This window comes from Papaver somniferum, chromosome 4 (genome assembly GCF_003573695.1).
Source record: "Papaver somniferum cultivar HN1 chromosome 4, ASM357369v1, whole genome shotgun sequence".
In the NCBI taxonomy this organism is placed as follows: domain Eukaryota; kingdom Viridiplantae; phylum Streptophyta; class Magnoliopsida; order Ranunculales; family Papaveraceae; genus Papaver; species Papaver somniferum.
In genome coordinates this window covers 90,239,548-90,311,636 of record NC_039361.1, presented here as the reverse complement: position 1 = coordinate 90,311,636, position 72,089 = coordinate 90,239,548, and the positions used below count along the sequence as shown (strand labels likewise).

The window sequence follows — 72,089 nt, the reverse complement described above, 5'->3', positions numbered from 1 at the left end:
ACACAGATTATTAGATCTTTTCGTGTTTGCCTGCTCTGATACCAATACGAAAACAAGATAGCTTATGTCATGACTATGGATACAAGATCGGGACAATACAACGACGAAGTATGATTACTTGATATTATGTTCGGACTTTACCAAACACTGTAGGGTTGCTATCAAGTAATTAGAAATTAAAGTTTGTGAAATTTACTTCTAATTATAATAAATCAATTATAATTGCGGAAATATAAAAGTAAAAGACACATCAAGATTTTGTTAACGAGGAAACCAAAAACGCAAAAAAACACCGGGACCTTGTCCAGAATTGAATACTCTCAGAATTAAGCCTCTATACAAAATCTAAACCAACTTCGTATAGTTGATACCAAGCAACTAAACCTATTTTTCACCTAGTTTCCTCAGTATCCCTGCTCCTCCAACTTGTAATAAGTCACGCACTTGGAACAATTCCTTTGGTTCGTATTCCAAACAGTAAAGGAACAACAAAACTGTTCGGTAACAACCCGTTTCAGACAACGTGATATGAGTTTGACAAAAGGATCTTCCGTTTTACTAATAAACTGCTTTGTCGGGTTCTTAGATCGATCTATTTAACAACTACCAAAGTAATTGTTTAGACTATGCAATCAGTACTATTAATCACAAAGAGATGTATTGATACCGATTTACGCACGCAACTAATCAATCCAATCTATCAAAAGATAAACCGGTTATAGAGTTTTGTACACACCAAAGATTATGAACTCAAATAAGAAATATTTTTTGTCTTCACAGCTTCTTAGATCTTCAATAAACACCTGCACACAAACAACTTGAATCTCTTGTGATCAATCACACAAAGAACGGAGTCTGTTAACGATGGATTATCACAAGACGTCTTTAGATCTACAAACAGTCTAAAGATCCACGTCGATACTTCGATCTAGTTTGACTGAATCTTATATCATAAGAGAAGATTCTCAAGCATAAATAAACTAGGTGCAATCAATGTTCAACAACTATTAGTCAATCGAATCAGTCAAAAACTAATAATAAACTGCAATTATATAGTTCTCCACCAACGGTACTCCTAGAGCTTCTCAATCCCAAAGAAGTCTTTAAAACGAGCCGTTGTAAGAGATTTTTCCTAATTAGGGTATTTTCCTCTCCGAATAAACGGCTCCACCAGTAACAACACAACTAGGTAGTTTTGATGGCTCTGAGGATTAGTTTGCTCGAAATGCAAACTTCGATATTTATAGACCAAGGAAGTTTAGACACCAAGGAATTTCCAAAACCGAATATTCTCAAAGATATGCAATAAAGCCAAAATCGGTTTTCATAATTCCTGAAAATGCTCTGTCCCAATATTGACTGAAATCTCAGTAGAAAATCTCCAATTAGTAAATGCATATTACCAATTTTTATTTTCTAAAGATATGCATTTAATTGCTGGAAATTAAAAGCATATAAAATTAAAAACCTTAATTAAAAGATTCTCAATTTATTTCGATCCGGGATTCTCCTATAGTTATTCAGAAATATCTATGAACAGTAATAGATAAAAATTACTGCACATTTTCAAAGTATGTCGACATCGTTACTTTGTAAATCCTTTTTCATATTTACAATCTTGGAACCGATTTGCCACACTTCCAAACTAGTTTAGAATTGGTTCATCTGATTTCCAAGAACTATGTGATTGATCAAAAATATTCAATCACCATTCATGGGTTTAACGGTTCTACCAAACACAAAGTTCGGTTCTACCTCCAAGTGGATACTAGGATCGGTTACACTTTTCCATAAAATGGCTAACTAAGTACCAGTATCGTTTACCACTATTTATGGTACTTACTTGTGATCGGTTGCACAAGTTATAGGATCGGTTACACCAATTACTAAAACTTGTTAACCTATTACAAGGATTGATCACAAATCTTGTGATTAGTCCCACCAAGTTCTAGGATCGGTTACCCAATGACTAGGAATGGTCACACCAATTACAAATATAGATCATACCATCTCAGGTGATTACTTAAGATTGGTTTCACTAATATAAGTCTTACCGATACATAAGTCAGGCATTGTGAATAGTTTTACCAAGATACATAAACAAGTTATGAGCGGTTATACTAAACACACATATTGGTAATCCAAATATTTGCAATGAATAACAATACCAATAAGCCTGGAGATTTCCCTTTCGATTCAAAAAAAAGTTTATGAATTGTACCTCCTTTAAACGAATGTAAAACATTGTTTCCTAAGACGAAATCTTCACCCATACCCATACATAATCACAATAGCGTTCATACGATTATGTTGATGTCTTATATACGAAGTTCAAAAGATAGGCGTTACACTTCTGTTGATGGTGGATTTTAGTTAGGGCTAAAATTTTAAAAGCCTATCTACCTGACCCGACATCGGAAGTAATAGACCTTGATATGTCCATATTCCACAAGGAATTTTAAGAATATATCAAAATCTGATGAGTGCTTATGCCGCTCTTCATATTGTATTGAAACTCAAGCTCCTAGATGAATTGTTCACTAGTATAGATCCTAACGAGTATTTAAGATCCTAGTTGCATTATTCAGTAATGAAATGGAGCCATTTAAAAGTGTTGAGTGCCTAAGCCTCTTCACTCATATATGTATTGATAATTTCAATATATTTATGTGTATAAAATTTACTCAGAATGGTGCATGTAGCAACAATCCCAAATATTCTATAAATTTTATCTTGCACCAGCATTATTCACTAATGTATGGCCTGCCTAGTGTTTTCATATGCTATGTTCCCCAGCGAACTCCAATATTGGCATGACATGACGGTTAAATGTTCGCTCGCAACAGAGTAGCATGAATCTCCCGAAGTGTCAGTCTTGAGACCTGCATGAAAACACTCACATAGGCTACACCACCCTCTGACAAAGAGATCAGCGCGTTCACACACCCTTTAATTAAAAGTTGCGCGATTGAACGCGCTTAAATTTCTTAAGGGAAATCTAGACATGTCAGTCTCAGAAACGATCACGGCCACACAAGTTGGCCGCATGATTTAACTAGCCTAGCCAAACCCTGGCAGGAATAGGCGATCACCGTGATGACCACTGGCCGGCCCACTAATGCCCTAATTGGTCGAACACCACACATAATTCCCCAGCGCCGTCAAAACGCCAACCTAAAGAGGGGTGGACGTGCTGTTTTGGGAGAGGATAGAACGAGCAAGATTGTTCAGGACAGTTTTAAAGCCATCACGACCGTCCAACTTCTCCATCTTGGTTGGACGGATTAGATCATCCCATGAATGATCAGGAAAGCGCTAACGCACACGTTGGCGGGCTCACTTCTCCTTCACCCGATCGGTTTTCTCACGGCGAGGCCATGGAGAAATGAAACGATTTCTCAAACCATGGCAGACGTGATGCTTCTAAGGATCGCGGAATTCCACTAGTGTCTTAAATCGATCACAACCATCCAACTTAGCCAGCCTATTTGGATGGCTTAGTTCGCATTTAGGACCGTCAGGAAGGTGCACATGCGTTCACCGTCAGCCCAACATGGGCCCCACGTGATCGATCTATCCAAAGGAGGATCACGGCGTGTGAAACCGCTTGGCCAAAGTCACGTGTGCGTGACTGATTCAAAACCCTAATTAGGGTTTGCGGCAATGCACATCTGTCGTAGTTCGATCATGACCATCCATCTTCGCCAGCCTAAAAGGAGGGTGTAGATATAAACTCAAGAGGTCCCAAGGATGTCAACTCGATTACCGTGGGCCCACCTTTGCATGTGATCGGCCGGCCTATGCATATTAGGGCCCGACGTCTCGAAAGGCACGGCCAAAGGTGGCATGCCACACGGCTTTTAAACCTTTGCGGCAATGTATATCTGTGGCGAATCGATCACGACCACTCATCTTTGCCGATCAAATTGAGTGGCCTAGATCGAATCTTTTTGGGACCGAGAGGTGTAGGCATGCACGCCGGCGGGACTTCTTCACGCATGCCTGGTCGGTCCCTCCAAAATTAATGCCCATGCTTGGATTAGATCAAGCCAAAGAGGGGATGTTGCGCACCTCAAAAAAGCCCTAAAATCCATCAATGGCAGCAAATATGCCGTAAATCATCTCGTCCGTGCAACTTTGCCAGCTTGGTCGGACGGCTTGGATTAAAAGTTAGGCGATCAATGAAGCGTCTCAATGATTACCGTCCGCCACTTTGCCACAGGGAGTGATCGACCAGATGGTGGCCCTCCCATGCGTCCTCCAAACGATCACTCGCAGATGGTTAGACGTGCTGCCATTTTAAGACGCTTAATCCGCGACTTGTTCAATCAAGCTTTAAAACAACGATGCTTCATACATATCGATTGTTTCGAGCTGATTGCTTAAAAGCGATGCATTACATGCATCGAGCATACACAATAATTCATGAATATCAATTCCATAAATAATTTAGTTATTTAACTTGATAGCACCGTATGTTATTTCTTGCGGCGAGTCCCACGAATCGACCCACACATTCGAGACATCAAACATGTCACAAACTGGGGGATAATTACTGGGGTATTTGTCTGGCGGTTTACACCGTGCGGCGTGCAACACGCTCATTACGAGAACGTGCCAGGAGGCATGGACGGTTAACAATGATGAGGGAGGTGGGTAAAGGTGTGATCGCGTGACAATCACCTACACGACCGCGCTACTCCATCAATCAACTGCCTCCACTTCCTACGAGATGAGGGTTGCGCTCAAATGACTTGTATAAATAGGTTCTTCAAACCTATTTTAACACAACACAGAAAACCAAGTGTTGTTAACTACGTATCCAGAAAACACTCATAACTAATAGCTTACATTATGCAAGCCAGCTCAACATTCTGATACAAGTGATAAACAGCTAACACCTTCACAATCTCAGCACCTTCTTCGCTTTCCTCCCTAAGATCAACCCCATCTCCTTTACTTTGTGACTGAAGCAAGTATGTAACGACCATTTCTTGGTTTAGGTTAGAATTGTACAGATTGATCTCTCGAATCTAAAGTACTCCCGTGCAGTGCATTTGTTTAGGGTTTAGATTCGTTTCTCATCCACACACACCCAAATTTACCAAAACCAGCAGAAACAGTTTTCTCCCTCAAACAATTGGCGACCACAGTGGGAGATTAATCTCTCGGTTGTTAAGTCAATTTCTTCAATACCCAATCCCATTTGGCTGATTTCAAAATGGTTGGTCTTAAGACTCCCCCAACAATTTCAAATACCGGTCGAAGTTCCTCCAATGAACATACCCCTCTTCCCAACGGTGTATCCGATGGTGTAACCGGAAGAATCCCAACATTGATCGAGTTAGCACGGGTACAAGAGATTCACACGAAGAACATGGACCTGATCAAAAAAATAATAAACGGCATACTCGATGTCCTCATCAAGATGATATCAGATATGAGTGGTTCTCCTGTCACGAAGATTTCTACACTGGGGACTGATCCTCGCAACGATCCTCCTCACTTCAATAGTATCACTATGAACCAGAGGCCGGTGGATCAGGAAGCGGCTTCTCTAGAGGAAAGTTTATGCGAACTTTTACACCTCTCGAAGAATCAGCGGGCGGGGACGTTTGCTGCAATCAACCAGATATCCCTGGACGTGCATTTAACTCCTTTGCGTCCAGAAGCCTCAAAAACACCATACATGTCTGTGAATAATGTTACATTTACAGAAGAAGACATGATGGCGGAAGAAGGTCACAACCGGGCCCTACACGTTACTAGACGCATCAAGGATTCAGAGGTCAAGAGGGCACTCATCGACACGGGAGCATCTTCGAATGTGATTACTCTCAAGAAACTCAGGAAGGCCAAGGTTCGCCCAAGCAAGATCGTGCGACAGCCTACCACGATGACAGACTTTGAAGGAAACCAAACCAACACGTACGGGTATGTAAATCTGAATTTATATGTAGGGACCGTCCAATCAAAGGTGAAATTCGAAGTCATAGAAAATGAGTCGGACTACCATATGATACTGGGGAGACCATGGCTTCATGACAATAGGATCGTCCCCTCGACGTATCACCAATACCTGAAAACTATGCTGAATAAAGAAGTCGTTCGTATTCCTGCATCATTGTCTCCTTATGCACCAATATGTGGAGTGGAATTTTTTGAACCAAGAGAAGCTCCACGCGAAGAATCTGACAAAGTTCATTGCATCCCACTCCCCACGTGGGCGTCAATCCAGGAGGAGGACCGACTTGCATAATTGATGGCTAAGCCCCATGATGCATCTTTGATGACAAGGCGTCCCAATTCTTCTTCATCATGTGAAGCTGCGACCCATGCTCACACTAAGAAGGAACGAACTTTTGCAGCAAGCCTTGGCCAGAAAGGGAAAACCGTGTACCGACACCGCTGTTAGCAATTAGCAGGGGAGACTGTTACTCAGTCTCTCCGCCCAACGGAATGCTACAACAACGAAGAGCCACAAGAAGAAGTGTTAGATGCTCCACGACAGCTGCAAGATGGCACCAACTCCACAACTGATGAGATCGAAATTGTTAACATCGGGAATGAGGAATATCCTAGGCCTATCTCTGCCAGGTCAACCTTGTGTATAGATGAACGCACGAATCTCGTGGAAATTCTCGAAGAGTACCAAGACATATTCGCTTGGACATATGAAGAAATGCCCGGTTTAGATGAAAAATAGGTCACCCATCATCTACATGTCATACCTAGATCCAAGCCGGTTAAACAGTCTCCGAGGCAGTTCAGAAACGAGGTAGAAGAGCAAGTCAAGACTGAGATTCAGAAGTTGCTAGTTGCTGGCTTCATCAAACCCATTCATCATCCAACTTGGTTGGATAACGTGGTTCCGGTAAAAAAGAAAAATGGACAGATCAGGTGCTGCATGGATTTCAGAGACTTGAACAGATGTTTCCCCAAAAATTATTTTCCTCTACCCAACATCGACATGTTAGTGGATGCCACCAGCGGACACGGCGTGTTCTCCCTCATGGATAGATATAGCGGCTACAATCAGATAAGGATGTATGAGCATGATGCGAGTAAGACAGCTTTTCGAACTCCTCTCGGAATTTTTTATTATACTGTAATGCCATTTGGTTTAAAGAATGCCGGTACAACGTATCAACGCGCTATGACGTCAATCTTCCACGACATGATGCATAAGCAAGTTGAAGACTATGTAGATGATATAGTAGTCAAATCAAAAGCTCGGGCGGCCCACACAGGAGTCTTACGACAAGTATTCGAGTGCCGTGAATACAAGTTGAAGATGAATCCTTTGAAATGCGCTTTCGGCGTTTCTTCAGGCAAATTTCTGGGATTCCAGGTGACTGCTGAGGGAATCAAAGTACACTCATCCAAGACCCAAGCTATCCTCACGATGTCGCCTCCGCGAACTGTGAAGGAACTCCAAAGCTTCATGGGAAAATAAGTGTTTCGGAAGATTCAACAAATATTGTCATCTCCAAATCATCATAAAGGGTTCGCCTATTATGTCAGACCGGATGAGAGCGAGACTAGGACATCTTCAGATCTACTGGAGCCGACACCTCGAGGGAGCATCCTCAAGAAGATAGCGATGTCACAACATCAATGAGAGACGCTTTCAGAATTTCGTCTCCCGTAGAAGAAGTAGTTACGTTACCAAAGGAGATTGCACCTGAGACTTAAGAGGTACATACAGATTCTCTATGAAAAGAGCTTCATCATATTTACAGAGCCTATTAGATAAGTCATTCGCGTGAAGGAACTTCCCTTGTAATATCCACCACAATTTTAAAGGCAATTTTGTCTTTTATAAATAAAAGGTATTTTTGCAATTTACTATTTTGATTTAGATATTCTCTTTGCAAACCTCATTGTGAATTTTATGATATTAATTAGCCTTCGTAAGAATATTAATTAGATATCTTGATAATTTTTTTTATATTTATGAACATTTAGCTTAAATAGGTATGTTTTAGCATCCATTAAGTAAATAAGATTTGACTAAAAATTAATTAAGAAATTCAACCGAGTAAAATCAATTGAGAATAAAAACTAGGATCAGCTGGTTTTGGCGAATTGTTAGTTATCAAGTGTGAACACTTGTCGACTTAGTGTTGGTTATGAAATTAAATAGTATGAATTTAATGGCTTTCCTTAATAGCGTAAAGTAATTGAATTGAGATACTCACGTTCAAAGTGGACTGAATCAAATTCTTTAACAATTTTATATTCTTATAGCCACGTGTCACCACCGGATAGGGTTACTAATGCATGAAAATTTCTTCTTGTAACATTTGTTCGGCTCAGAACCGTTTGTGACCTCCTTGAGTGTCCCTTCCTGTCCCTCTACTAAAAAGTAGCCATGTGTCAATGTAATTTACCTTAAATATAATTAGATGCTGTAGTTGGAAATGTGAGACAATTAAGGAAGAAAATTAAAAACAATTAATGATTATCATATTACTAATGCATTTTTCTACGGGACCTAGTTCCAAACCACAAAGAGCTGTTCCATTACATCCTGATTTCATTTTTTTTTTTTAATCTTTGTGTAGTACATCGTTGGTTAATACAATGCACTGGTTAAACCTTTAGAACATGTTCACATGAACCAGCCTAATACAGCTTACTAATCCTGCCATTATCTATATTTATGGAATCATCTCCATCATTTCCAAATTTTTTTAGAAGTTAAACAATTTGTATTAACAAACTACCACCACTTAACTAGGTCACAAGTACTTTTCTAGGGTTACAAGAAAAATAACCTCAAAAGCAACATCAAACATAATAGTAGCCGCTGCCGTAATACTTAAAACTATAACAAATATGTAGCTTAAAACAAGCGAAACAGATTTGAAATAATATAACATCTCTAAGATACGAGTCCGGATGATGATAATCAAAGACAATTGATAACCAGCAAACTCACAACATGAGTTTAGCTTATCTGGTGGATCTGTTGATGGATTCACCATCTTTAATCCTCAAAAGATTGATGATAATCCTCAATCTTAACGAATGTTTTTCATTTTTCTTTGTGATACATGAGCACGAAATTGTTTTTTCTGGTTTGTAAATAGGTTCGGGTGGAGATATTAACTGAGATATTAATTGTTTTAAACTTTTTTCCTTAATTTGCTCAATCTCCAACTGTTCACGATATTAATTATATTTAGGGAAAATTACCATTGACACATGGCTAGTTTTTAGTGGTGGGACAGGAAGGGATACGCAAGGAGGTCACAGACGATCCGAAGCCCATTTGTTCGCATTTAAAAGCCAACTTAGAAAACTTTGAACAATTTAGTGAAAACTACTGTGAGATCCATTTTATCAGATTTCTCCACTATGAAACCCACGGGCGTAAAACTTCAAGCGTGCACCCAATTTTTGAGAAAAAATTACTCCAACACCCATAGTTTATGAAATTCAGATCTCAAATAGCGATGGTTCTTTTTTCACGAAGTTTCGACAAGCTGAATCATACTTATCAGAAGCATCTAATAAACCTAATTTCGGTCTCGTCGTTCTTCGTTTAGTTGCTGAGACGAACATCGATGATCAGATCCGTCTTTCTGCTGCTGTTAATTTCAAAAATCATCTTAAATCGAGATGGATTTCGGTAGAAACGAACAAGAATCATCGTGGTGGTAATAACAATCCTGATGGTCCTGTTTTGTCTCCAACTGATGATGCCGAGAAGGAACAGAATAAACAGTTGATTTTTCCATTGATGTTATCATCTTCACTGATTTCCAAGACAAGGAACAGATTAAACAGTTTATTCACTTGCTAGCAATTTTTGGGTATATTTCTAGATTGATTTTCTAAGATTTTGACTGAGTTTGGATAATCAGTTCCACCATTAAAATTGAAATATTATTGGAAGAATCTGTGAAGTTGGGTGTTTGAAATGCGGAACTGATATTGATTTAAGTGGCGGAGTAGATAAAGAAATCTCTTTTCTGAAACAAGACTTGAAGTTTTATCAAAGAAAGGCTAAGAATTTAAGGGAGGAGAGTCAGGAGACAAATATGGGAGTAGAAGCTTTAAATGGATCCCACGTGGTAAGAATTTTTGTTCTTTGAAATCATTAGATAGTCATTTGAGATGTCATCCTCGTACAGAAAGAAAAGGAAATTTGAGGATCTAAACAACAGTTGTCCAGCTACATCAAGGATATTATTGGGTTATGATTGGTTGTGTTCTGTATCCAAAAATCTAAAGAATTTTCTTACATAAATCAGTGACATAATGGTTCCTTGATATTTTAATTAGTAAATAGAAATCGGTTTGGTAAGATTGCTGAAATTTCAAATTTGATTTCAAAGACAAAGATGTCAAGTATTTGAAATGAAAGGTAGCTCTGGCCAGGTTGATGTTGTGTTGAGGTTACAGGGTCATGGTTGCAGTTCGTTGGTGGTGATACAGTGTGCAACTGGTATTGGCTAGATATACTGTGTGCAGTATTGCGAAAATGGAGGTGTGAATAGTGATGCATTACAGGTTATGCATCTACAAATGTGTTGCATAACTTGTTATGCATTTTCGAAATTGGTTGCATAACACGTTCTGCAGCTGCTTTTTTTTTTTTGCATAACTTGTTATGCAGTACAGAAAACGGTTGCATAACACGTTATGCAGCTACTTTTTTCTTAGTATTGAAACCAACAAAAAATAAGGCTGCATAACTTGTCATGCACCTACAATAATATCTCCATAACATGTTATGCGTCCGAAAATACGACTGCATAATGCATTATGCATCGAGAAAATTGTTGCACAATCTTTTATGCATCGAGAAAATAGATGCATAACCTGATATGCATCCGTTAATATAGATGCATACTGCATTATGCATCAATTTTTTTATGGACGCACTAAAATCAACCTAAAACAATGATTACATAACTTTTTATAGATGCATAACTTTGTTATCCAAATGCATAATTTGTTATGCAGTGGAGAAAATGGTTGCATAATTCGTTATGCATCTGCAGAATGTGTTATGCATTTTTTTTGCTGGCTGCATAATTGTTATGTATCAAGTTTTCAAAAGATTTTCCTAAAATGATGATTACCTCCGATTTTTTCGTGAAAAAAAAAATTGATACTCTTGTTTGTACTCGTTGTGTAGCGCTCTTAAAAATATTTCCAACGATATAAATTTTGTAAAATTCCGAGGCGCCAATTTTTAGATATGTTATATCCAAGTAGCGTTACCAATTATACCCCTGATGCATAACCCGTCATGCGGAAGCATAATCCGTAATGCAGACATTTTTAATCATTTCATATAATTATGGGTATCACGAAAATAATTATGGATGTCACGGTACCTAAAATTAATTGTGGACCTGATAATGAGAATATTAATTTTTTTGGGTCTGCGCCTAATTTTCCCAACAATTTATTTGCCACTAGAATTAGTTTTGGAAGAGATATTTTAGTGCAGAGTGTCGTGACATTATTGGTTGATAGTTATTTAGGGTTTTAATCAATTTGACTATAAATATCAATGTTTCCATAGTCGGTCAGTTAAGAAAAATTTCAGCTGCCTTTGGTTTAGGTTACAATTAAAAGAAAAAAAAATACAACAGATTCTTCTTGGCGTTTCACATAAATAATTAAAGATAGTTAAGAGATTCTTTAGCACCGATTGGTTTGGAGATTTCGGGTTAGTATTCAGATTACGAGTGTTTGAGGTAGGCGCAACACAAAACAAAATTTTATTTGTTTATTTTCTTTTATTTGGGTGTGCTTATAAAATCCATGTTTATGTTATTTTTATCAATTGGTTGATATGTGGTGGTTTTGGTTGAAGTCAATTGTTAATAATGATTTTTTTGATATTATTGTATGAGAATGATTGTGATTTGGGCTACGGTCCATGGGCAACGACTCCTAAAAGTCTTTGGGCTCCCTTGGTGCGAGCATATTTGGGCTGCGGTCCATGTGCAGCGACCCCAAAATACGTTTTGATGGCCAGTTATCTTTGGGGCTCCCTGGGGGCGAGCAGATTGATCGAATTTATTATTGTTTATGGATGTGGTGTTTCCATGTGGTTGCGGTGTTGTTAATCATGGTAGTTGTTTTTATTTAAGGAATTGAAAAATATTGCATAAAATGTTTTATTGCTTTTTTTCCTACTGGGTGTCACAACTCACGTCGTATTATGATAAAAAATTCCAGATTTGATGCATGACAAGGAGTTGATCAACGTGGAGCCTAGAGAGTAATTTGAAGTCCTTAAGATTACTGTTTATGCGTAAAATTCTAGTTCAAAGATGTTATTTAGTCTTAGATTTAAAGCAGTAAAATATTGTATGATGTTGAGTTGACTGAATGTCATTTTAAATCCCTAATAGATTTTGGCATGATTCTTTTTGTAATTAATGAAAAACATCTTAAGGGACATTAAGTAAACATTGTAGAATTTTCATAGTAGTATACATATTTTTAAAATAATTCTTTATATCCGTGTTAAATCCAGAAAATATTTGACAGATATAAATGTCTTGTGAATATCCTATTTTACAACTATTATAAGCTGATTTTTAGATCTTAGTGTCTTCTGGAGAAATCAATATCTATCTTTTAGCTTTCCAAAGTGACAAGCCTCATGTAAGTTTGAGTCTTCTGTGATTTTATATCATTTTTCTAAAACAGAGTATCACAGTTTTGTTTTCTTGTAGTGCTGGTCAACTACGAGTTTGACCGTGGTCTTAGTCTATTAAACTTCATTTAAAAATTCTAAAAAATTATAACTAATAGTATTTACAGTTCTGATTAATCCATATAAATATCATAAATTTTGGAACTCGTATGAAGCCTGTAAATTTCTAGGAATCTACCTTGGTCTGTTTTTAGTTTTACAATTTGGTGTTGAAATCGTTACTTATTAATTAAATGTTAAAACTTAAACGGTGTTAGTATTTTTATTTGAGAACTAAAATCTGTTTTATTTACGCTGGCTTCAAAATTAGGGTAAATCAACGTTTAGATTATCCTAAATCATTTTCTAAGTATTCCGCTGCGAATGAATTGTTAAAATGAACATAAACTAAATAAGCCCCAATAAATTATTTAATGAGCTTGGGCTTAGTAGCTGGGCTTCGTGTATGGTATCCAAATAGCAATTTGGGTTTTCGGGCGTGGGATCCGGACAGGATTCGGGCACGAAAATCGGGGTGTTATAATTTGGTATCAGAACAGCGATTAGATCCTTCGGGAACTAGTTGTTGCACAAACAATTAATAAATGTTAATTGTGTTCGATATAATTTTTTGTGTGATTTTTTAAATTAGCTTGAATTTTTTTGTCGCTGTGTAACCTTAAATTTAAAGGACTAAATTTCTTGAAGTGTGTGAGATTGTAATATCCACCATAATTTTTAAGGTACATTTTTTTTTAAAAAAATAAAAGGTATTTTTATAATTTACTATTTTGATTTAGATATTTTCTTTGCAAACCTCATTGTGAATTTTATGATATTAATTAGCCTTCGCAAGAATATAAATTAGATATCTTGATAATTTTTTTATATTTATGAACATTTAGCTTAAATGGGTATGTTTAGCATCCATTAAGTAAATAAGATTTGACTATAAATTAATTAAGAAATTCAACCGAGTAAAATCAGTTGAGAATAAAAACTAGGATTAGGTAGTTTTGGCGAATTGTTAGTTATCAAGTGTGAACACTTGTAGACTTAGTGTTGGTTATGAAATTAAATAGTATGAATTTTATGGCTTTCCTTAATAGCGTAAAGGAATTGAATTGGGATACTCACGTTCAAAGTAGACTGAATCAAATTCTTTAACAATTTTATATTCTTATAGCCACGTGCCATCACCGGATAGGGTTTCTAATGCATGGAAATTTCTTCCTGTAACATTTGTTCGCATTTAAAAGCCAACTTAGAAAACTTTGAACAATTTATTTGCCACTAGAATTAGTTTTGGAAGAGATATTTTAGTGTCAAGTGTCATGGCATTATTGGTTGATAGTTATTTAGGGTTTTAATCAATTTGAATATAAATATCAAAGTTTCCCTAGTAGGTTACAATGAAAAGAAAAAAAATACAACAGATTCTTTTTGGCATTTCACATAAATAATTAAAGATAGTTAAGAAATTCTTTAGCACCGATTGGTTTGGATATTTCGGGTTCGTGTTCATATTACTAGCATTTTGAGGTAAGCGCAATACAAACCAAAATTTTATTTGTTTATATTTTTTTATTTGGGTGTTCTTATTCAAATCCATGTTTATGTTATTTTTATCAAATGGTTGATATGTGGTGGTTTTGATTGAAGTCAATTATTAATAATGATTTTTTTTGATATTATTGTATGAGAATGATTGTGATTTGGGCTACGGTCCATGGGCAGCGACCCCTAAAAGTCTTTGGTCTACCTTGGCGTGAGCAGATTTCGCTACGGTCTATGGGAAGCGACCTCTAAATACGTTTTGATGGTCAGTTATCTTTGGGGCTCCCTGGAGCGAGCGGATTGATCGAATTTATTAATATTTATGGATGTGGTGTTTCCATGTGCTTGCGGTGTTGTTAATCATGGTAGTTGCTTTTTAAGTAATTGAAAAATATTGCATAAAATGTTTTGTTGCTTCTTTTCCTATTGGGTGTCACAACTCACGTCGTATTATGACAAAAAATTACAGATTTGATGCATGACAAGGAGTTGATCAACGTGGAACCTAAAGAGTAATTTGAAGTCCTTAAGATTATTGTTTATGCGTAAAATTCTAGTTCAAAGATGTTAATTAGTCTTAGATTTAAAGCAGTAAAATATCGTATGATGTTGAGTTGACTGAATGTCATTCTAAATCCCTAATAGATTTTGATATGATTCTTTTTGTAATTAACTAAAAACATCTTATGGGACATTTGGTAAAAATTGTAGAATTTTCTTAGTAGTATAAATATTTTTAAAATAATTCTTTGTACATGTGTTAAATCCAGTAAATATTTGACATATATAAATGTCTTGTGAATATCCTATTTTAAAACTATTATAAGCTGATTTTTAGATCTTAGTGTCTTATGGGGAAATTAATATCTATCTTTTAGATTTCTAAAATGACAAGCCTCATGTAATTATGAGTCTCTTGTGATTTTATATCATTTTTCTAAAACAGAGTATCACAGTTTTGTTTTCTTGTAGTGCTGATCAACTACGAGTTTGACCGTGGTCTTAGTCTTTTAAACTTCATTTATAAATTTTAGAAAATTTATAACCAATAGTATTTACAGTTCTGATTAATCCGTATAAATATCATAAATTTTGGAACTCGTATGAAGCCTGTAAAATTCTAGGAATCTACCTTGGTCTGTTTTCAGTTTTACAATTTGGTGTTGAAATCGTTACTTATTAATCTTAAAACTTGAACGATGTTAGTATTTTTATTTGAGAATTAAAATGTGTTTTGTTTACGCTGGCTTCAAAATTAGGGTAAATCAACAATTAGATTATCCTAAATCATTTTCTAAGTGTTCCGCTGCGAATGAATTGTTAAAATGAACATAAATTAAATAAGCCCAAATAAATTATTCAACGAGCTTGGGCTTACTAGTCGGGCTTCGGCTATGGTATCCAAGTAGCACTTTGGGTTTTCGGGTATGGGATCCGGACATGACTCGGACACGAAAATCGGAGTGTTAAAATTTGGTATCAGAGCAGCGATTAGATCCTTCGGGAACTAGTTGTTGCACAAACAATTAATAAATGTTAATTGTGTTCGATATAGTTGTTTGTTGAATTTTTTTGTCGTTATGTAACCTTAAATTTATAGGACTAAATTTCTTGAAGTGTGTGAGGTTGTAATATCCACCACAATTTTTAAGGGAAATTTTGTCTTTTACAAATAAAAGGTAATTTTGTAATTTACTATTTTGATTTAGATATTCACTTTGCATACCTCATTGTGAATTTTATGATATTAATTAGCCTTCATAAGAATATTAATTAGATATCTTGATAATTTTTCTATATTTATGAACATTTATCTTAAATAGGTATGTTTAGTATCCATTAAGTAAATAAGATGGGAAAATTAGGCGCATGCCCCAAAAAAGATATTATTATTGTCACGCCCACAATAAATTTTTACTTCCGTGACACCCATAATTATATGAAATTATTAAAAATGTTTGCATGACGGATTATGCATCCGCATGACGGGTTATGCATCAGGGGTATAATTGGAAACGCAACTTGGATATAACATATCTAAAAATCCGCGCCTTGGAATTTTACAAATTTTTATATCATTGGAAATATTTTTAAGAGAGCTACGCAACGAGTACAAACAAGAATATCAAATTTTTGTTTTTCACGAAAAAATCAGAGGTGATCATCATTTTAGGCAAAATTTTCGAAAACTTGATACATAACCATTATGCAGCCACCAAAAAAGATGCATAACACATTCTGCAGACGCATAACGAATTATGCAACCATTTTATCCACTGCATAACAAATTATGCATTTGGATAACAAAGTTATGCATCTATAACAAGTTATGTAACCATTGTTTTGGTTGATTTTAGTGCGTACATAAACAAATTGATGCATAATGCAGTATGCATCCATATTTACGGATGCATATCAAGTTATGCATCTATTTTCTCGATGCATAAAAGATTGTGCAACAATTTTCTCGATACATAATGCATTATGCAGTCATATTTTCGGATGCATAATGATGTGATTTTCAATTGAGTTGTTATAGAAATAGGTTCGTTGATACTTCTGAAAGCAAAAGATTCTAGATTTAATTTTAAGACTAAAAATATAGTAAACTTAAATAAAAGTGATATGAAAAATATGGAGAAGACTGGGACTATGGAATCCACTATTTACCAATATCAAAGTGATTTATATTTTTAAGACTAAAAATATAGCAAACTTAAATAAAAGTGATATGAAAAATATGGAGAAGACTGGGGCTATGGAATCCACTATTTACCAAATCATACATTCAAATTGATTCTTAATATTGCAATAGTTGATTTTTTTAGAAATAACAATTGTAGATCGAAAGTATGGGACATCAAAACCCTAGGCTAGCATGCTCCATCAATTGAAATGACAATTGTTTAACAAAAACTATTTTATCAATTTATTTATCTAGGAAAATAATCATGTAATAATTGCATAAATTAGAGATTACCACTTTTCATTGGTGAAATAGCTTCTTCCTTCTCCCCAGAGGATGGGTTTAGCTCATCATTGTGTAAACACGCTCAAAATATTTTTTCATTGCTTCAAAAATTGCTTACAAAGATGAAATGGAGAGAAAATGATGAAAATCGGGTGTTTGCAACGTTTTTAATTGTTGCAAAACACTGTTACAGAGAACGATAAAAGGAAATTGTCGCTGTTACTGTAGCTTATAAGACCCACACCTCTGTGTCGTTAACACTGTTGATAAACGACTGTCTTAGTTGGTATGTTCTTCGTGTTCTTCAGCTATGCAGCAGCAGAAATGGTAGCTCTGCAACTCGATTTTTCTTTGCACTGTGGTCTTCTAAACTCTCCCAAACTCTCCGTAATCCTTCTATGATATCCCAGCACCTATTTATAATCCATCAACAGCAAATTCTCACGTAATAACTTCATATAATTCTCCATTATTCGGCATTATTTTTCACGGCCAGTTTAGGAAATAATTCAGATTTTTGAACTCTACACGCGTTCTGAAGCTTCCAAATTTCCATATTTAACTCCTTCACACTCCAAATAGTTGTTAGGGTCTTCCAAACACGTGCAAACTCCTCTGCTTCTCGCGCAATCTTGTGAATATCTCCTCCGGTGAGTATCTCCCTGTTTTCTTCGAATCTTGGTATTCGGCCCAACTGGATCGAAACCAACACATACCTAATCCCTGTCTAGCCCATTGGATTGGATTAGACCCAATTAATTCCATCCCTTTAGTCTCGCTGCAACAAGTTCAAATCTTCTGGCAGTTGAAACTTGGTTTTCCCGCCATTTTTCAGAATTCAAACGAAAAAGGAGGTTAGCCCTTATCCAACGTCCTGGGTGCCAGATAACCAGTGGGTGCTATAGAAAAATGGGCTACACATAGACATGGGTGCCCCTTAGAAAAAGTGGGGGTCCGTATAGCAGTTGTCCTCCGGGGTACTCCGCGCAACTTTTCGTGCCGAATTTTTCCAACAATATTTATTTCCAAAAAACACCTACAAACACATAAAACACCATAATAAGTACAAAACGAGTACTAACAATACGGAACATTGAGGACAAATTAGACACATAAATGTGTTTATCAAATACCCCCAAACTTATTAATTGCTAGTCCTCGACCAAAACTAATCTAGAAAATAAAATGACTACACTTAGCACGTGCAGCAAGCCGTTAAACCGCTAGGTGGCCCTAGCGGCGGAGTGTTTTCTCCGGAGGGTTTACCAGAGGTGTACCTACAAAAACTTTACTCCATACCCTAACTATCTAGAAGGCACTAAAGAATCTCCTTGGTTGGCATACTCTCATTGACTACAGGAAGGAGTACCCTGATGCGAAATTCTAATTGTTGTGCACGAGTTTGCACTCAGCATTCTAAAATTCATATATAAGTGACAGAGCTCTACTCAGATAGTTTCTGGAAATCATAACCGGAGTCAACCAATCACATGGAAAGATTAAGAAGATGGATAAAGAGAAAAAAATCTATGGTTTAAAGTGAACGGTGTTTCCCATATCTGTCTGAAGGCCTCTGCCAAGATGAACCTATCCTAATAGACTGAGATACCGGTCTGACTAATATCAACACAACTGCCCGAGCTTGTTAATTTCTTAAACCAACTTCAGCCCATCATCTCATTCACTAACTTAAATTGGGTTTATCCCATTTAGATCCAAAAGTATCCACGACCCATGTACTCCGTAGTCCATATTTTCTTCTTGGAATCCTAGGTTTAACCGATTTTCTTGGAAGAGACCATTTTATTCATTTACCTACAAAAACACAATAGATACCAAAATAAGCACCAACAATATATATTTTGGGTAGTAAATATGTAAGAATTAATCGCTCATCATACCCCCAAACTTATATTTTGCTAGTCCTCGAGAAAATTTATTCTAGAAAATAAAAACTCACTAGGTGGCCCTAGTGACCGAATTATAGTCTCGGGAGGGTTTACCAGAGGTGTACCCACAAAACCTTTACTTTAGACCCTAGCTATCTACGCAGAACAAGAATCTCCTTGGTTGGCATACTCTCATTGACTACAGGAGGAAGTACCCTGATGCGAAATTCCATTTGTTGTACACGAGTCTGTACTCAGCATACTAAAATTCATATATAAGTGACAGAGCTCTAATCAGATAGTTTCTGGACATCATAACCGGAGTCTACCAGTCACACGGAAAGATTAAGAAGATGGATAAAGAGAAAAAATAGATGGTTTAAAGTGAACGGTGTTTCCCATATCTGTCTGAAGGCCTCTGCCAAGGTGAACCTATCCTAATGGACTGAGATAACGGTCTGACTAATATCAACACAACTGGCATATACAAGGGGACCAGTGGTCGATAAACCTAACTTTAGGTCAACACAACTGGCGTATACAAGGGCACCAGTGGTCGACTTTATTGAATTTATTCTGTTTGGTCTGATGGTCTGGTCTCAATTATATATATATATATATATATATATATATATATATCAATCACTCTATTTCACCTAGAAATGGTAACAACTTGAATCGTGCGCTCCACCAAATCACTTAAGAAAAAAAACAGAAGGGATTAGGATTCAACGAGATATGGCGAAACTACCATGTTTTTTTTTAATTCTAACACCTAAGCTCTATGCTTTTATGAATAGACTCTTAGATGTTTCCATCTAATCAGATTGGTTCCTCAACTCCTACAACCAAGATGTTCCCATCCACTTAGATTGGTTAGTGCCAACCTTAATAAGCATAAATTTCTAGGTTGTGGAGTTTATTTATTGCAACTAAAAGCTAACAAAAAGTTTCTTCCCCACCCCCAAACTTAAATCTAACATTGTCCTCAATGTTTCTAATGAAAGAGCAATACCAAAAAGTAAAGTAACATGAGGAATCAGTAAAGAGAGAAGTCGGAAAGATAGTACCTGGGTGAAGAGAGAAATCAAAAACTAATATACAACATACAATCGCCTCGATGGTCAATCAAGGGTAAACAGGGTCCTCCAGAGAGACCTCCTCAACATCACATGTAGGAAAGGTCTTTAAAAACGGTTTAAATCTCTGACCGTTAACCTTCGAAGAACTACTACCATCCGGTGTCTCGATCTCAACAGCTCCATGGGGAAAGACAGTGCGAACAATAAAAGGACCCGTCCACCGAGAATGTAACTTCACAGGGAAAAGATGCAAGCGGGTATCATACAGAAGAAATTTTTGACCTGGAGAAAATGACTTTCTTAAAATATTCTTATCATGCACAGGTTTCATTTTGTTCTTATACTCCTTAGCACTATCGTATGCATCTGTACGAATTTCTTCCAAATCATTGAGATGGAGTTTCCTATGGGCTCCTGCCTTGTCGAGTGAAAAATTTAGCTTCTTAACAACCCAATATGCTCTATGTTCTAACTCAACAGGTAAGTGACATGCCTTGCCATACACAAGTCGATAAGGTGACATTCCAATGGGGGTCTTAAACGCAGTACGGTAAGCCCATGAGGCATCAGTAAGCCTAGACGACCAGTCTTTCCGATTAGGATTAACTATTTTCTCTAATATACGTTTTATCTCCCTATTGGACACCTCTACTTGACCACTAGTCTGTGGATGATACGGGGTAGCTGCCTTATGTGTAATACCATATTTCTTCATCAAAACCCTAAAAGGTCCATTACAAAAGTGCGACCCTCCATCACTAATTATAGCACGCGGTGTACCAAAACGTGTAAGTATATTATCTTTCAAGAACTCAACCACAACCCTATGGTAATTGGTTTTACACGCAACCGCCTCAATCCACTTAAGACATAGTCTACAGCGATAAGGATGTATAGGTTACCAAAAGAATTAGGAAACGGACCCATAAAGTCAATACCCCACACATCAAAGACCTAAACAATTAGAATCAGGATCAAGGGCATTATGTTCCTACGGTAAGTTCTGGAAATGCTCACAAGTAACACAGTGACTATGGGAGTCTTTAAACAACGAAGACCACTAGAGTCCACACTGCAATATCTTAGCAGCAGTCTTCTTAGCACTAAAGTGACCCTCACAAGCATGATCATGACAAAAGGAAATAATACTGGACTGGTCACTCTCAGGTATACATCTCCTAATAATCTGGTCTGGACAATACTTAAACAAACAAGGATCATCCCAAAAGAAGTGCTTCACCTCGGCTAAATACCTAGAACGATCTTGTTTACCCCAATGTTGGGGCATTCGTCCAGTAACAAGATAGTTCACTATATTTGCATACCAAGGTAATTGGGTAACAAAGAATAGTTGTTCATCAGGAAAGCCATCCCTTATAGGAAGGGAATCATCAGGGGAATCAACAACTAGCCTAGACAAGTGGTCTGCTACTAAATTTTCGGCACCCTTTTTGTCTCTAATGTCTGGAGAAAACTCTTGCAACAAAAGGATCCACCTAATAAATCTAGGTTTCGTATCCCTTTTAGACAGAAGATATTTCAAAGCATCATGATCAGTATATATTACGATCTTAGAACCTAAGAGATAGGGCCTAAACTTGTCTAAGACACAATGGCTAACAGTTCCTTCTCGGTAGTGGTATAGTTCAACTGGGCATCATTTAGAGTTTTGCTAGCATAGTAAATCACATGAAGTAATTTGTTTTCTCGCTGACCTAGCACAACACCAATAACATAATATGAAGCATCACACATGATCTCAAAGGGTAGGTTCCAGTTGGGTGCCTGGACTATAGGGGCGGTAGTGAGTAACTTCTTAAGCTTCTCAAAAGCCTCTAAACAAGCATCATCAAAGACAAACTTAACGTCTTTTGCAAGATAATTGCAAAGAGGTCTAGAAATCAAGCTAAAATCCTTAATGAATCGACGATAAAAACCTGCATGCCCTAAGAATGACCTAATATATCTTACGGTTTTTGGGACCTGTAAAGTTTTAATAAGGTCAACTTTGGTTCTATCTACCTATATACTCTTCGAAGATACGACATTCCCTAGAACAATTCCTGAATGAACCATGAAGTGAGATTTCTCCCAATTAAGCACTAAATTCTTTTCCTTACACCTAGTCAAAACTAATGACAAATGATGCAAGCACTCATCGAAAGACGAACCAAACAATGAAAAATCATCCATAAAGACCTCTAAGAACCGTTCTACCATGTCAGAAAATATGCTCAGCATACAACATAGAAAGGTTGCAGGGGCATTACATAGCCCGAAAGGCATGTGTCTATACGCAAAGGTACCAAAGGGACAGGTAAAAGTGGTTTTCTCTTGGTCTTCTGGGGCTATGACAACCTGATTATAACCGCAGTATCCATCTAAAAAGCAATAATGTCTACGTCCAGCTAATCTCTCTAGCATTTTGTCGATGAAGGGAAATGAAAAGTGGTCCTTCCTAGTGACCTTGTTCAATTTCCTATAGTCAATACAGACACGCCAACCCGTGGTCACCCGGGTTGGGATTAACTCATTGTTATCATTCTGGACTATAGTAATACCGGATTTCTTGGGAACAACCTGAACGGGGCTGACCCACTTACTGTCTGAAATGGGGTAGATAATTCCTGCATCTAACAGCTTAAGAACCTCGGTTCGAACTACTTCTTTCATATTAGGGTTCAGTCGACGTTGCATCTCCCTAGAAGGTTTGGTGTCACTCTCTAAATATATATGATGCATACAATCAGTAGGACTTATTCCCTTAATGTCTACTATGGTCCACCCTAAAGATTCCTTGTTATTCTGAAGGACGGTCACTAGCCTACTTTCCTGATCATTATCCAACTCGGATGCTATAATCACAGGTAAAGTTTCAGATGGGCCTAAAAACACATACTTTAGGGAATCTGGTAATGGTTTAAGGTCCAACTTAGGAGGCTTTTCTAACGAAGGAACTAGGGTAGACTTAGAAACGGGAAGAGGTTCAAACTTAGGTTTCCATCCATTACTAGTGTCTATCAAAGGGGTTGAATCTAGCAAAGCATTCACCTCATTAATCACATCGTCGTCATCAAAATCAATCCCAAAGTGGGATAGGCATTTCTCTAATGGATCTTCTAACAAAGTGTTTGGTAATGACTCCTCGACTAATGTTCCTATCATGTTCACCTCTTCTATGCTTGAATCATCTAGTTCAGAGGGCAGCTTACTAATATTAAAAATGTTCAGCTCAATAGTCATATTACCAAAAGACAAATTCATAATACCATTTCGACAATTAATGATCGCATTGGATGTAGCTAAAAAAGGGCGACCTAAAATCACTGGTCTTTGGTTCTATGGGTCATGGATAGGTTGGGTATCTAGGATAACAAAATCCACTGGATAAATAAACTTGTCGACCTCAATAAGAACGTCCTCGATCACACCACCGGGAATTTTAACGGACCTATCAGCTAACTGAAGTGTCATTTGGGTAGGTTTCATCTCACCAAGTCCTAGCTTAAGGTACACATGGTACGGGAGTAAGTTCACACTGGCTCCTAAATCAAGCAAAGCTTTCTCGACACAGTATTTACCTATTGTGCAAGAAATAGTAGGGGACCCTGGGTCTTTATACTTAGGAGTAGTGGTATTCTGAATAATAGAACTCACATGACTAGCTAGGAAGGCTTTCTTCTGGACACTGGGAGGTTGATAATACTGGGGACCCTGCTTAATCGCATCTAACACTGGGAGGTTGATAATAACCTGCTTAAAAACCTCCAATATATCATTAAAGTTGGACTCCCTCTTAGTTGGAACTAGCAACTGTGGGAACGGGGATCTGGGAACAAAGTCGGGCTCAACAGGACCCTCATTGGTATCTTTGGAGACTCTATCAGTCTCCTCATTTTCTGGCTCAGAAGGGTGAACTACATCATGTTCTCTATCAGGCATGACAACCTTATTGTCAACTTTCTTTCCACTCCTAAGGGTTGTTATAGAATTCACATGATTGTACGATTTCTATCCTTTAGGGTTAGGATCAGTTTGACTAGGGAACCTTCCATCTTCTTTTTCACTAAGAAACTTAGCTATTTGGCCGACTTGAAGTTCTAATTTATCAAGAGACTGGGAATTATTCTTAATTTTCCTGGTTTCTTCTTGAAAACCATAGTGGTTCTTTGATAACATCTCATGGTTCTTTGCTAACATAGTAAGGGTTTCTTCTAAGGTGGAGATCTTTTTCTCATTCTGAAACTGGGGTTGACCTGAAGAGTTCTTAGCATAACCAAAACCTGAGGGAGGCTGAGAATTACTAGACTGTCTTTGATTCTGACCCTTAGACCAAGAAAAATTAGGATGGTTTCTCCAATCAGGGTTGTAAGTCTCTGAGTATGGGTCAAACTTTTGACGGTTCTCAAACCTAGCATTGTTATAGACAGCATGGGCTTGCTCTTCACTAACCTGATCTTCCCAAAACGAGTTATTGGGTTCTACTCAACAACTAGACACTTGAGAGGCTCTAAACCTATCACTAGGTTCAACAAGAGACCTATGTTTAGGATGATTCAATTCCAAAGCTTCTAACCTTCCAGACAAAGCAGCAAACTTAGCATCTGACCCGAAGCTTGTATCTACCACATTGGTGGTACTTCTATTGACCAAGAGTCTTTTGGGGGGTTCAACACAAGACTCCCACTGTTGGGATTTTTCAGCGATAGCTCCTAAGAAGGTAAAAGCATCATCAGCACTTTTACTAGTGAACTCACCAGCGCACATAGACTCAACCATGGCTCTGGTTGAATAGTCTAAACCATCATAAATAATCTCTACGAGTTTCATCTTATCAAATCCATGGTGAGGACATTGGGATAAGAGATCATTGAATCTCTCTAAAAACCTATAAAGAGACTCCCCCTCTTGTTGCACACTAGCACTAATTTTATGCCTAACAGATGCAGTTTTATGCTTAGGGTAGAATTTCATATAGAAAGCAGCAATAAGTTCCTGCCATGTTTCAATGGATTCAGATGGTAGGTTGTTCAGCCAGGTCTTGGCTTTATCTCTCAAGGAAAAGGGAAACATCTTAAGTTCCAAGACTTCATCAGTAAGGTCTTTTATTCTAATTGTCCCACAAATTTCCTCAAAGTCCCTATTCTGAAAATAAGGGTTCTCATCATCTTTCCCCAAGAATATAGGGATCATCTAAAGAATACTAGGTTTTGTCTCAAAATTAGTCGTAGTGGCTGGCAATCTAATGCACGGGGCTCGGGTGGACCTAGTTGGGAACATGTAATCTTTCAAAGTTCCCATCGCTGGCACAGCTGAATTACTAGGCGTATTTTCCTCACGAAGAGACAGATTCTCAAAACTGAAGTTTCCAAAAACAGGGCTCTCAAAAGAAGAGTCTTCGATCTCCCCGCTTCCACAAGAAGAACTACTAGGTTTTTCACTAATCAACCGACCTAGATTATATCTTTTCCAAGCCCGTTTTCTAATGACCTCGGGCATACACTAGAAAAACAAATAAAAGAATCCTAAAGGAAGGGAGGTTCTAAGCAAACACAAAGCAGGCTGACTCCACCAAACCAAACCTAAATATTTCTAGCAAACAAAAAGCATGATGGCTCCACTTAGATTGTTTCTAGACGAGCTTCTATTCTTTCGAAAAGGAACTCGTTACAATCTGAGCAAACCTCTATGGAATCAATCCGAGTTAAAATAAGTTGAATAGAGACGAGGGAAGATGCGTGGAGCTTTGTACCCAAGGCCTCACCGGCGTTACAACGCGGCGTATTCAACTCACAGAAACCATCATGAACTTCAAAGTATGCTCAAAAGAGTAACCAATATTTTTCGAACAACTTTCCTATTAAGCTCGTTACCCTATAGGTCTTGTTCTAGTCAAAATTTTAGGCTTAGGTTCGCGTTTGGTTTCGTTTTCCTATGGCGGACAAGAAGAGAACGGTGATGAATTCCGAACCCCTATCTTGTATGGCTAGTCCTTGCCCTTTACTAGGAAACTAAAGCAGGCGTTTTCAATTCCTCAGCATTTATGCAAATAAAGGAATACAGTAAACCCGCTGACAGGGGATTCGCGGGTGTTTAGATAAACTTACCTCCCGTTCTAGACGGGGGATGAACCGCTGAAGTCGACTCGGGCCACGACTCCTATGTCATGTACGAACCCGAGGGGCCGAGGCGATATCGTAATCGCCGTCCTTCTCTGCAAACAGTTTATACTTAAACTACCCTTCCGTATGGTTTTAAAAAAAATAAATTCCCAAAGTCCACAGTCCAAAGTCCAAAAATAAAGTGCAAAAGAAAAAGATAATCTAAAAAAGAATTCTAAAAAAAATATAAAAAAATGGCTCTCTCTCTCTTTTTTAATTAATTTTTATTATTCTTTTCTTTCGCTCCTTTCGCTTTGCTTTTACTCCAAATCTTTAAGTATTCACCAAAAGCTTTGGAAATTTTTTCTTTCGCTCCAAACTCCAAAATCTATAAGGAAAAGACAAAAACCCAAAAACGTAAAGAAGAACAAATAAAATAAAAATGAAAAACAAATAAAAACCTAAAAAAAAAATAATCTAAAAACTCTAGCCGAAATACAAGTCCGCGTCGGCGGCGCCAAAAATTGATGTGATTTTCAATTGAGTTGTTATAGAAATAGTTTCGTTGAGACTTGTGAAATCAAAAGATTCTAGATTTAATTTTAAGACTAAAAATATTGCAAACTTAAATAAAAGTGATATGAAAAATATAGAGAAGACCGGGGCTATGGAATCCACTATTTACCAATATCAAAGTTATTTATATTCTCTAATTATAATCATGCAAATCATGCATTCAAATTGATTCTTAATATTGAAATAGTTGATTTTTTTAGAAATAACAATTGTAGATCGAAAGTATGGGATATCGAAACCCTAGGCTAGCATGCTCCATCAATTGAAATGACAATTGTTTAACAAAAACCATTTTATCAATTTATTTATCTAGGCAAATAATCATACAATAATTGCATAAATTAGAGATTACCACTTTTCATTGGTGAAATAGCTTCCTCCTTCTCCCCCGAGGATGGGTTTAGCTCATCATTGTGTAAACACGCTCAAAATATTTTTTCATTGCTTCAAAAATTGTTTACAAAGATGAAATGGAGAGAAAATGATGAAAATCGGGTGTTTGCAACGTTTTTAATTGTTGCAAAACACTGTTACAGAGAACGATAAAAGGAAACTGTCGCTGTTACTGTAGCTTCTAAGACCCACATATCAGTGTCGTTAACACTGTTGATAAACGAATGTCTTGGTTGGTCTGTTCTTCGTGTTCTTCAGCTATGCAGCAGCAGAAATGGTAGCTCTGCAACTCGATTTTTCTTTGCACTGTGGTCTTCTAAACTCTCCCAAACTCTCCGTAATCCTTCTATGATATCCCAGCACCTATTTATAACCCAGCAACAGCAAATTCTCACGTAATAGCTTCATATAATTCTCCATTACTCAGCATTATTCTTCACGGCCAGTTTAGGAAATAATTCAGATTTTTGATCTCTACACGCGTTCTGAAGCTTCCAAATTGCCATATTTAACTCCTTCACACTCCAAGTAGTTGTTAGGGTCTTCCAAACAGGTGCAAACTCCTATGCTGCTCGCGCAATCTTGTGAATATCTCCTCCGGTGAGTATCTCCCTGATTTCTTCGAATCTTGGTATTCAGACCAACTGGATCGAAACCAACACATATATAATCTATGTCTAGCCCATTGGAGTAGACCCAATTAATTCCAGCCCTTTAGTCTCACTGCAACAAGTTCAAATCCCAACCCTATTTCCGGCAGTTGAAACTTGGTTTTCCCGCCATTTTTCAGAATTCAAACGAAGAAGGAGGTTAGCCCTGATCCGACGTCTTGGGTGCCAGATAACCAGTAGGTGCTATAGACAAATGGGCTACACATAGACGTGGGTGCCCCTTAGCAAAAGTGGGGGTCCGTACAGCAATTGTCCTCCATGGGGTACTCCGCGCAACTTTTCGAGCCAAATTTTTCCAACAATATTTATTTCTGAAAAATACCTACAAACACACAAAACACCATAATAAGTACGAAAACGAGTACTAACAATACGGAACATTGAGGACAAATTAGACACATAAATGCGTCTATCACATAACAGTTTATGCGTCCATTTTGTCAACTGCATAACATTTTATGCAGATATTATTATAGGTGCATACTGTGTTATGCATCCTTTTTCTTTGTTGGTTTCAATACTAACAAAAAGTAACTGCATAACGTGTTATGCAACCATTCTCTGTACTGCATAACAAGTTATGCAAAAGAAAAGGCTGCATAAATTGTCATCCACCTACAATAATAGCTGCATAACGTGTTATGCAACCATTTTCGGACTGCATAACAAGTTATGCAATAAATATTTTTTAGATGCATAACACCTGCAGCACAACCAACTCACACCAAGCTAAGCATCTCATTTTTTGAAAATTGAATATTCACCAACTCCATCACTGGTTTTTTTTCAACTGAGAAACTGTTATACCAAACTTTGATTCCACTCGTCAGTTCTTCCCATAGTGGAAGACTTTATCCTAAACATGGCTTTTCTTATTCTATCTCCTCCATCAACTGGGCTTGTAAGAAACAAACAAAGGGAAAAGTGAAAGTGGACGAAGAGAAGTAACGTTCAAGATAGATGCTTCAACTAATTACAGTCTCTAAACTTATCAATAATTAATTACCTATACTTCAACTTACTAGCTTGCTAGGAATGGAATAATCCTAGGAATGAAATAATCCTCGGTTGACGGCGGCATTGTCTCCGTAAATGTAACAATGTTGTTCACAGACGAAGGAACATGCCAGCGGTACTCATCATTGATGATGGGCACTACTATACAATGAGAATTCTGATTACTCGATTGAAGTTTGATAACTTGTTTCTTTAATAACTTAATGTAGCGAACTGCCTCATCTAACACGGAGGTTGTATCCATTTTAGCTCCTCCTGGAACAAGTCTTTGAAGAATTCTCATCCGTTCACTTATCCTCTCACGCCTATGACGTGTAGCTACACATTGTGGGTCATTACTAGGTCGAACATTTCTTCTCTTAGGTTTACAGTGTTGCCGGACCGATATCAATAGGTTGCATCGCTGCGATCAAGTACATCATTTCTTTCACTGCAACCAACTCTTCCTCTTCTTCTCATCCTTCTCACCCTTGACTTGTTTTCTTTCTTCACTACAACTTATGGTTCTTATAAGTTGTTGTTGTTGTTGATGCTAAATCAGAACCCATCATAATTTCATAATCAGAACCCATCATAATTTCATCATTGTGAACCATCTTTTCATAATCAGAACCCATCATAATTTCACCTAAATCAGCCACCAAATCCATCTCCTCTTCCTGAATTCAACTCGACCTAATTTCTGTTTCAGAAACCCCAAAATTTGATTTTAATAAATATGGAGTTCACAACTGAAATAGATTCTTCCTTCTCTTGTTAAATCTCATCACCGTCAATCCAGCTCAAATTCATGACCTAACTTTCTCTTTATAACAACATCCACAACTAAATTCTCAAACTTCAAATCATCTTATAACCCTTGTAAAACATCAACAACAAATTATCGGGATTATTTCAGAGTTCCGAGGAGAAGAAAAGGAATTCCAGAAGAAGAATAATAGTTTGTCCGGATTAAAGAAGAAGAAAAAGACCGGAACATAATTTTATAAATTCTGGGTTTGCGAGAATTTTTTTTACAGAATATGGGTGTGCGCCTGAGTTTTTCTAAGTGTGGATTTTACAGTGGAAGAAATTGGAAAAATAGGTCTCCCTGTAATTTTCAGAGACAAGATTGGACTATAAATTAATTAAGAAATTCAACCGAGTAAAATCAGTTGAGAATACAAACTAGGATCAGCTAGTTTTGGCGAATTGTTAGTTATCAAGTGTGAACACTTGTCGACTTAGTGTTGCTTATGAAATTAAATAGTATGAATTTAATGGCTTTCCTTAATAGCGTAAAGGAATTGAATTGGGATACTCACGTTCAAAGTGGACTGAATCAAATTCTTTGACAATTTTATATTCTTATAGCCACGTGTCACCACCGGATAGGGTTACTAATGCATGAAAATTTCTTACTGTAACATTTGTTCGAATTTAAAAGCCAACTTAGAAAACTTTGAACAATTTATTTGCCACTAGAATTAGTTTTGGAAGAGATATTTTAGTGCCAAGTGTCTGACATTATTGGTTGATAGTTATTTAGGATTTTAATCAATTTGAATACAAATATCAAAGTTTCCCTAGTCGGTCAGTTAAGAAAATTTCAGCCGCGTTTGGTTTAGGTTACAATGAAAAGAAAAAAAATACACCAGATTCTTCTTGGCATTTCACATAAATAATTAAAGATAGTTAAAGAGATTCTTTAGCACCGATTGCTTTGGAGATTTCGGGTTCGTGTTCATATTACTAGCGTTTTGAGGTAGGCGCAACACAAACCAAAATTTTATTTGTTTATCTTTTTTTATTTGGGTGTTCTTATTCAAATCCATGTTTATGTTATTTTTATCAATTGGTTGATACGTGGTGGTTTTGATTGAAATCAATTGTTAATAATGATTTTTTTGATATTATTATATGAGAATAATTGTGATTTGGGCTACGGTCCAAGGGAAGCGACACCTAAAAGTTTTTGGTCTCCCTTGGCGCGAGCAGATTTGGCTATGGTCCATGAGCAGCGCCCCTAAATACGTTTTGATGACCAGTTATCTTTGGGGCTTCCTGGGGCGAGCGGATTGATTGAATTTATTATTGTTTATGGATGTGGTGTTTCCATGTGGTTGCGGTGTTGTTAATCATGATAGTTGTTTTTTTAAGGAATTGAAAAATATTGCATAAAATGTTTTGTTGCTTCTTTTCCTACTGGGTGTCACAACTCACGTCGTATTATAACAAAAAATTCCATATATGATGCATGACAAGGAGTTGATCAACGTGGATCCTAGAGAGTAATTTGAAGTCCTTAATATTATTGTTTATGCGTAAAATTCTAGTTCAAATATGTAATTAGTCTTATATTTAAAGCAGTAAAATATTGTATGATGTTGAGTTCACTGAATGTCATTTTAAATCCCTAATAGATTTTGATATGATTCTTTTTGTAATTAATGAAAAACATCTTACGGGGCATTTGGTAAAAGTTGTAGAATTTTTTGAGTAGTATAAATATTTTTAAAATAATTCTTTGTACCCGTGTTAAATCCAGAAAATATTTGACAGATATAAATGTCTTGTGAATATCCTATTTTAAAACTATTATAAGAAGATTTTTAGATCTTAGTGTCTCTGAGAAAATCAATATCTATCTTTTATATTTCCAAAATGACAATCCTCGTGTAATTATGAGTCTCGTGTGATTTTATATAATTTTTCTAAAACAGAGTATCACAGTTTTGTTTTCTTGTAGTGCTGGTCAACTACGAGTTTGACCGTGGTCTTAGTCTATTAAACTTCATTTAAAAATTTTAGAAAATTTATAACCAATATTATTTACAGTTCTGATTAACCCATATAAATATCATATATTTTGGAACTCGTATGAAGCCTGTAAAATTATAGGAATCTACCTTGGTCTGTTTTTAGTTTTACAATTTGGTGTTGAAATCGTTACTTATTAATTAAATTTTTAAACCTGAACGGTGTTAATATTTTTGTTTGAGAACTAAAACGTGTTTTGTTTATGTTGGATTCAAAATTAGGGTAAATCAACGTTTGGATTATCCTAAATTATTTTCTAAGTATTCCGCTGCGAATGAATTGTTAAAATGAACATAAATTAAATAAGTCCAAATAAATTACTTAACGAGCTTGGGCTTAGTACCCGGGCTTCGGCTATGGTTTCCAAGTATCACTTCGGGTTTTTGGGCATAGGATCCGGACAGGATTCGGGCATGAAAATCGGGGTTACACCCCTACTCCTCAAAGACACGATCCAAAGATGATAATGGCAAAGGAGTGTCACTGGGACTGCTTAGCAATGCCCATCTCAAAGATGCTGAATTTAGAAAGATGCAAGCACGCTATCATCAGGATTCCAAGATGTCCAAAGACGAGGATATACTCAAGAGATCACACGTATTTTCAAAGACCAGCGGTATTCCTGGACATCTATGAAACGCAACGCAGATGTAAAGACGACCTCATGAACCCAGCGTGACAACATCTATCAAATCGAAGGCTCAGTGGATATTCGTGGGCAGGGTACTGTCTCTCTCTTTTCCGTTCCATGAGGCAACATCAAGGAAGCTATCGGCTCTATCATTAGCTTCTCCCTATAACAATGAGACAAGCTCTACCACTATATGAAGACTGACAACTTCGTGCCCGTAGCTATCACGCCTCTCCCTGCCAGTCTTTTCTGATCACAGTCGCTGCCAAGAACCGTTGTTGCTCGTTTATTGATACCAGCCCTAGCTTCACAATAGCAACAACTTCTACGAACAGAGGTAATCCGAACTTCTGCATATTTTATTTTCCCATGTAGAAGTAATAGAGTCACGGAGGCGAGATGGCGATATATTTATGGTAAACCCACCGACCATACAAGATAGAACCATATAAATCACGCTTGGGGACTAAGGATCAGCATGAAATTCCTTCACCGTCAGTCAAGAACTTATTCAACAAAAGAGAGATGGTCAATCAAGAAGCATGTAATTTGCAAGGGTAAATCAAACTGAAGAAGAAGCCGCTTCAACACTCTCTCCAGAAGAAGCCGCTTTAACGCTCTCTCCAACAGATGCCGCTTCAACGCTCTCCAGAAGAAGGCGCTTCATCTCTCTCTCCAGAAGAAGGCGTTCCAACTCTCTCTCCAGAAGAAGGTGTTTCAGCACTTCAACGCTCTCCAGAGGAAGCTGCTTCAACGCTCTTTTGGGGACCCGCTTCGACGTTCGCTTCAGAAGATGCTTCAACGCTCTCTCCGGGACCCGCCTCGACCTTCGCTTCAGAAGCTGCTTCAACGCGCTCTCCGGAAGCCGCTTCAACATTCTTTTGATTCGCTTCAACACGCTTTCCAGAAGCTACATCAACGTTCTCTTTGGAAGATGCTTCAACATCTTTTTTCAAAAATTGTTTGAGTAGCTTTTTAAGGATATTACTCATAATAGGGCTCGTCCTCATCAGAGTTGAGGATTACGATATCGTCATGAATAGTTTGAGAATCCAACCAACCATATGCCTCATGTACCTGGGGCCAACCGACATCATGCTAGGGGAACGCTCACCGGGACGCCTCTTGAACGTGACATGCTCCAAGGACAGGACGACCCATCTCTCCTGGTAACATCTAACTTTGTCTCATAAGTTTTATCTTTATTTGTCACCATCTAATGTCTACCCCACAATAGTACAACCATTATGTGCTAGGCAGGGGACTTAATGTTGATGGTGGATTTTAGTTCAGGGATAAAATTGTAAAAGTCTATCTACCTGACCCGACATCGGAAGTAATAGACCTTGATATGTCCATATTCCGCAAGGAATTTGAAGAATATATCAAAATCTGATGAGTTCCTATGCCGCTCTTCATATTGTATTGAAACTCAAGCTCCTAGACGAATTGTTCACTAGTATAGAGCCTAACGAGTATTTAAGCTCCTAGTTGCACTATTCACTAATGAAATAGATCCATTTAAAAGTGTTGAGTGCCTAAGCCTCTTCGCTCATATATGCATTGATATTTTCAATATATTTATGTGTATAAAATTTACTCAGAATGGTGCATCTAGCAACAATCCCAAATATTCTATAAATTTTATCTTGCACCAGTATTATTCACTAATGCATGGCATGCCTAGTGTTTTCCTATGCTATGTTCGCCAGCGAACTCTCAATATTGGCATGACATGACGATTAAATGTTCGCTCGTAACAGAGTAGCATGAATATCCTGAAGTGTCAGTATTGAAACCTGCATGAAAACACTCACGCAGGCTACACCACTCTCTGACAAAGAGATCAGCGCGTTCGCACACCATTTAACTAAAAGTTGCGCGATTGAACGTGCTTAAATTCCTTAAGGGAGATCTAGACATGTCAGTCTCAGAAACGATCACGAGCACACAAGTTGGCCGCATAATTTCACCAGCCTAGCCAAACCCTGGCAGGAATAGGCGATCACCGTGATGACCACTGGCGGGCCAACTAATTTCCAAACTGGTCAAACACCACACATTATTCCCCAGCGTCGTCAAAACGCCAACCTAAAGAGGGGTGGACGCGCTGTTTTGGGAGAGAATCGAACGAGCAAGATTGTTCAGGACAGTCTTAAAGCCATCGCAACCGTACAACTTCGCCATCCTGGTTGGATGGATTATATCATCCCATGAATGATCAGGGAAGCGCTAACGCACACGTTGGCGGGCCCACTTCTCCTTCACCCGATCGGTTTTCTCACGGCGAGGCCATGAAGCAATGAAACGATTGCTCAAACCATGGCAGGCGTGATACTTCCAAGGATCACGGAATTCCACTAGTGTCTTAAATCGATCACAACCATCCAACTTAGCCAGCCTATTTGGATGGCTTAGATCGCATTTAGGACCATCAGGAAGGTGCACATGCGTTCACCGTCATCCCAACATGGGCCCCACGTGATCGATCTCTCCAAAGGAGGATCACGGCGTGCCAAACCTCTTGGCCAAAGTCACGTGTGCGTGACTGATTCAAAACCCTAATTAGGGTTTGCGGCAATGCACATCTGTCGTAGTTCGATCATGACCATCCATCTTCGCCAGCCTAAATGGAGGGTGTAGTTATAGACTCAAGAGGTCCCAAGGATGTCAACGTGATCACCGTGGTCCCACGGCCTGTGCATACTAGGGACCGACGCCTCGAAATGCACGCCCAAAGATGGCATGCCATACGGCTTTTAAACCTTTGTTGCAATGTATTTCTGTCGCAAATCGATCATGACCACTCATCTTTGCCGGACAAATTGAGTGGCCTAGATCGAATCTTTGTGGGACCGAGAGGTGTCGACATGCACGCGGCGGGCCGTCTTCAAGCATGCCTGGTCGGTCCCTCTAAAATTAGTTCCCATTCTTGGATTCGATCAAGCCAAAGAGGGGATGTTGCACACCTCTAAAAACCCTAAAATCCATCAATGGCAGCAAATATGACATAAATCATCTCGTCCGTCCAACTTTGCCAGCTTGATCAGACGGCTTGGATTAAAAGTTAGGCGATCAATGAAGCGTCTCAATGATTACCGTCCGCCACTCTGCCACAGGGAGTGATCGACCAGATGGTGGCCCTCCCATGCGGCCTTCAAACGATGAATCGAAGATGGTTGGACGTGCTGCCATTTTAAGACGCTTAATCCGCGACTTTTTCAATCAAGATTTAAAATAACGATGCTTCATACATATCGATTGTTTCGAGATACTTGCATAAAAGAGATGCATTACACGCATCGAGCATACATGATAATTCATGAATATCAATTCCATAAATAATTTAGTTATTTAACCTGATAGCACCGTATGCTATTTATTGCGGCGGGTCCCACTACTCGTCCCACTCATTCGAGACATCAACCATGTCACAAAATGGGGATACTTATTGGGGTATTGGTCTGGCGGTTTACAGCATGCGGCGTGCGGCGTGCAACGCGCTCATTACGAGAATGTGTCAGGAGGCATGGACGGTTAACAATGATGAGGGAGGTGGGTAAAGGCGTGATCGCGTGACAATCACCTACACGACCCCACTAATCCATCACTCAACTTCCTCCACTTCCTAAGAGATGAGGGTTGCGCTCAAATGACTTGTATAAATAGGTTCTTCAAACCTATTTTAACACAACACAGAAAACCAAGTGTTATTAACTACGTATCCAGAAAACACCCAGAAATGATAGCTTACATTATGCAAGCCAATTCAACATTCTGATACAAGTGATAAACAGCCAACACCTTCACAATCTCAACACCTTCTTCGCTTCCCTGCCTAAGATCAACCCCGTCTCCTTCACTTTGTGATCGAAGCAAGTCTGGAACGACCATTTCTTGGTTTACGCCAGAATTGTACAGATTGATCTCTCGAATCTAAAGTACTCCCGTGCAGTGAATTTGTTTAGGGTTTAGATTCGTTTCTCATCCACACACACTCAAATTTACCAAAACCAGCAGAAACATTTTTCACTCTCAAACAACTTCGTATTATAATTCCTTAATACTACGTCTAACTAGAGTATAATCATTCACATCTTCGTAGTTATGTTTTCAATATGGCACGAATTGAAAGATTGTTAGGAATGAAACAGTTCATGTCAAAATATTACTAACCTCAAGAGGAAGGATGATGTCGTCGATGTAGCTCTTTACTTCTTCACATTCTTCAAGTCTTCGAGTAATACTTGTAAGTCTCATATCCTAATAACTTTCTAGCTAACCTATACAAAGTTGACTCGAGTAAATAATCAAGCGACTCTTTAAATGAGTTTTGGTTCACTAAAATATGACAACCAAACTTGACATACCAACACTTGGTGGGTTCAACCGAGCAATGCTCTAAAAGTGCGTAGTTCAATCAATTGATAAATACGACTTTGATTGTTGGATAAAACTTGATTGACTCTTGGACATTGGTCTTTGGTACCGTCCAAGTTATTTCTCATATCAATCAGGCTCGCAGATTTCTATGTTTGATTTGCTGATTGTATTGAGAAAGAGAAAATAAACTCTTTTATATAATTCTTGATTGAGTCTCACCTTTAAGTTGGTGCTTTCGGAATTAAATTGGAGTTTATTCTATACATATTGTTGAACGAATTATTGGGTGTAGTTGTTGTGCCCCCGCCTTTTCAGATACAGATCAAATCATTGAATTTTCATAGTTTTTATTAACCAGAAGCAATTGAAACAAAGATAATCCAATAGAAATATAAGTCAACAGAATTGACACAATTTTTCTTAATCGTAAACAATTGAATCACAATAATCTATCCGTACATTATAATGGACAATATCAATTGTACCGAAATCTTGTTAAGAAAAAGCAACATATATGCAACAATATATATCTTTTCTTAAACAGGAAAAATGATTAACTAACAATAGAAGAATTGTTACCTTGATTTCTGCAGTCATTTCTCCCCAAAAATATATACCATTTAAGCACCAGTTCAATAAGAACTCTTCCCTTGTTTGTTGTCATCCTCTCGCAAGAACAAAAGAACAACAACAATGACAAAACAACCTTTACCAGAAAAAGGTTGGATTGGTTTTAACCAGTGCGTGCCAATAAAAAAAGTTTAAACCCAAAACTCATATGTTATTCTAAACACAACTTATGTATATATATATATATTGATATCAACATCCTTTGTATGGAAAATGATGATGGAATTGATAATTGTGATCATAGGAATAGAGATATTGTCACATCAACAGAACGTGGTGTATTTAGTCCAACTTCTGATCTTATTAATGATCACTCGCCTATTCAAAAGAAAAAGTTTAGGATTGAGGACACGGCGTGTCGTATCAGTGTTATTACTATGATGCTTATGAAGAGTGTGTTAATTTTGAGGAAACTGTATTTAAGTCTAAAGATTCAGAGACATTAAACTCTCTCTATATAAGGTTATTTTTAATCATCTTTATTGTGATACTCCAATAGATTCCTTAGTTGATGATGATTATGATGATGATTTAGTATAGGGACAAAAACCTAGTGGAGAAGTTAATATACCAAGAATTGTTAGCACAAACTTTGAAAGATTCCTGATTTTGGATTTGAACTGTGTGCTTCTCCACTATTACTGGATTACTTTGCATCTCATGACTTCTTTTTGCATGTGCATGTCTCCCAAATAATTTCACTTCACATCCCTAGTAAACCCTTTAACTCTGTTATTTTTTTTATCAAAATGATATATCCTTTGCAAAAACCAGGTTTGGGGGTAGCTCTTTCATTTTGATAGTCTCTATATTTTTACGTTGCTACACCGAGAGTGTAAGGTTATCATTGGTTGTATGTATTGTGCTCTGGGTTGATCTCCAGATATTTACGTTGTTGATATATGAAGAGTCTTGTTTGTATATTCCAGTATGTACATCTGCGTTCTTGTTTCTTTTTCTTTTTCTTTTTGTTTTAGTATTCCTTGCTATTCTTATTGTTCGATATTGTAACATAGAATACACCTTTTCTTGCGTCAGTTAGGTGAAATTTTCCAATCCTTTCTCTTTGAATTACATTTTTTTTTCTCCTATCTATATATTGCATACCGTCCTAGGTTCCACAGTTTGAAAAGTTAAGGACAATGTTAGATTTTGGTTTAGGGGTATAGTTTCTGAAAATTGATGCCAATAAAATCTCCAACATTTAGAGTCACGTGGTATTCTTTTATCTAAGTTTACATATTGTTTCTCACCGAAAAGTTAGAAATTAAAGGTGCTAGAGAATTTGAAAGTCTAGAGAGATGATAGAGAATTTGACATTCATGAGAGACAATTAACCTTTGAGAGAGTAATCTCGATGGCCCCAACCATCCATGTTGGAGAGACAGTTATGCCAGAAGAAAATGCCATAAAAACAAAACTGACCTCATTTTCCTGCATTTTTAGGGGCCACTCAAAAGGAATTAGGGGCCAACAATTTATACCCATCCAAGGTCACTAGCTAACGGATACCTTATAGGACTTTGAAGTTACATATTTGCCCTTCCAGTAATAAAACCAATTAAAGCCTAATCAAATTCATTTCAACCCATTTCAACCATTCTTCTTCCTCTTCTCACTTACTCCTGATTGTGGAGGAAAAATTTCTTTTCCCTCGTTCTTCAAATTTAAACATCGTCGTCGTTGCGAATCGCCAAATCAAACATCGACGATTTTTTTATAAAACGATGGATAAAACTAACGAACCCCAAAGAGCTCGAACTAAAAACATTGCTCACGGTGTCGATCCAAAAATTGGAATTGTAGTTACAAAGGAACAAATTGTTACTGAAACTGACGAAGAATGCGAAGAAGATGCAACCGCGGATGTAATTGGTGGTGGAGAGTCTGATAGTCAAATACTCCGGAAACTTCAAATGGCCCCAATTCTATCATTTTTTAGGTTTATATCGCTTTAATTCGACGAATCTTTGAAAAATATTCCTAGGGTTTTCGGTTATTTACCAAGATTCGGGAGATATGCATACTTATGAACTTCCGAATATAGTCGTGTTCTTCATTTCTCAAGAACATATACAGTATTCGGAAGATGGATTTATAGTTTAACTTCCGAATATGGTTGGTCATATCTTCCTGTGAACAAAATAGAATAATCGATAGGTTAGATAATTTTTTGACTTCCGAATATGTTGATGTAGAGAAACAGTAACCAGAGGTCCACTTACTACCGAATATATATTTTGAAAACTTCTCATAGATTGTAATTTTAGGAAAACTCCCAGTTTGGAGCCAGTATATATTCGGAATAGAATAAAATGTGATATACTTCCGATTGTAAAATGTTGAAACTAAAATAATTTTGGGGCCATATTGCATTCGGAGAAAATATTAATAATTACTTCCGATTATATAGGCTGAACATCTTAGAGTTTCCTGAACTCCAATTTATAAATATTCGGTAGCAAATACATTTGCTTATCTTCCGAATGTGATGTATTCGGAAACATAATGTTGCCTTTTACTTCCGATTGTTTACATTCGGGTTTTATTTGGGTACTTTTTCTTCTGATTGTATAGTTTGTAAACGTTGTTCCTTATTTTGTTGTTTAAGCAAAGTCGAGCTAAACAAGCCCACAAAACATATACAGTATTATAAATCACCTCACAATAATCTTAATCGTATGGAAGCGAAAAAAGATATCGTGGGTATCGGGGATAAAATTTCGAGTAAATCTTAGAAAAGATAATACTCAATCACGATAGAAAACAGCAAGATCAGAACACGCAACTACAGAGAAAATAGTTGGGTATGGATTCATAATCTCAATGAAGTCTTCAAGTCATTAACGTACAGGGTTTTGGAATAAGCCTAAGGTTAAAGTAGAATCGACTCTAGTCACAACTAGTATCGCACAAGAGATGTGGGGATTAGGTTTCTCATTTGCTAGAATTCTTCCTTATATAGTCTTCAAATCAGGGTTTACAATCAATGATACCTTGGTAACAAGCATTCAATATTCACCGTTAGATGAAACTGATTAGACTCAAGCTAATATCTTACAACCGTTAGATCGAACTTAGATTGTTACACACAAATGAAATGTACCTTCATTTAGATATAACTAATTGTACCTAAACGTGTACATTAGGTTGGCTCAACAATAGTTAACCGAAGTTAGCCTCATGAACATTTTCATATCAACCTTATTCATCTTAATCACAACTAGTTCAAATGACTCAAATGAAACTAGTTATAGAGTTGTTCAATTGTTATATTCTCATAGAAGTATACAAGAACACAATTGAAACAAAATCGGTTTGATTCACTCGAATCAGTTCATGAACATTATATCCATGGTTTGAAAAAGATTACATTCCTTATTATATAAATATATTGGTTCATGAAACAACCGATTATAGAACATAACCCACTCAAGTATGCAAACGGGTGCGCAAACTTAAGTAGCCGAACTTGGACTGTGTCTGACAGTATGCAAATGGGTATGCATACTATCATACATCCAAAACATCAGTTGAATTAGTACGGGTACGCATACATTAGTTCCCAGAATTCAACCGAGTTCTCCAGTATGTGTTCGGGTACGCATACCAAGGCTCCCGAACTTTACCTGACCTCGCCAGTACGCATACGAGTATGTATACTATATCGGTCTTGGATCAACATATATGCAAGTACGCATAATATGTCTACAATACAATTATGGTTAAGTGTTCTAAACTCTATTTCAATCATTGAAACATTCTTAGAGGATGACAATAGTTGTTTTCACAAACTATTAGCAACAAAGCTATTTTCAAGTGATTGACATAATTAATACGAAACATTCCGAGTCTACATCAAAAAAGATGTTACAAGGTGATTTTCATATGATCATATTTTGACTTTCGTCAAGAACATAAGATGAACTTGGTTAAAGCGAAAGCTTACCAGCACATATTTCGAGAAATATGTAAGCGAGTTAAACTCAGCTCGAAATATCAAATGTGTGTAATCCAATACCATATAACTATATGACTTTTGTCTCAATATAGGAGATAGAGTATAAATAGACTTTCCGAGTGATAGATGAGTTTCAGTCTCCAGATACCTTTTGTTGATGAAGTTCCACAAGCTCTCCTTAGTAGTTTTTCATCTTCAATTGATGAACGCCATGAATTCTAAAGCTCAACTACACAATCTATCCTGGTCCGGGACATATCTATAAGTAGACTAGAAATCAAGACTTATATTTTTGATCACTAAACTTGACAAGCAAGCTTGAGATAACAACGCTTGAGAGTTTGACTGAGCAGTGCTCTAACAATCTCCCCCTTTGTCAATTTTAATGACAAAAATATCAATACATATGGATTACAAAATAAATAAACTTTGTAGACTCTCATCCAACTGCCTGATCTCTTTGGTTCTTCAACATTACTCTAAATCTTCGTCACTTCCAATTACTCCAGTGATTCTGAACATGTTCAACTCAGCATCATAGTTGTTAAATATCCGTAGCTATAACAATGAGAAAACAGTTTCTCTCAATCATTGTTATACAGTGTCATAGAATTATTACGCAGCATCAAAGTTCAATTGTATCACAACTTTGGAAACAATACTATGGTAATATGTATCACTCCCCCTTAGTCAATACTTCATCTCACAATGAAAACCACCCCCCCTTACATAATGATTTGTAAACCATATGTATTTGTAATGTGAACTACACATTAATTCTCCCCCTTTTTGTCAATATAAATTGGCAAAGGTACGAAAACTAGTGGGATCCTAATGAAATTTTCATAGAGATACTTCATGACCAAAAGAGAACATATCAACTTTGTTTCGATGATTTCACATAGTCGAAACTTAGTGTATTCATCAAGGAGTTTATAAAGATACAAGAAAACTCCTACAATATTCCATAGCCACACTCCCCATAAATATATGAAAATTAAGCACAAGTTCAAATAGGAACTCTCCCCCATAAAATGTCATTCCCAAAAGAACAACAAGAGCGACCTTACTTTTACAAGAAAAGAAGGATTTCTTTGGACATAATCAAATCACATGAAATATGAATTTGTATCCAAAAATCACAATTGAATTAAACATAAAGGAAATGATCAATTCAATTGACATGCTCAACATAAGAAAACTTACAGAGCAACACAGTACTTTCACAAAGATATGGACCAGGGAAAAACCAATACTGGGGAATAATCAAAGATTCATTCTATTTTTTATCACTATTTGCATAGAGACATGTAATAGACTTAATCTTTGTAAACAAAATTCCATCTTATCTTCCATCAATTATTTGCATAGTGACATAATAAGCTTAACTTTTGTTTTCAAAAGTTCATTTTATCTTTTATCAATATTTGCATAATGACATATAATAGACTTAACTTTTGAGCATATATGAGACAATCATAGTTCACGGATGTAAACACACATATCCCATAACAAGTTGCAATATATAAAACTATAAAAATTAATACTGCAAAATCATCTTCCAAATAAACCTTAGAATTTAAATAAATAAATATAAAAACATTGGAAGATAAAAACCGTTGGGAATAGCTATGTTTAATCACAATAATTGCTATTCCAAACCCTAGTTATCCTTCTTAAAACACAAGAATAAATTCTCATAAGAAGTTTCCTAGACAATATAGATAAGATAAGAGAAGTTAATCATCATCTTCATCATCGGAGACCATAAAGTTGCCTTGAATCTTATCCACATCTTCCTTGATTTCGGGAAACTTAGTAGAAATCACAGGTAATTGTTCTTGCACACATTTTACCTTGGAATTAATCTTACATATACCTATGTGAATTTGATGAAGAAAATTCACGGTGTAAGAATCACAGGAGCCATCAAGGGTATCACATCTTTGTCTCTTGCAAGCATTCTCCTTCATACGTTTGAAGGTACAAGGACGAACGTGCTTGGGAGTTCCAATAGAGTTTCCAATGGAAGCAATGAAATAAATGCAAAAAATTCGCTCAATCAAACAAGGATAGTCTAATTTCTTGTTGGAAGACGTCATCAACATCATTTGGGAATGATAAATCCACAAATGTCGAGACTTGGAGTACCCAATTCAAGGAAATAGACCAACTCCGCAAACTCACGACTTCACCGAGAATTCTCAATTGTGGAGGAACAAAGATTAGGTATACCAAGTTTTCCAAAAGACATCAAGTCAAGACTTAGATAATTAGTAGGAAATTTTTCTTCAATCCAATCAACACTCTTACCACAAATACCATTAGAAATGGTTTCATAGGATGTCCTTTATCCACTTGGTCTTGGAAGACGAAAATTACCCATGGGAATTTTAGTAATCCTTGAAATCAACTCTCTGTTAACAAGAATCCTTTCTCTATTTACCATGGTCTTAAGTTCCATGCCCTCAGGATTAACATCATGGATGTTAGCATAGAAGATTCTTGTAAGAGTGTCAAAACCTTCACCAAGACCATTAAAGATATTTCCAAGATTAAACTTTTCAAAACACACCAAATCTTCTTTATGTCCACTAATCAAATCCAATTTGTTTTTTAGAATAAACCCATTAGAAGAAATCCTTTCAAAAACCTTACTACTAGCATCACTGACAAATCTACTTTTAATAGAGACTTGATCTTAAGGCAAGTTCATGCTAGAAGAAGATGAACCCAAGTTTTTTGAATCCTTTTATGAAATTCTAGAAAAGGAGAAAAAATTGGAGAATGAAAAACTTACTTGATATGTCCCTTGAACAAGATGAACACCCTTTGAAATTTTTGACCTCCAAAGAAGAATTAATGGAGAAAATATATGAACCCTGGAAAAGTTCACGTACGCGAACAAGGAAGGGAAGAAGAAGAAAGGTACGCGTACCACTCTCTTATAAACCCAATGATGGGATTTGACCCGTTTATGAACCGCAACCCATAAAAGGAAATGTAGGATTTCTTAGACATTCAACACCAGGGGTTCGCACACTGTGAAAAGACAACATAGTGCGAGAAGATAGTAGAAAGACTACATCACTCTATCCTTGGGTGGACAGATTGAAGAAAATCTGTCAAGGAGTTTTTCTTAACAAATAAACCCTACACAACACAAATCAAACCGTTACTTTCCCCATCCCAAGTTATATACAAATGGGGTAGAGCCAAGCTTGTTACCAAGAGGCATGATGTTCAGAGAAAATCTCATGCACAGTTTCTGGTTGATATTTGTGGACAATACCAGTGATATAATCATAGTAATGATGATAATTAGGGTTAATAGAGTTTTCTAACTCCCTTTTATTTTTGACCAGGAAAAAAGGCTTTCCGACAATTTGAACATGCACCAAACTCATAAGAATCCCTTTTGCTGGATTCACATGAGTTGACAACATGTTTAGTTCGTACATCATGATTACATGATTTGACAGGTACAAAACTTTTATCATAAAGATTCTTGTCCTTAATCAGATTGAGTCTTTCTAAGAATTTGAAACGCCTTCAAAAGCTTTAAATGGATCCATCATCATAGTATTCCTCAAACAGATTAAGAAGCAATCTAGTGAGATTCCATACTTTTGAGCTTTGACTTCATTTCCTCAAACGATTTTTCTTAGAAGAACTTTTAATTTTTCCTATAGATTTTTTTTCATCATCTAAGATTTCCAAAGTCTTAGACGAAGAGAGATTATCTTGAGAAACCAGAGGTATTGTAGATAATAAGATCTGAACAATCTTTAAGGACTTCTGGCGTGCGTTACAGATGCCCAGAACAAGTTTCCCTAAGTGAATTCCCATAAGAAAAAAACTTTAAGGATCAGTCAAGCACAAACTTATCCGGTTTATAATATTTTCCTACTCTAATACCAATTGAAAAAGCGGGGGTCTAGCAACCACACCCAATATTTCGTTCGGAAATATGAATGGACTAACTCCGATATACTTTCAAGAGAATCAACTAGACAGTCAGACTCAATCTTTAGAAAAGTATATCAAGAGTTATATCTCAATTTCTCAATTCAATCCGCAATCAACTAAATAGGAATTTGCGAGCCCGGTTGAATAAGAGAAATAACTTGGACGGTATCACAAACCGATATCCAAGTGTCAATAAATTCAGTCAATAACCCAAAGGCCGGATTCAAGAACTGATAGATTTTAATGCACAACCTGTGATATTTCTATTATATAACAAAATATAATGCAGAAAAGAAATAACACAGAGGAGGAGTAACATATCATATGATGAGAATAACAAAGACGTACGGATTGAAAATCTACCTATCTTACCTTTAGGGGAGTATTAGCTTTGTTATTATAATGTCAACATCGGAATTTATGGATTGAATATATACAGGTTATTGTGTTGTTGAATTTGGGAATCAAGCGAATGTCTAATGAATTCTTGTAATTTGTTTATCCATATGATGTAAGAGTTTTATCAATAAAATTGGCAAAGGGGGAGATTGTTAGAGCATAACTCGGTTGAACCCACCAAGCGTTGGTATGTCAAGTTTGGTTGTCATATTTTAGTGAACCAAAACTCATTTAAAGAGTCACTTGATTATCTACTAGAATCAACTTCGTATAGGTTAGCTTGAAAGTATTAGGATATGAGACATTACAAGTATTACGTGAAGACTTGAAGAATGTGAAGAAGTAAGGAGCTACAACGACGACATCATCCTTCCACTTGAGGTTAGTAATATTTGACTAGAACTGTTTCATTCTCTAACGTATCTTTCAAATCGTGCATATTGAAAACAAAACTGCGAAGCTATGAGTGATTATACTCTAGTTAGACGTAGTATTAAGGAATACAATACGAAGTATAACACTTATCTTTTGAACTTCGTATATAAGACATCGACATAATTGTTTGAATGCTATTGTGATTATGTATGGGTATGAGGTGAAGATTTCATCCTAGGAAACAATGTTTTACATTCGTTTAAAGGAAGTAAATTCATGAACTTGTTTTGTGAATCGAAAGGGAAATCGCTAGGCTTATTGGTATTGTTATTCATTGCATATCTTTTGAACTACCAATATGTGTGATTATTATAACCGCTCATGACTTGCTTATGTTCTTGGTAAAACTATTCACAAGGCCTGCCTTTTGTATTGGTATGACTTTTATTAGTGAAACCGATCTTAAGTAATCACCTGGTATGATCGATTTAGTTTTATTGGTATGACCAACTCTAGGCAAAGGAGAACCGATCCTATTAAGAGGTACAACCGATCAGAAAAGGGGAATCGATCCTTGTAAGAGGTGCAACAAGTTTCTAGATATTGGGAACCGATCCTATGAACATGTGCAACACGTTTTTAGATATTAGGAACCGATCCCATGGACATGTGCAACAAATACAGGTTAGATACCATATATATGTGAGAAACCGATCCTAGTACCTAGTCAACCAAGTTTCGGTAACTAGCGTGACTAATTCTAGTACCCACATGGATGTAGAACCAAAACTTGTTTTGGTAGAACCATGAAACCCATGTTTAGTGATTTGATAGGATAACCAATCATATAGTTCTTGGAAGTCAGATGAACGAATTCTAAACTTGTTTGAAAGTGTGGCAAATCGATTCCAAGATTGTTCAACGATAGTCCTTAATAGCTAAAGGAGAATCCCGGATCGAAAATAAATTGAGAAACTTTTAATTAAGGTTTTTAATTTTATATTTGGAAAATAAAAATTATTAATGTGCATTTACTAGTTGGAGATTTTCAAAGAAATTTCGGTCAATATTTGACAAAGCATTTCCAGGAATTATGGAAGCCGAATTTGGAAATATATTGCTTATCTTTAGAATATTTTCGATTTTGGAAATTCCTTGGTATCCAAACTTCCTTGGTCTATAAATATCAAAGTTTGCATTTCGAGCAAACTAATCCACAGAGCCAACAAAACTACCTAGTTGTGTTGTTACTGGTGGAGCCGCCTATTCGGAGAGGAAAGTAACCTAATTAGGCGAAATCTCTTACGACCGCTCGGTTTAAAGACTTCTTTGGGATTGAGAAGCTCTATTAGTACCGTTGGTGGGAAACTAGATAATTGCGGTTTACTATTAGTTTTTGATTGATTTGATTAACTAACGGTTATTGAAATTTGATTGCACCTAGTTTGTTTATGCTTGAGAATCTTCTCTTCTGATATAAGATTCACTCAAACTAGATCGAAGTTTCAAGTGGGATCTTTAGACTGTTTGTGGATCTAAAGACATCTTGTGATAGTCCATTGTTAACAGACTCCGTTCTGTGTGTGATTGATCACAAGAGATTCAAGTTGATTGTATGCAGGTGTTTATTGAAGATCTAAGAAGATTTGAAGATGGAGAAGATTTATGATTTGGGTTCATAATCTTTGGTGTGCACAATACTTGTTTCGGGTAAAGAGGATCCAACTATAATCGTTTTATCCTTGTGGTAGATTGCATTGATTAGTTGAGTAGATCGGCATCAACACAATTCTTTGTGATTCAAAGTATTGATTGCAAAATCTTGACAATTACTTTGGTAGTTGTTATTATATAGATCTAAGGACCCGACAAAGGAGTTTATTGGGATAAACGGAAGAGCCTTTTGTCGAAATCATATCACTTGGTTGAAAAGAGTTATTACCGAACTGATTTGTTGTTCCTTTACTGTTTGGAATACGAACCAAAGGAATTGTTCCAAGTACGTGACTTATTGCAAGTTGGAGGCGCAGGGATACAGATGGAACTAGGTGAACTATAGGTTTAGTTTCTTGGTCTCAACTACACGAAGTTGGTTTGATTTTGTATAGCGGCTTAATCCTGAGAGTATTCAGTTCTAGACAAGGTCCCGGGGTTTTTCTGCATTTGCAGTTTCCTCGTTAACAAAATCTTGTTGTGTCTTTTACTTTTCTATTTCCGCAATTATAATTGTTTTTATTATAATTAAAAGTAAAATACACAAACGTTAATTCATATTTACTTGATAGTAATCTTATTGTGTTTGGTTAAGTTCGAACCATTTATCAAGTAAACATACTTCGTTTTTGTATTGTCTCGATCTTGTATCCATAGTCAATCACACAAGTTATCTAGTTATCGTATTGTCTCGAACTCGTATCCATAGACGATCACATGAAGTGTGAACCAATTAGTTGTATTGTCTCGACTCGGTCCATATACAATCACTTTCGGAGAAAGGACTTATAAGTGGAAAATTTTTAGATTGAGGTATATTTGGGTACCCTCATCTTTTCACTAGTAGTTCAAGAAGAAGTCCTAGGTTAGCAGCATTGTTTAAGAAACAAATTGGAGGAAAAAGTAAGGGAAGTAAGAAGAAGTTGTTTGTTGACATATCATATGATGAAGAAGAAGTTTTTGAACAATATCAACATACACAATCAACTGTGGATAATGAAATACCTATTACAGATGTATATATTCCTCAGTTCTGTGAAGAAGCTCAACCAACTCAGGATAGTTTGGTTGAAAACATGCCTGAACAAGAAGCATATTTTCAAGGTGCAACACAGGCAAGTGTGGATGCATAAGAAGAAGAGTTTAATCATGATTTCTAGGTTGAAGCTACAACCCAAGCAAGTTTTGTTGAAGATATTTACAAGTTGAGTCTAAAATATCAGAAGAGTGATGAGTTTGTGGTTCAACTTCCAAATATTAAAGAAGATGAGTGCCATCTTGATGAGGATATTAACAATGTCCCTGGATATGAACAAGAATTTAAAGATGATATGGAGTACAAGAAGTTTTTGAAGAAGGTTGAGAATGGGTTTTTATCAGATAAGGGAAGTGACTGTGTGAATGAAGGTGATAATGGTGTTGACAGTGTTGATGGGGATCCAGAATTTGGTGAAGTTGAGGTGGAGAATGATAAAGAAGGTAATGTTTTTTGTTTACATTTGTTGTTTGTTATGTTTGTTATTTATTTAAAATTGGATTTGATGCGTAGTGCTTACAAAGCATGTAATTACATTTGTTGTTTGTTACTAATTTTGTCTTTATGTTTTTGTTTTGTTTGTTTAATTGCAGAGAACCATTATGGGGACTTACTGGATTCTGAATCTGAAAAGGAACCTACTGGTAATGTTTTTTGTTTACATATGTAGTGTGTATGTTTACACAATCTTCATTGTTTACATTTGTTGTACATTTGTTGTGTATTTATGTGTTTTGTTTTCCTTGATCAGATGAAGATGAACATGTTGGGGTGGAGCAGACTTCAGTTGATCCTGAGTGCAGTGGGGTTACTCATGATAATTCAGAGTTTGAGAAGGAATACACAGATCACTTGAAGGAAGAAGATGTTCAGGAAATGTTCCCAGCTGAAGATGAAGAGTCATTGGATCCAAATGACCTCGTAGTTGGAAGTAAGTTCATGAGTAAAGATTCTTTCTACAAGCATGCGAATAATTATTGTGTCATGAACAAACACCATACATATGCTACTAAGAGTTCTACAATCAAGTTGAGGGTCAAGTGCATTCATTAGAGGACTCAAGAATGTCCAATGTTCATTTATGGCATGGTGAAGAAAGGTGAAGGTAAAACTTTCACACTTAGAGGCTTCAATGTAACTCACACCTGCAATGGTGACAAAGATGACTTGAACAATATTGCAAACCCAAAATATGCATCTGAATGGTACTATGAGAATATGAAGACTGAACTTGGCATCAATGAACCAGTACCATGTCCAGATGACTTAGCAACTCAGTTCAACAAATCCAGAAGGGTTAATATCAAGTATCATATTGCATGGAGAGCAAGGGTGAAGGTGTTGGAGAAACTACATGGAAGTTATGAGAAGAGCTACCAACTAGTGCATGCATTCTGTGAAATGGTCAATGTACAATAATTTTTTAAAGTTTTTTTATTTTTTTATTTCCTTGCTTTTTTCTAAGTAGAAAAAACCCTGAAAATGTTCATTTAACATTGTTTGTAGACAAGAAACCCAGGTAGTATAGCTACTTTTTCTTATGGAACTACAGACAACACTTTCTTGTCCATGACTATTTGTTTCAAAGCCACTGTAGAGGGTTTATTGTTTGATTGTAGAATGATTATTAGTCTGGATGCATGCCATTTGAATGGGAAGCATGGTAGTGTGTTGTTACATGCAACTGGGTTGGATGGTCAAAATGGATTAGTTCCATTAGGTATGATGGTATGCAGGATTGAGACAGTAGAGAATTGGAAGATATTCTTGGAGGATTTGCAGAAGCTGCTTGGTTATGATTTTGAGTTTACCTTCATCTCTGACAAGTAGAAGGGGATTTTAGAAGCTGTTGACTATTACTTTCCCTTGTTTGAGCACAGACAATGTGTCAGGTGAAGTAATTTATTTTCATTTTTTGTTTTGTTCTATTCTGTTTTAATCATTTTATTTTTGTTTTGTTATGTTCTGTTCTCTTTTATGTTTCAGTTATTAATCATTGGTTGGTTTTGCAGGCACTTGATGGCCTACTTTAAGAAGTACTACAAGGGGTACAGTATTCAGACTCATCTTTGGAATGCTGCCAAGTGTTATAAGATCTCACACTTTAATGTAATGCTTCATTACTTCTCTTGAATCACACAATTATTATGCTTCACTTTAATGTAATGCTTCACTTTAATGTAATGCTTCATCACACAGTTTTCAACAACATATGGATGATGTGGAAGCTGAGAGTGAAGAGGTTGAAAGATTTCTCATAGATGAAAGGCCTGAAACCTGGTCTAAGGCTCATTTTACACCTACTAGAAAATGTGAGCACATCAACAACAACTTCTCAGAATATTTCAACAATATGACCAAGAAGTTGAGAGACGAGACAATCTGCAAGATGGGTTTGATGTATGGACAACTGGTTATGGGGCTTTTCAACAAGAGGAGGAATGAGGCTGCAAAATGGAAGGATGGTGACTGTCACATGCCCATTTAATCGCCTAAAATTTTCATGGGACATGACCGGAAATACTTGCAGTTCAGTGATTCAACATCACCCAAAAGTACTCAGCCTTGCATACTCGCATCAAAGTACACATATGCCTTCACTCATAAGGCTTTGCACAACGGAAGTCTTCATCTTCTTTCTCTCTAACTCTTCATGCCCCCATAAGCCTAAGAGGTTCTGCCATGCATCAAACCAATTGACCCACTCACAAAAATAAGCAACATTAGAACGCAAAGTTATACTGCAAAAAACCCATTTTATTGCACTAAAGGAAGATTACAAAACTCGTCCAACTCATGGACCAAAACAGGCCATTCACCCTCTTGGTGAATGCCTAAAACACTCTCTACATTAGTGGTTCTTCTCTCAAACGAACAAAACCAACATTATTGATCCCTGAGATATTTATACAAGCTAATGATCAGGCCAAAACTTTTGTGCAACTGCTTGCGCATCCTACAGACAGCCACATGTCCACAGGTAGTTTCCATAACCGCGTAAAGTGTGATAACTGACTAGCCTTTACCAACTTCTTCCAAGTCACGCCACACCTGTACCAAACGGTTGTAGACCCTATAATATGGTTATAAACTCAATTTATAACTGCTCCACCTTGTCTCACTTCATTAGCATGCTCGCAGAGCCAATAACCAACACTTGACCTATAATGTGCCACTTTTACGCCAACTTGATGCACCACTGCATATGACCCTGATCTGAACTTGCTAAGACGCCTTAATTAATCCAAATTCATGCCAACATGATTTCCAATTGATGCCAATACGTTCCATATGCTCATATGAGTTATTCTTGCTTTACTTAGCCAACTTGCTTGACAATAATAATGCTGCACTCTCGCATTAGTAGCTTGTTTGTATTATTCAAGCTTTGGCCAGCCTTAAACTAATGGATAGACCAAATCTTGGCATATTCTACCTTCTTGCATCATCCTTGAGTTTGGGCCAACTCAATTCTATGGACATGCCAACATGCCAACATCGCATGTTGCATCTTGCAACTTTGGCTTTGTCTTGCCTTCTAATTAATGAAGCTTCATCGTGTCGTCCAATAGCTTCATTACTTAGCCAAATGAATTTAAAATGTAGTACTACCCTTGCACTTCATTGGCCCTGCGGGTTTATGATGTTCTTAGCACTTTACAGTCTACACAGTGTTGCGGCATTCTGGATGCACACTGACTTGGCCTGCAACTCTGTAACGCGTAATCATTATGCACCACTTGCATCCCTGTTATAGTGACCTAGTTCCAAAGGCAACGAAGCTGATTGAGAAGATGTGTGACTTAACCACAAATTTTCAACTGCAGAGTGTTGTTATGGTTAAAGTATATGAGGTTACAAGTTGTCATGGAGCCATCTTTGTTGTGGATGTGCCAAAGAATACCTGTAGATGTATACAATGGCAATTAAGGGGCTTTGTCTTCCAACATGTTGTATGTGCCTTAATGTCATTGAGACCTGTTTGGGATTGTGGGTGGGGAAAAACGGTTTGCTGTTTTTTTAGGAAAGTGGAGAGTCGGGCGTACGGTCGAGATTCCTCAACCGAGCAAACTGCTAAACCTCACACAGATGCACTGCAAAGGGAGTGCTTAGATTCGAGAGATCAATCTGTAGGACTCCGGCCTAAACCAAGACAATGGTCGTTCCAGAGTCAATTCAGTCGCAAAAAGGGAGATGGGTTGATCTGCAGGAGGGAAGATGAGAATTGTGAGGGATCAATGATTATCAAGGATTGTGGATGTGTTGAAGGTTTCTGCAAATTGGTGAACTGCGGAAGTTGAGTTCTGTGAATACGTTTCTAATCGAGTTTGTGTAGACGAATGTCGATGATGATAATAATGTCCATTGTCCTCGATTTTGGACTTATTTATATTGCAAGAATGATGAACACCCTGATCCCTGTAAGTGTAAGGTTTTCTTCAGTGAAAGAGTGGGAAAGTGGAAGATCGTGGTGAAACCAGTTCCAGGTCGTGCGGAGACTTGGTTAACCATCCACCCACTACTTTTCTAACTCCTTCAACCGTTGCACAACTTACTCACATTCTCATCGTGGATGAATCCACGTGCCATAGGCTCCAAGACCAAAACCCTAATTGATATCCCCCATGTGACGTGATTGATGTCTCACGAATCGTGGAGTCTGCATGACATACGTGGATTAATTAGTCAGTTGTTGACTAATTAAACAGTGAGTCTAGGTTTTGTTGAATCGTGAGTGATGAATGCTCAGCGATTCATGGATTTAACATGTCTGTTGAGACTAGTTTGAATAATATTGACATTGATCGTACTAGCAATATTGTCAATTCAGTGATGAATTACCGATCAACATTTGAGCAACTGGGTAAGTATTGCTCAATTCGACGAAACTGAATATTGATAGCTTTTTCAATATTCGAGCAATTGAGCAAGTGTTGCGAATTACTGAATATTGATAGTTGAGCAATTGAGAAATGATTGCTCAATTCGACGAATTACTAAATATTGATAGTTGGGTCAATATTCGAGCAATTGAGCAAGTATTGCTCAATTCGACGAATTATTTATTAGTGCGTAACCCAATAAAATATTAATTAAAATATTAGTAAATTATCGAATATTATATAATTAATCCGCGTGTTGTTTGCTGGATCAACATAAATTTATTTAGTGTTTGAACTTGCTCGGAATGATGATTCGTTAAGCATTTGTTCGAAACCCCAATTCTTGATCAATTGCTCATTAATTGACGAATTACTAAAAATAGGTCATGAGCAAAGGAGGGACTGACCACATGGGACTATATATGTCCATGTGATACCCAATTGCTCGAGTGAGTGTACACCCAGGTCCTGAGTTGGCCTGTTGGTGAAGGAATGACGATTTAATGCCGGTTTCGTCATTTATTAAAATAGTGCTCGATTGAGCATTAGGTGATAAAACTTAATTATAGAAAAGTGAGGGACCGAACAAGATGGCATGAGACCTGGCCTTGGTGGTCGTGGGATCGCTGATGGGCGTTTGCACAAACTATGAGTTAATTGTGAATTTGGACCCAATATGAGCAATTGTGCAAATTAGGAGACATGCGGGACCAGATTGTTGCAAGCCTTAGAGCCTCCCTTGGTCGGTCAAGGGAGCATTCCCGAGTCTCCATAATGCCCGTGTCTCAGTACTGAGAGTTTCAACACTTTCTGATGTGCGTTTGAGCAATATTTTGGATTTTCAGAAGAGTTCGATCTTTGACTGAAATCCTCGATTTTGCTCGAATGAGCAAGTATGCTCGTTTGATCAATATTCAGTGGATATTAAAATAATAATATTTTAATATATGTTTCGTGAGTAACCTAGTCGGTCATGTAACCATGTTGACTTTTGGCCTTTTCATGGTTTGAGAAATATTTGAGAAAACATGGAGAAACCATGACTTTTGTTGAAACCAGGAAGTTTCACAAGATGAGAAAAATAACAATTTATGAGAGATTAGGGATTGCAAGGTGTGGGACCGGCCACGGCTAGGGCATGGATGGCCGGCTAAGTTGCCCGGTCCCGCGACACCTTTTCCTATTTTATATTATTATTTTTTATGAAACCACGAAAATATGGAGAAACCATGAGTTTTGCTCAAACAAGGAAATTTGTTAGAATGGAGGAGTCTTCATGGGTTCATGAAAATAACAAAATATGGAAAAATAATGGAGGAAACATGGGACCGGCCATGGCTAAGGCACGACCGGACGGCCGGTGGGACCGGCCCATGGGCGCTTCTCCGTTATCTTAATATTATTATTTTCTCTCCTATTTTATGCAGGATTCCTCATTCGTCCATATTTTCGCATGCTCGTTCGCGCATTTGGGTGCTTGTTCGTGCATCATTGTCGAGTACACTTGCACCATTTTATGGGGCTTACTCAGTAGTAGTCCAGATGCCCGATTGTTGAGTATTTATCACTAATTTATGAAATTCAGTGGAGAATGATTCATGAAACTAAGTAATAAAAGTGAGTAGTTGTTTATTATCAATCCATAGGATCAGCCGTGGATTCGACCATGAATTCGGAATAATAAAACGAGCATTACCATTCCATGGGATCGTGGATTCGACCATAGAATCAGAGTAATAATATTATTACCATTCCATGAGATCAGTCGTGGATTCGATCATGAAATCGGAGTAATGATATGAAATAGATTATCTTCTAGGAATTCAGTGGTGAATATCACGGTAGAATTAATCTATTACAAAAGGGATATTAGCCAGTTAAAGCGTCATATCCATTCTGAAAGTGCATAGTCAGGAGACAGCGAGTGTTTCCGAAGTCCTGAAGACGTTATTCCTCTCAATCTACGGAGAACCTCCTGGATCTATACACGGTCTCTCTATATAGTCAGGGAACAGTGAGGGTCACTGACGTCCTGAAGGCGTTATTGCCCTCAATCTTACGGAGAACCGCCCAATCGTTATTCTATGTAGAGGGGGTGTCTCTCATGTAGTCAGGGAACAGTGAGTATCACCGACGTCCTGAAGGCGTTAATGCTCTCAATCTTACAGAGAACCGCCCAATTATGTTATTCTACATAGAGGGCATGATGAAATGTGAGGTATCGAACGCTCAGCTAGTGGAGGCCTTTCGAAGCATATTCATCATGGATCTTAAAATATGAATCATCACATGTCATAAAGTCATGTCAGAAACACGCAGTATCATGATTTTACGATTCTGTCCTTTGTTGAAAATCCACCATCTACAGGGCTGAGTAAGTTTTATTTCTTTGCATTTGTTTTCGTTTGTTTGTCCTTTTGTCCTTATAATATATGTTTATGTCTGTCCTTTTGTCCTTATAATATTTGTTTTCATTTCTTTGTCCTAACTCATTTCTTTGTTTACATGTTGGGTATTTTTGTAGGTATTGTGTACAGTATTATTGGGTGGATAGCTACAAGAGAACATATACTCCAGAGTTCAACCCATTGTTGGGCCCAGAAGACTATGAAAAGGTAGATTTGTATATGCTTTTATAATCCTTGTTGTGCAATAAATATAGTATTCATATTTCATTATTTTAGGGTTTCAGTCTTTCATTTAAATAATCCTACTTTTTGTTGTTTACTTCTTCTTATCCAGACTGCAAAGAAAGAGATGATGAAGCCTCCAGTAAACATCAGGAAAACAGGAAGACCAGGGGAAAGAGAATTAGAGCATATGATGAACCTCAACCCACAGGAAAGAAGTGTAGAAGATGAAAGAGATGTGGATAACCATGACATTTTGAAAAGACTTGTGATGGAGGAGCGGTTGGTTCTAATCCAAATGTACCAAAGGCTAGAACCTGTGTGGATGGTGATATTCATACAACTTATGAATCAGCTCCATCAAAGAGGAACATGAAAGCTTCAAAAGTTGTTCATGGTTCTTCTGCAGGTCAAAGTACCAGTGTAAGGGTTGGATCTAAGACAAAATCCAATAGCCAGAGCTGTGTTGGTGGATCATCTAAGAAAGCTGCTGCAAGATCTGAAAAAGATGTTAAGGGAAAGGCAACAACAAAAGTTGGTTCTTCTCAAACCTCATGTTTAAATCAGAATTTCAAGCAGGTTGGTTCAGTTAGCAACAAAGTCACCTTTACAGTGTCAGATCCAAATGGAAAGAAGAAAACAAAGAAGTACATGAAGATCTGAATTGGTTTTTTTGATTGTGTTTCAATTTGTTTAGAAGATATGTATGCAGTTACTCCTTATCTTTTGTGTAGTTTAAGTTTGAAGGCATTGGTGTAGTTTAAGTTTGGAACTTTAAAACTTTGAAAACTTTGAACGGATGCAGTTTCTTTTGCAGAACAAGTTATGAAATGTTCAATTACAACTTCTGAGTTTATTGCATTTTCAGATTTTTCTTAAATTCATTACATATTTCTAGTACTTTTCCTTTCAATGTTTCTTTTGTTTCAATTACAAGTGCATCTGATTCCCATCTAAAAGCATCACGGTCTTTCTTCTTACATACCAGGTAAGTTATATTGAGATTGTGTTGATTCTTGCAAACCCTTAGTTCTAACTTTGAATTGCAGTTCTGTTTGAAGCAAGGTTGATTTTGTAATGGATAGTTGTTGAAAAAATGGTTTTCTTCTCCACAGAAAATGCAGCTATTTGGACTTGGAAGCTTGATTTGAAGTGTTGTAGTTGTAGAAGAAGCAAGATCACCACTCAAAGTAATTGCAGGTGGGATTCAAGCATTTGAATAAGTCCCTTCTATTTGTTTGATCTGTTTTAGATCTCAACAATGCTCTAACTCCATTACAAGGTACATGTTTGCACCTTGAACATACCCATGGATAACTCTTGGTTTCATGGTCTTCTTTGTCACACATATCACACTGCACCTTTACGCCACTACTGCTACAATTTGATAAAAGATGAACACCACCAACGATTTTTAGATCTTAATGAAAAAAAGACAGAGAAGAAGATATGCTTTTATTGAAGATAATCCTGCCGTTAGGTACTGCGGGGGGTACATTTTTATCTGACATGTGGCATAAATTATGACGTGTACAATGTACACGTGGTTACACAGTCAACACCGAGTAGCTGTGCAGAATCGGCGATTCAAAAACACGGAGAGTTTGATGATTCTAAGGGCTTAAAAGTTTTTTCCTAGTACATTAACGGCGCCAAAAAGGTGGTTAACTATAACAGGGATGCAAGTGGCGCATAATGATTACGCGTTACAGAGTTGCAGGCTGCACACTGTGTAGACTGTCAAGTGCTAAGAACGGCATAAACCCGCAGGGCCAATGAAGTGCAATGGTAGAACTACATTGTAAATGCATTTGGCTAAGTAATGAAGCTATTGACCGACACAATGAAGCTTCATTAAGTAGAAGGCAAGACAAATCCAAATTTGCAGGATGCAACATGCGATGTTGGCATGTTGGCATGTCCGTAGAATTAATCCCCCCCAAACTCAAGGATGATGCAAGAAGGTATAATAGGCCAAGAGTTGGTCTATGCGTTAGTTCAAGGCTGGAAAAATCTTGAATAATGCAAACAAGCTAGTAATGCAAGAGTGCGCATTATTATTGTCAAGCAAGTTGTCTAAGTAAAGCAAGAATAACTCATATGAGCATATGGAACGTGTTGGCATCAATTAGAAATCATGTTGGCATGAATTTGGATTAACTAAGGCATCTTAGCAAGTTCAGATCAGGGCCATATGCAGTGGTGCATCAAGTTGGCGTAAAAGTGGCACATTATAGATGAAGTGTTGGTTATTGGCTTTGCGAGCATGACAATGAAGTGAGACAAGGTGGAACGGTTATAAATTGAATATGTAACCATATTAGTGTGTCTACAACCGTTTGGGACAGGTGTGGCGTGATTTGGCAGAAGTTGGTAAAGGATGAGTACTTGTGGGTGATATTGAATCACTGAACTGCAAGTATTGCCGGTCATGTCCCATGAAAATTTTAGGCGATTAAATGGGCATGTGTCAGCTGGTATCAGAGTTGTGTTAGGGGACACAGTTGCTGATTTTTCTCTCTTATACTCAAGTTAATGTCATTTGTTAGTCAAACTCAGTGAAAAACTGTTCGGGTTTCACTAGTATGGAGACTAGAAGAAGTTGGTCTTGTGTGTAAATATCAACTGGAATAAACTTCGAAGCTTGAAGTAGCAACAGTCTAGTAAAGTTCATGGCAAAGGTTCCTGAATTCCAGCCCAAAGTGTTAGGAGAACGCGCAAGAATCATTGAAAACCGGGTTTCCAAGTGATGGCATGACAAAACTAAGGAGTATGCTGACTTCTATGGTGCAAGCCAGGTGTTGAAGTCCATGTTTATCAAAAGTATGAAAATATTACGCATTTGGAATGCATATCTTTGTGGTGTTATCAGTAGCGAGCACATTACAAGTGGTAGTGGGAATTTTGCAAAAATTCCTGAATGCAAAGATGTTGTTGGCCTTTGCAGTGGCAAAGGAGATGAAGAACATGTCTATGCGATAGATTGAAGGTGTTTTCATCGTAGCCAGTTGATGGATGATTAAAGTTATCTCTCTTGAATGCATGTACCTTGGTGGCAATGCAAAGTCTGGTTGCGAACCAGCATGTTTGTGGCAATGTGATGTCATAAAAGAAGAATTGTATGGCCAATTCTTATCTAGCATAAAGCTTATTGAAAGGCTGAAGAAATAGGTGCAAGTTAGGGGAAAACCGATACACCACGGTCTTGCATTTGCAAAGAGTTCTTCATTGATGCTAGATGCGCACAAGGAGTGTGTTTGCACCTGGTTTATGAGTGGGATCAATATGTTTGGACAAGGGTGTCCAAACACCTGCATTTGATCATAACCACAAGCAGATGTTCTTGTCAACTACAAATCAGTATTGCTACAAAACTGATTTTGGAAAAGGGGAAAGACAAGAGTTGCTAGTTGTGCATGGGCAGTAAAATGAGTTCCAAGTTTGAAGAAGAATGCTGCATTATTGCTTCATGGAACGTAGGAAGTGACACCTCATTTGCAAAGATTATGGCCTTGTTTGCAACTGTCCAAAGTGTTTATCCGTGGAAGTCATTGAGTGATATGACTTTGCTGAGATCTATGGTGATGCTCAGAATCACCAAGTTAAGTCCGTCCCAGTTGTGCAAAGGTACACAAGTTTGTGTCAAGATTTGGGTGCTAATTGGCATAGAATGTATGCAACAGTAGCATGCGCCAAATGAGATTTTGGCATGGCCAGAATGCATGATGCGGTTGGAAATGCAAGTTAGACGAATTGTAGATGCATGGAAAAAGAAGGACAAAGTAATGGTGATGCATAAGAATGGCATGAGGTCATTTTTGAAGAAACCTTCATGAAAGCTAAAGCAAAATGATAGCATCAGTCTAGAAGGAGTATTCAACTAATTTTCAATTGTAGTGTGCTTCGTTATGGGAGTGGAATACGAACGTTGATAAGTATAAGAGTGCATGTGGCAAAGTGAATTACTACATTGGGGACAGTAGGTGTTGTCTCGCTTCCTTTGTTGCTTAGAATCGAAGATGAAGCCAGTATTGCAAGACTTGTTATATCTTACAAGTTACAATTAGTTGGCACGAGTATTTTCTCAAGTTTGAGTATACTTTCAGTTTGGGTCGAAGTGGACCTTGGTGTTGGAATGAAGTCTCTCTATGTAAGGTAGTAGTGAATGAGGGTATTTGAAGTGAAAGATCTTGCCTCTTTCGTTCAAAGTAAAGCTAGTTCGCGTGGAAGATGCTACACATCATGTTAAGCCAAAATATGCAATAGAAGACGCTGAAAGTGAAAGAAGAAAATAGAGGAGTTGGTGGCATAGTCGAGTTTTCTGTTGAGAGTTATGTGGAAGTGCAAAGGCATTTGGCAGCGAATGCATGGGGTAACACGGCAATAATGAAGATGTAATTCCATGAAGTATATGAGTTAAGAGTAACTTATTGTTAGGAAGAACATGATGTTGTTTTTCCGCCACGTTAAAGCGCAGCAGTTTGAAAGAGCAAGTGATGCCTAAAGTGATGGTTTCAAAGGCGCGTGAAGAGGAACCCAATCCAGTGAGACAACCGTAAAAAACCGGGTATCCTAAGTCATGACTATACCAAAGTCATGCATTTCAATCAAGGTATAGCGACAATGCAAGCAGAGAATAGAAAGGTGCTGGTTCTTTAGCATACAAATGGTGCAAAGCTAGGAGGCGTAATTTACAATATGATTTGGAGGCCAAATCTAGTGTAAGTTTTGTTGCATTGCTGAAGACAACAAAGGCTATGGATAGCATGCATACCATAGTGTATGGAATCATAGCATGCATACCTTAAGGCATAGCATGAATTGGCGTAGGCGCGTATGATTGAAGAACACTTAGTCTACAGTAAGGCCTGTTGAATTGCAAGAGTGCAATGTCAGTCGGAATTGGAGGCAGTAAGCTAAGTTATGCATATCAGGGTGATATGTTGGTTGTTTGAAGTGTACACTTAGGCACGGAATGGCTAGAATAAAATATTTGTGATGTGGATGCAATCGAATGAGGACCATTGGTTTAGAGTTAGCCAAAAGAGTACTGTCGAATTTCAGAAGAGTTCTGAAAATACATGGTGCAACAGATCGCAAAAGAATTTTGGTATTGATATACGGCTTGAAGAAGAGTTGGAACGTATGCGCAACGTATCAACAAAAGTTCAAGATCAGTAGGATCAATGGAAAGACAATAAGCTAAGTGATGGCATTTGGTACTAGGCATAAAAGTTTTGGCAAGAATGAGGGCCAAACAAGTTTGCTGAATTATGAGAGTGGCTCAGAAGCGTACAAGGCCGGAGAACAAGTATATTGAGTATACTTGGTTGCATTCAACGAGGTAGTTGAACAGATTAGGTGGATGAGGTCTATAACAGGGATGCAAGTGGCGCATAATGATTACGAGTTAAAGAGTTGCAGGCCAAGTCAGTGTGTAGCCAGAATGGCGCAACACTGTGTAGACTGTCAAGTGCTAAGAACGGTATAAACCCGTAGGGGCAATGAAGTACAATGGTAGCACTACATTGAGAATGAATTTGTCTAAGTAATGAAGTTATTGGCCGATAGAATGAAGCTTCATTAAGTAGAAAGCAAGACAAGCCAAAGTTGCAAGATGCAACATGCGATGTTGGCATGTTGGCATGTCCGTAGAATTGAGTTGGCCCAAACTCAAGGATGATGCAAGAAGGTAGAATAGGCCAAGAGTTGGTTTATGCATTAGTTCAAGGCTGCCAAAGCTTGAATAATGCAAACAAGCTAGTAATGCGAGAGTGTGCATTACTATTGTCAAGCAAGTTGGCTAAGTAAAGCAAGAATAACTCATATGAGCATATGGCACGTGTTGGCATCAATTGGAAATCATGTTGGCATGAATTTGGATTAACTAAGGCGCCTTATCAAGTTCAGATCAGGGCCATATGCAGTGGTGCATCAGGTTGGCGTAAAAGTGGCACATTATAGCTCAAGTGTTGGTTATTGGCTTTGCGAGCATGCCAATGAAGTGAGACAAGGTGGAACATTTATAAATTGAATTTATAACCATATTAGAGTGTCTACAACCGTTTGGGACAGGCGTGGCGTGATTTTGCATAAGTTGGTAAAGGCTGAGTACTTGTGGGTGATATTGAATCACTGAACTGCAAGTATTACCGGTCATGTCCCATGAAAATTTTAGGCGATCGAATGGGCATGTGACAATAACCACTGTTAGTCATTTTTTTCAATAAAACGGTCAAAACCGGCATATATTTGCAAAGTTCAATTAAACGAGCCTACAGATGTAACGCTAAAAAAAAAGAGACATATATCTGTTTTTTATCCTTTTTTCTATTTAACCATCATAACATTCGTTATTTCAAAGAAAAAAATACATTTTTTCCTAAACAATGTATTTTTGGTCCGAAGCATGCTCACATCCGTCAAAACACGTTATAACGCTCATGGCCTATGGCTAACATGTGACCCTTTTTCAAACCTTGAATTGTGCACTCTTAAAATCTGGTAAAGAATTTGCCTGACGGAAGGATAGTCCCACCTTTGCCTCAACATTCTTTTGGTAACTTAATTGTGCTAGTAGTGACAGAACCAACAAAACTGAGTGAAATGGACTTGCATGCATTATTTGATGGGAAATCTGAGGAATGCGATAGAGAAAATCAATGGTGATTATGAAAGTTGGAGGTAAGTTCACATAATAGTCTCGGAAAATGGAACAAGCTATCCGTGATTGAACCATTTTTTTAGTGGGGCTTGGCTCCACACCGTGGCGATGCACTTTTTATTTGGCGTGTGGGGTTTTGGTCCGCCGCGCCCCGTAGCGATGTATTTTTGAATTGGTGTGGCGGGGAAAATATATTAAATAAGTGGAGAATATGCGTCAGATTTTATTTATTTTTCCTTTTAATTTGGTGTGCGCAGGGGTTTGCCTCGCCTTGTGGCAATGCATTTTTGATTTGGTGTGCGCTTCGCTCCGCCCCGTAGCGATATATTTTTTGATTTTGGGTGCATGTCGATGAATTTTTGATTAGGTGTGACGGGACAAATACACTAAATAGGTTGTGCAGATTTTATTTATTTTTTCCTTTTATTTTCGCAGAAAATATGTAGATTTTTTCCACCTTTATATATTAATTTGGAGGGTCACAATCAGGTTCAAGCAACCTAACTTTGATATTAATTTGCAAAGAAAGATACCATGATGTGGATAGGCACTAAGGACAGCTCAGTTTCAGTGAAGTCTGCCTATAACTTTTTATGTGATAGAAACCATGTTAACATACCTGTAGATTGGAAAGGAATATGGAATCTCAATATTTTTCCTAGGATAAAAAAAAAAATTGGAAAACTTTAAGCGGTTGCCTGTCTGTTAGGGAAGTTTTAGGTAAATATACCCCTATTGATGTCCACTGTCCCTTATGCGCCAACTATGTTATTGAAACAATTATTCATCCATTTACTAAATATGTGTTTCTGAAGCAATCTGGAGAGGGATATCATTCCCTCATAACTTCTATTCTGCCTCTAATATATCTTACAAAGATTGGTGTCTTATGTGGTTAAAAGATTGTGCTAACAGAAAATTTTTCGCTTATGTCCTTTGGTATATTTAGAAATATAGGTGTAAAGTTGTTTTTGATAATGTTAAGCCTAATCTTAGTGATCTGATAGAATTTATTAAGAGAGACAACCCTCAATACCTGTAAAAAAAATTGGGTAGTGTTGTAAGTGTAAGATAGAGTACTCCCTCTGTGTGTGATATATCTCACCCAGGTTGTGTCCATGAAAGTTGTGACAGCTTGCAGGATGTCTCTTACGTCTATTTTGACGCTGCTTTTCAAAGCAAATCAAACAAGTTTGCTTACATTATTGTGGAAGTGGATAACAAAGGTTTATTTGTTGACTTCGCAGGAGGGACAAGTTGGTGTTCAAGTGCTGAAGAGGAAGAATCCACAGCATGTTGGGAAACAATAAGATGGGGGCAAAGCAGTAAAAGGGAAAGACTAATATTCCTCAATGATAATCAGAATGTGATAAGCATCTTAAAGAAGAACGATTTTGCAGTAAACTGGAGGTCAAAAGCTTTTTTGCTCCAAGTTTTAGAACTCAAGAAATTTCTTACTAGTTCTTCTTTCGTATATATACGGAGATCATGCAGTAGTCTAGCGGATAATTTAGAAAAAATCCTTAATAAATATGCGGATGTGCATGTTGATTCTAGGTGTTAGGAGAAATCTAAAAAGGAAAACTGGTTAGGTATTCTATGTAGTCAAAACAATGTATGTTCTTTAAGTTAGTTTTATAAAATTTCCGTTTATCAAAAATATATATATATATATATATATATATACAGTTAAACCTCTATAATTTAATAGCCTTGGGACCACTAAATTTTATTAATTTAAAGAGATATTAAATTATCGATAAATTAATAATTTATTATTTTAAAGATAAATTAATAATATATTAATTTAGAGAATATTTCCTATTGATAACGTCAGTAAATTGAATTTGACTCATTTAATCTGAAGGATTTGGAATTTGAAGTCTTCTACTATTGACTATTGACTACAGAAAATTACATATTCATCAATTGGAAATTGTTGGTCAACAACTGTAATTAAACCATTTAAATTGTTGGTCAGTCAATAACCGTAATTAAGGGTAAAATACAATTTGATTTGATCTTCAAAGAAAAAAAAAGGAACTATTGTTTCATATTTTCCTAAAGTTTGATGTGTATAAATTTTTTTTTAATTTTCTTATTAGTAATTATTAATTTATATAATATTTGGGACTTATAAATAGTTAAGGGAGATTTTTGAAACGTATTAAATTATTATATTATCGAAATTATTATTTTATTGGGTACATTATTTGTATGTCCCTACTTTTGATACCCAATAAATATATCCTTATACAACAATAAATATGTCCCTACTTTTTAGTAACCTTATCCATTTAAAATTAGATTACCTTAATACCCTCACCCATATAATATTTTTCTTTATTTCAAAATGAAACAAATTTCTTCATCTACCACTTCACCACCACCACTAGCACCGCCACCACCAACATTCAACTATCATTCCACCACCCACTACCAATCACCACCACCACTAATATTCCACCACCACTCCTTCACCACCACCAGTTCCTCCACCACCACTAGTCCGTCGCCGCCACCATCACTAGTCCGCCATCGCCACTGCCACCGCTGGCTCGAATATTTTTGTATCAACAATAGTAGTTGATCCAAATAAAAATATAACCAACAGTGGAAGTTGATCCAATTTAGGGGATCAACAATGATAGTTGATCCAAAAAAAAGAGGATCAACAGTAGAAGTTGATCCATGTAAATGGAGTGAACTTGGCGTGATTCGAACACGCATCATCTGGCATGGAGTCAGTCATGCTACCATTGCACCACAAGTTCAATATTTGAAGAAATTTTGCATGATTTAAACTACAAGTATGATTTAAACTACAAGCACGATTATACTAATCCAAGGAAATGTTGTCAACAATAGGAGTTGAAAGGATCAATAACAGTAGTTGATCCCATAAAAAATTGGGTCAACAACAGGAGTTGATCCCATAAAATGGATCAACAACAGTAGTTGATCCCATAAAAAATTGGGTCAACAACAGGAGTTCATCCGATAAATGGATCAACAAAGTAGTTGATCCATAAAAAATTGGGTCGACACAGGAGTTCATCTGATAAATGGATCAACAACAGTGGTTGATCCATAAAAAATTGGGTCAACAACAGGAGTTGATCCATAAATGGGATCAACAACAACAATCGATCCCATAAAAACGTATAAACAACAACAATTAATCATCACCTGTAGCTTCATAAACAACAATCCAGACTTCATAGACGTGTAAACAACAACAATTATCTCCATTCCATTCTGACATACATTAGCAGCAATTCAGTTATACTAAAACACAGACCCATTCCTCCACCTGCTACAGTTTCAGATCCACCAACAGAACCATCAACCACCATCTATAATCCATAGCAGCAACCACCAGTTTCAGTATCAATAATTTACCAAAAACTAAAAATCAAAACTTAATCATACTAGTTTCAGAATCAATAATCTCGATCTCAATTAAATTGAAATAAAACAAAAAAAAATCAAGTTAAATCATAATATCGAATCGATATTTGGCTTCAACGAATCGAACATGCAAAGATATCTTTGAATCTTCAACTCGAAATTCAAAAATCGAAACCCTGAAAATCAAATTGATCTCTGCATCTGGTTTCGAAATCAATCCCTAACCTAAGATGATGAAGAACAATTAATAACTAGTTGAAATCAGTTGAAATCGAAACAAAATTAGTGATCAATTTGTTGATAGTAGTGGCTGATGCGGCGGAGCTGGTGGCGCTGGTTTGTGGTGGCGGCGATAAAGAAGAAGAATGAAGTTTCTGTATAGAAATGAAGAAGAATGAAAGAAAGAGAGGAAGGTTAAATAAGGTAGTACAATAATTATTATTTTGGAAAAGTTTAGTTCTTACAATTATACGATTAGGGATAGTTGTAAAGTTTTCTAGGGATATTTGTGAAAGCCCATCAGAAGGAGGGACAATAGTTCAATTACCGCTATTTTAGCACTATAGGCCCAAGAAGGGACCAAGAAATTTTATTATTTTAGCGAGTATTAATTTACAGAGGTTCTACTGTATATATATATAATTTGGAAAAAAGAGTCCTAATATAGTAGTTACCTGATTTCGAAACTGAATTTGGACTTCTATAAAATTCCATACACGGTAAGTTAGGTTTTCCTTTTAAGTTTGTAACTTTTGAACCAATCATACATTGACAAGTGTCCTCACCAAAACGCTTGTTTCACAAAGCTCAAAAAAGACCTATTTCGGCCAATAGGAAACGAGGATTTCCTCGCCGTCCAACGTGGGAGCTTTATTTGTCTAGGCCTTTAAGTCTTTAGATACGTCCCTCTTAATACACTCTTGATTCATCTAAAAAATGAGCACAACCCGAAACGTATAACACCACCACCTACCACTTTGAATATCAACCGTTGAAAATTAACGGTCGAAATTAAAATTGTGCTCATTTTTTTGTAGGAAGTTAGAGTTTAATACGAGTAACATATCATCAAATATTGAGCTCAAATTCGTTGTCATTTAGACTCTAAAGAAAAAAATAATACAATCTTATATGGATGGTGTACACATGAGATTGTCCATGGATCCTCCCTCGTATAAAATTACTAGTTGGGTGTGGATTTCCTTTCTGTGAAGCAGAACCATTTGGATATGTCCTGCGAATTTGTTGGTGAAAAATGGGACTATGTTATGGGATACCAGAACTAGTGACGGAATAGAAGCATGGATGAACCTTCGACGAACGGGTCCAAGAGCATAGCTCAGTGGTATCCCATCAACTCCAGTAAGGAGGAAGTCAGGGGTTCATTCCCTGCCGCCGTAAAGGTTTGTAATAGATTAGTTGTATAGTGGGTTGAGCGGTGTTGGGTCTGGCAGTGGGGCCAGTCCAACTGGCTGGGTTCGGGTAGGGATCTGGGTCCGGCTTTCACGTATCAAAAAAAAAAAAAAAAACCCTTCGACGAACATTAAATGACTGTATTCAGGTGCCTGGGATGGAAATCATATCAAACAATCTCAAATCCTTCAAACGGTCATGAATGGTGACTGGGACGGTAAAACACAGCTTGCTTTGTGCCTGAGAATGCTACTGACCGTTCCCAAAGGAGTGGAAAGAGATGATTTTTCACTGCTTTTTTGTTGTACTTGTTGTACAAGTCAGCAATGCAATTGGTGTAACATGAATTCATTCAGTCAAGTATCGACTTTAATGCATCAATTGTTTGCATTAACATTTTGATGAAAATAAGAAATACAATTTCAAGTAACAGGAGATTCATCCAAAGCAACGGTTTTGCTCGGAGGAACAAAGATAGATCACAATGAAGGTCCACATATAAATTTAAGGAAGAATGAGGAGTTTAACAAAATTTGAACCAAATGTGAATTATGTTATTAGGGAAATACATACCTGTCTCGTTCAAAGCTCCTTAGAATACAACTGCGGAAAGAAAGGAAAAATAACCCACAACCACTAAACTCTCTTCCTTTATGAATGTGAAGTGTGGTAGCTTGTAAACTCCATTTGATCTTCCATATATACAATCTTCGTATAAAATCAGAGGCGAGGTCCAGTGTTCTCCATGAAGAATGGTGTTCGTGACACTAAGGACCTGACACCCCAAAACAATCGATAACAATCGAGAAATCCCCACAAACAAGTGAACAACAGACAATGTGTATTCCACTGCCTAAGCAATGTTACCCTTACGCATTTGCAAAACTGAGTCTGCTGAGACAGAAAAAAGATGCATCCGTCTGTCTCTAGCCCAAAGATAACAGAAGAACAATTCTATGCAATGAAAGCATAAACTAGTTACTTCCGGTTTTTGATGTGGCAATCTCTTCTAAGTGCTTCCACACACCTTCTCGCTTTATTCTAGTCTCCACCTCTTTTGCTTCATCTTCTTGAAATTTACGCAAGCATTCGCCAAATAGTTCGTGATCAACATCGGAGAAGATTTTGCGGACATTTATGGTCAGGCTTCGGACTGCCTGATTCCAATGATTTCTAGCATTTCTCTCCAAGGCTGGGAAGATGATGGGCAGTACAACTTTCAGGTTTTGTTTGATCAAGTTCTCAATGTGATCATTGTTCCATAAGAACAAAGCCCTTTCTGCTACCTGCGCACAAGATAACAGAACAATGGATTATGATTAGGCAACTGGTGAGTTGTAGGCATTGGATTGAAGTCTTAAAATACAGCACACAATGTGAAACATAATATGTACAGAAGCATTTATGTGAAATCCAAATGAGAAAGACGCACACAATACAGACGACATATAAGCAATTAAGCATCATACAAAGCAGACCTACTCAAAATTTCGTGTATGTTATAATTTGCTCTTTTTTACCAATTTACACTCATGTTATTAAGCCATAGCCTAATAGTCAGTTTTATTTAGTTACCACATTATTCTCTTTCATGGAAAAAAGAATTCCCCTACAAAATTGTCTGCAGGTGTTTCAATCAAGGTTTTAAAAAGCGAAAGCGTGGGGCGAAGCGCTCTCATACCAAAGCGTAAAGCGCTGCGAAAGCGAGCTTTTTGAAATATATAATACTATACAAAAATAAGAAGTTATCAACCTAGTAAAAGAAAACTACGAAGTTCAGACATAATGAAAGGGACAATTATACTAACTAAGCATATGACATACTGATATTGCATATTCTACCCAAGAGCTATTTAAATATACTAGCCACGAAGGTCTGCATCATTCATATCATCATGTAGATAGTCATCATCATCATGATCACCATGCCCTATAAATTAGGTTTATTAGTATTTAGTTCGAAAACGTGAAACAAGCCCTACTTGGCTTCAAAGGCCGACTTTTCACTTTCTAATATAAACCAATTCGTAAAGCGGCGCTCTAGAAGCGCCTAGGACCTGAAGCGCAAAAAAGCGCCTTAAAGCGCGCCCCACAAACGCCTTTTTAAACCATGGTTTCAATACCTACTAATGCATCATCTTTTGTCTGAATTCTAGGATAAAAACATAACTATCCCAAGTTACATCACCTAATTCATTAATCTTCATTCGATAAGACCCCTTGGATCCATATAAGCCAAAGTGACACTTCTATTAACCTGATTACTAGAACGGATCAGATTCTCATGATACTACGCGAGTGCTGTCATTTATTTACCACAAGTAGCTTGTAGCAAAGAACACGTCTATGGTGACCGAAGAAGCTTCAGCAGGTGTTGACATGAAAAAATCAAGAAGCACTTACCATTTAAGGATTATGAATGTTGTTTAGTTTATTTAGTTTGTTGAAACTTCACTAATCGTCTCTCTTGAGTAGAGTTTACTGGGAGTTTTCCTTTTGTCTCTCTTGAGTAGAGTTTACTGGAAGTTTTCCTTTTCCAACAATATGTACTAGACTGCCTTTTACAGTCAGTAGATCTTGACTCTACTTAATTAACAACATACATTAGCTAAAACAAAATTAAAATTGAACCGACTTGGGAAGTACAACACTGAAGATGGGAAGAAACAATATGGCACTCATCAATATACTACACATGTTATGCCTCATCAGGCGTAAAAATATAATTTCGCTTACGTTTCATTTAGTATGAAGACATATTCGTTCATTAAATAAATAAAATAAAAGACATATATTCTATCCCCAGCATAAGTCAGAGTGCAAAATAACAAATATTTGAAATTAGCACAACTGTCAACCGTATAACAACAACTGAAATGTAAGTGTAACTCATCTTCAACTGTAAGTCATTTCTTAATCTACTCTAGATGACATATATCTAGTTAATCTGTACCATAAATCTTATTTCTAGCCTTCTTTCGCTATTAACCAATCAAATCTAGATATTTTCCACTAGAGAAACAGCTGCATGTGAAAGCATCCTATCAAACAATAGTGGAAATGTAATCATGTGATAACTTCATCATAAATACTCAATATGCACTAGATCACAGCCAATTAGTGTTTCCAACATATAAGCATCACTATGACAGGAGTCTCAGTCTTAATAAAATTGGACGAATTTTTGAGATAACGCATTATACTTTTTGGCGTAGGAACAACATACAAATGGGGATAGCAGCGAGTGAATGCTAGATAAAATTTTATACCTGAAAGTGTAAACTGCTCAAGCAACGAGCAATCTGGGAAAATAAAGGCACCATACAGCGTTGAAATTCTGGAGGCTGAGTCACTTCCAAAACCTCCTCCAGCTCTCCTAAAAACATGACCTCTTTCGAACTATTCGTTACTGGCCAGTACTTTAATACACCCCGAATAACAGTATCGGCAAGCTTACAGTCCTTCTCTACAAATTGAGTGATGCAGTAGGATAACTGCTGATGGTACATGGGTATACATTTCGGTTTGTGCAGAGGAATTAGAACCCTAACAAGAAAGAATTTGTGTTCCTCTTTTAATGGCAAAGCGAACCCATTAATTATGCTGCCCAATATCTCTAATAGCTCAGCTATCCCATTGTGCTTTTCTGTTTCGAATATAAACCGGTAGAAGATGTTGTTGATAGCTTTCCTAATGAACGGGCGATGTACCATAAATTTGCCATAAATGCGGTGAAGAATTGTTTTCAAGTATTCCCTCTCCCTAGGATCTTCAGAATCGAAAAGGTCTAGCAGTCTAAGAATAAAATAGTGATCAATATATCTTTTAGCCAACTTTGCATCCGTTTCCGGGGATGCAACAAATCTTAGAAAGAACTCATACACAATTTGCAAATGTGGCCAAGCTGGATCCATTAGAGGCTCTTCTTCGTCCACATCAAAAGCTTCGACTTTATTTTCACGAGGTGGAGTCGTAGGTACTCTAAACAAATTTATTGATACCATCGTCATAATCTCTTGCATAACAGTTTCACCGAACTTTCCATTTGCTGAAGTGACATAATCCACAAGCTCCAGCAATGTCTGTCGCTTGATATCCTTTTCCTTCAAATTCTTTGTCGGATCAACAAAATTAAAAACAACACAGCACAGTTTCAGCTTCCGTGTGAACAAATTTTGCCTCTCAGAGCTAGGCACGTCTCTTAAACCAGGCAATGCTTCAAAAGGAGAAGCAGATGGCGAATCACCAGTACTACCATTACTCCT

General features: G+C 37.1%; 2 protein-coding genes and 2 long non-coding RNA genes across 5 annotated transcripts in view; 3 read left to right on the top strand and 1 right to left on the bottom strand.

The window, feature by feature from the left end:
• Positions 1 to 13,952: 13,952 nt before the first annotated feature.
• On the top strand, positions 13,953 to 15,994 carry LOC113274079. 2 transcript variants are annotated; one of them, XR_003322771.1, is made up of 3 exons: positions 13,953 to 14,212; positions 14,447 to 14,592; positions 14,697 to 15,994. It is a non-coding gene; the product is annotated as an uncharacterized LOC113274079 (long non-coding RNA). The 2 variants fall into 2 exon arrangements; XR_003322770.1 differs by having other exon boundaries at positions 13,953 to 14,592.
• Positions 15,995 to 30,476: 14,482 nt separating this feature from the next.
• LOC113274078 lies at positions 30,477 to 31,109 on the top strand. The gene is made up of 2 exons (XR_003322769.1): positions 30,477 to 30,671; positions 30,905 to 31,109. It is a non-coding gene; the product is annotated as an uncharacterized LOC113274078 (long non-coding RNA).
• Positions 31,110 to 49,909: 18,800 nt separating this feature from the next.
• LOC113272791 lies at positions 49,910 to 56,712 on the top strand. Its single transcript, XM_026522588.1, has 6 exons — positions 49,910 to 50,233; positions 50,330 to 50,649; positions 50,836 to 50,907; positions 51,023 to 51,223; positions 56,231 to 56,321; positions 56,449 to 56,712. Exons 1-6 carry the CDS (start codon positions 49,910 to 49,912, stop codon positions 56,710 to 56,712), a joined length of 1,272 nt encoding a protein of 423 aa, XP_026378373.1.
• An 11,485-nt stretch (positions 56,713 to 68,197) lies between these two features.
• Positions 68,198 to 72,089, bottom strand: part of LOC113276104 (serine/threonine protein phosphatase 2A 57 kDa regulatory subunit B' theta isoform-like) — a 5,020-nt gene continuing 1,128 nt past the window's right edge. Inside the window, exons 2-3 of the mRNA XM_026525688.1 lie at positions 71,094 to 72,089; positions 68,198 to 69,110 (exon numbers count right to left, since the gene is read on the bottom strand). The exon at positions 71,094 to 72,089 is cut by the window's right edge and continues 605 nt beyond it. Of these exons, the coding sequence (XP_026381473.1) occupies positions 68,799 to 69,110; positions 71,094 to 72,089 (1,308 nt within the window). The 3' untranslated portion in view covers positions 68,198 to 68,798. The remainder of the gene's footprint in view (positions 69,111 to 71,093) is intronic.

Coding starts and splice junctions, on each gene's coding strand:
- LOC113272791 (XM_026522588.1), top strand. CDS start 49,910: ATGGTGAAGAAAGGTGAAGGTAAAACTTTCACACTTAGAGGCTTCAAT. Junction 50,650..50,835: donor TTTACCTTCATCTCTGACAA/GTAGAAGGGGAT, acceptor TTGGTTTTGCAG/GCACTTGATGGCCTACTTTA. Junction 51,224..56,230: donor ATCTGCAAGATGGGTTTGAT/GTATGGACAACT, acceptor GTATTTTTGTAG/GTATTGTGTACAGTATTATT.